General features: G+C 51.2%; 3 protein-coding genes and 1 pseudogene across 5 annotated transcripts in view; 3 read left to right on the top strand and 1 right to left on the bottom strand.

Annotated features, from left to right (window-relative positions):
* Window positions 1-2,203, top strand: part of LOC101560658 (probable palmitoyltransferase ZDHHC11) — a 17,447-nt gene extending 15,244 nt beyond the window's left edge. The window contains exons 7-8 of the mRNA XM_023704660.1: window positions 1,482-1,594; window positions 2,024-2,203. Coding sequence (XP_023560428.1) covers window positions 1,482-1,594; window positions 2,024-2,203 — 293 coding nt within the window. The remainder of the gene's footprint in view (window positions 1-1,481; window positions 1,595-2,023) is intronic.
* An 800-nt stretch (window positions 2,204-3,003) lies between these two features.
* LOC101560263 lies at window positions 3,004-3,512 on the top strand (annotated as a pseudogene).
* A 24,823-nt stretch (window positions 3,513-28,335) lies between these two features.
* Tppp (tubulin polymerization promoting protein) lies at window positions 28,336-45,627 on the top strand. Of its 2 annotated transcripts, none has more exons than XM_004625177.2 (4): window positions 28,336-28,397; window positions 35,462-35,779; window positions 44,229-44,382; window positions 44,658-45,627. In XM_004625177.2, exons 2-4 carry the CDS (start codon window positions 35,466-35,468, stop codon window positions 44,850-44,852), a joined length of 663 nt encoding a protein of 220 aa, XP_004625234.1. In that variant the 5' UTR covers window positions 28,336-28,397; window positions 35,462-35,465; the 3' UTR covers window positions 44,853-45,627. The 2 variants fall into 2 exon arrangements, with proteins under 2 accessions (XP_004625234.1, XP_023562241.1); XM_023706473.1 differs by lacking the exon at window positions 28,336-28,397 and adding an exon at window positions 33,675-33,759.
* A 9,236-nt stretch (window positions 45,628-54,863) lies between these two features.
* Cep72 (centrosomal protein 72) overlaps window positions 54,864-69,776 on the bottom strand; it is a 33,872-nt gene continuing 18,959 nt past the window's right edge. For both annotated transcript variants that reach the window (XM_023705422.1, XM_023705417.1), the window contains exons 5-12: window positions 67,729-67,919; window positions 65,371-65,580; window positions 65,179-65,240; window positions 63,837-63,975; window positions 62,677-62,873; window positions 59,706-59,832; window positions 57,043-57,154; window positions 54,864-55,370 (exon numbers count right to left, since the gene is read on the bottom strand). In XM_023705422.1, coding sequence (XP_023561190.1) covers window positions 55,214-55,370; window positions 57,043-57,154; window positions 59,706-59,832; window positions 62,677-62,873; window positions 63,837-63,975; window positions 65,179-65,240; window positions 65,371-65,580; window positions 67,729-67,919 — 1,195 coding nt within the window. In that variant the 3' untranslated portion in view covers window positions 54,864-55,213. The remainder of the gene's footprint in view (window positions 55,371-57,042; window positions 57,155-59,705; window positions 59,833-62,676; window positions 62,874-63,836; window positions 63,976-65,178; window positions 65,241-65,370; window positions 65,581-67,728; window positions 67,920-69,776) is intronic.

Genomic DNA, 69,776 nt, shown 5'->3' with positions numbered 1-69,776 from the left:
CTGGGGCCTAGGATTCCATGGACACCAGGGTACCAATGTCTGAGGTCTGCCTCATTCCCACCCAAGGGTTGGGGAGCCAGGCAAGGGCCTGAGTCTCAGCTAGACCATGTCATACTCACACAGATCCCTGCGTGGCCCCAGGTGACCCTACCAACAGTGTCACCCTGGCTCACAGGTGCTGTGACATACTCTTTCCTGGCCTCTGGCCCGAGACATGGATTTTTTTTTTTTTTTTTTTTTTTTTTTTTTTTTTTTTTTTTTTTTGTGAAAACACAGTGCAGACTCTGGGTTAAGTCTTGTGGCGCAGCTCTCACTCTGCTGGGGATTTGTGTTGAGACCCGGCCCAGTGGGTGCCTGTGTGCAGAGGCAGTCAGGGCATGTTTGTGGATGGGATAACAGATACCTCAGTTCCTTTCTCATTGTGCCGGGACACAACCCAACACCCACAGCCCTGAGGGCAAGTTCATTTTTGTTCACAGTTTGTTGAAGGTTCAGTCCACAGTCAGCTGGCTCCAACGCAGGGCAGCGTGGCGGAGCAGAGTCACTCATGGAGTGGCAGGCAGGAGGGCAGTGCTGAGGAGAAGAGGGAGTCCAGGTCTGACCTGTGCCCGGGGTAGCACGTTGTGAGGCTCTGTGCGAGGCAGAGAGAGTGGGCACACTCGCGGGAAGCTGCAGGCACCTGGTGCCCACGGCAGCGCCCAGCTCACCTCAGCCAGGGAAGGCGGAGGAGGCAGCACTTTGAATGAGCATGGGGAAGGACAGAGCTCCTCAGGCCACTTGAAGTGGCTGCTGGACCTGGTCACTCGGGAGGACACAGTGCCCAGCTTTAGGCTTCGCTCCTGAAGTCTGAGTTCCCTGCCTCAGCCTGGCAGCCTGGTCGGGACATTTCCTGGGATGCATCTGGGGCAGGCGCAGCCCCACTGACAGCTTATTATGGGCAGTGCAGGCGGCTTTGCAGAGATGGGCATGAAGGGACGTTCAAAGGAAAGCACACATGGGGGCAGATTTGCTGCTCAGCCCCACGCAGCTCTGAGGCCTGGAGGCTGGGAAACGCTGGTGCCACTGGAGCAGAGGCCCCTGCACCTGCACTCGAGCCCAGAGTCGCCAACCGCGCCCACATGCACCTTGGGCTGGAAAGAGGGCTCTGTGGGCACCCTGTGCTTTCCAGAAATAATTGCACAGCCTAGCTGCCTCGTATGTGCTGGCTTCAGGGAGAAACAGTTGGGCCCTCTGCAGAAGTGTGAGCTGAAGCCAGAGTCTGGCCTACTTTCACTTTCAGTAAACCAGCTGCCCACCCAAGTGACAAAGACTAGCCAGCCACATGGCCTGCTGCACCCCACTGCTGTGCCCCAAGGCCTGGTGCTCACGCCCAAGCCCCACCCTGGCCTCATACGGCAGGGCACAGAGGCCACTCCCTGGAGGGTGTCAAGGGTGGGGATGAGCAGCTGCTGCTGAGCCGCCTTCTGCACTCTCCTTTCCAGTGATCAAGAACAAAAGCACGTTTGACTACATCAAGCATGCCCGCTTACAGCAAGGGCCAGAGCCACCAGGGAGGACGCAGCTGGTGCTGCCCGTGAAGGAGGCAGTTCCACAGGTGCACTTGTCCCTCTGCGTCTCGTTCCCAGGGTGGTGTGTGAGTGCATGTGTGAGCAGGGTGGTGTGCCATGTGATATGTATGATTAAGTCTGGGAGGAGGTGTATGTGCGACATGTGTCTGTGTGTATCTATGTGATATGTGTATGTAGTATCTGTGTGGTATGTATGAGTGTGTATATAGCGTGTAGTATTTGTGGTGTGCAGTATGAACACGTGGCATGTAGGGTGTCCATGTGGTCTGAGTGACGTGCAGCGTATTTGCATGTGTGCTTGTGTGTGGCTTCAGAAAGTGGGTCCCCCTATAGCCCAGATGGCTCCTGTAGAGCCTGCTCCTGGTCACGCACCCAGCTCCCTTCAGCTGGAACCTGGGTTCCTTGTGGCCCCTTTAACCCACCTGCCCTGCATAATGGCTTCTTGCACTCTCCAGGCCCTTGGCAAGAATCAGGTCACCCAGGAAAGATGTGCTGGGCCCAGAAAACTCCCAGGCCATCCTGGCTGCTACCAGGGCAGGACAATGGCTTGCAGCAGGACTGGGCAAGACCAGCCAAGTCCAGCAAAGCACCGCAGACTGAATCTCGCACAGCCCCTCCACCACCTGCTGCCATGAGTGGGGCTGCACGGCTGCTGGTGGAGCAGCCGAGGGCCCCGCCCCACAGCCCGCTCCCCACAGCTGCTGGTCCAGCACATGTGCCGCCAAGAACAGAGACATGTGAGCTGACAGGTGAGCAGCCCAGATCTCTGCACAGTGCCAACAGAGAACATGCCGGCCCTTCCCCCTGAGGGATCTGTCACCCTAGGGGCCACTGTCATTGTGCAGTGGGCGGCATGGGGGCCAAGGCCAGACAAAAGCGAGGCTTCCTTGCTGTGTGCAGGCAGAGCTTGAAGTCCCATTGGCCACCAGCAGGACAAATTTCTGGACTCACAGACATCAAACACAATGCATGCAGACAGTCTGTGTTATGGCCGTAGTGCTGCTATGGAATCAGGGCTCGCAGATTCCTCTGGCTCATTATGAAGTCCCCAGGCCTGGCCTTGCCTCTCACCCAGGAAGGTAGCCTCCTTTCCAATTACGTGGCCCCTGCGGTCACAACTGCCTTGGAAAGAGAGAACAGAGAAGCTGACACCCGATAAGTATCAGGACCAAATGACCATGACCACTTCAAGATCTTCCTGGCCTGCTGCGGGAGAAGCTGAAGCACTGACAGTGACTGGAGTGGATGCTGCCCCAGGGAGCACAGAGGGTCTGGCTGCTCAAACACTGCGGCCGGCAGCTCATGGAGGGCAGCTGCGCTGGGGAGGATTCCTAGAAGGGAGGTGAGGCCGGGCCACTGCACCTAGTCACTTCAGCTCCAGTGGGAAGACTCCCTCTGCTCCTTTCTTCAGGCTGCTGAGCACAGCAGTACCCACATGGAAGCCAACACCAAATATGACTTGAAACCTACTGCAGATGATGAGCTGAGCTTCGAAAGGAGAGCATCTTCAAGGTTCTCAATGAAGCACGTGATCAGAATCCATACAAAGTAGAGCTCCGCGAGCAGCTGGGATCATCCCCAAGAACTACACAGAGATGAAGCCACACCGTTGGTTTTTGGCAAAATCCCTAGAGCCAAGGCTGAAGAAATGCTTACCACACAGCTACATGATGGAGCCTTTCTAGCCCAAGCTAGCATGGGTGCTCTGGGGCTTTCCATCTCTGTCCAGTTCAGAATGCGGGCCGCACTTCCGGCGCTCCGAGACGGAGCAGGAAAGGACTTTTTCTGGGTGCTAAAGCTCATCTCTTTGAATGAGCTGGCAGATTGCCACAATCAACATCTAGGTCCCAAAACAAGCAGATATTCCTGCAGGACAGAGAGCAAGTGCCACAGCAGCTGATGTGTACCAAGTCCTCTGTGACTTTCACCCCTGGGAGGAGGTGAACTGGGCTTCAGTCAGGGAGACTGGCATGTTTCCTCAGGAACCAAACCCTTGTGAAGCAAGTCTCTGAAGAAGAGAAAAATTGAAAACACAAAAGAATCATACTCAAAAGCTGCCTCTAGCAGTATCCTACAGGAGCTCAAAATATCTGGCTGGGCACATTGCCGACCGTGTGGGGGCCAGGGAGATGGCTCAGTAGAATAAGCGCTTGCCTGGCAAGTGCAAGGGCCTGAGTTCAATCCCCAGTTCTCCCAAAATGAAATAAAATAATAAAATAAATAAAATAAAATGTCCCCAGCACTCATGGACATGTGCCTTTTTTGAGATTTTCTTTTTCTGGAATCTAGACTATCCTCTTTCTGCCTCAGCCTCCCAAGTGCTGAGATTACAGATGTATGTCACTATGCCAAGCTTCTACTAAACACTTTAAGAAAGAAATACCAGTTACATACAAAGACTTTCAGAAGGCAGAAGAGGACGATACACTATTAACTCACTCAGTGTCAACATCAAAGAGGATGCTGTAACCAACAGTATTCAGAAAACGTGACAAAAGCACTGATAATATTAGCCAAGCAAGTCCAGCAATGAGTATACAGTATCATACACGAGAATTAGTGATTTTATTCCAAGAATGCAACATTGATTTAGCATTTGAAAATCAGTTATATAGACTAAACTATTAATAGAATAAGGGACAAAAACCTTCTGTTCCTTTAAATTAATGCAGAAAGTGGGTTGAATAACATCAAACACCTAACATTTTTTTTTAAATCAGAACAACTTAGGAATAAAAACAAAAAGTTTAACATATCAATACTTGATGGAAAATACGTATTTCATGTTATGTCTAAGATGTTTGATATTCAGACAAGTAATGAGATTAAGCTCAACTGCCTATGTTGTAGGGTAATAATAATAAGCTTCTCTTCCAGAGGGTTAACAACTTAAATTTGTAGACCAAAATTAGATAAAAAGAAGAGCTGCTACTAACCTTTCAAGGTCAGTGAGGATTCAGGACGTAGGAGAACCTGTACTATAGCATCATGTAACTCAGTTGTGGCCCAAATTTTCTGATCAAGGAGATTATGGGGCCACAAAGGAAAGTGATCGATGATGTAGAGTGTGCCTAAGGAGTCACATGGAGAGAAAACACTCTCTCAGGCTTTCACAGAGAGCAAATTGGTCAAGCAATGGCCGTGACTCATCCACATGGCTGACACTGACAAAGGATCTACAAACTGTGGTACAGGGTTTCAGAGTAAATCTTGAGGGGATTTGACTGATCTTGGCAGATACAAAAATTACATTTCTTGTTATATAGGTCTTGCTTTATCTTGGTCTTAACCATCCAGCAGAAAAGTACAAAAACAAGGTATAAAAAGTAAAGGTATATTAATATGCTGAGCTGTAAAAGGCTCAAATCAACAACTTCTGACATTGCCAGTCCTACAGATAGCCCACTACTATTATGGACTACTGGACTACATTGGAATATTTTGCTGAACTCATGCACCTACAATATTTAAATGACAATGGAATACCCATATCTGACAAAACTAAACAAAAAAAGGGGGGGATACAAATGAGGGACCATTTTATATCTGTATATTAAAAATAGGATAGATATACAGCTACTTTCTCTTAATTCAATGAATAGAAAGATTTGTACTAATAGTGTTCGTGGGCAGGATATCAAGTCTGCATGTGGTACAATGAATAATCACTAAGAAGACAACAATATGCAATGTATTAACTATTGACAGGCTATGTCTTTTTTTTTTGTTTGTTTGTTTGGTTTTTTTTTTTTGTAGAACCGGGGATTGAACTCAGGCCCTTGCACTTGCCAGGCAAGTGCTTATTCTATTGAGCTATCTCCCCGGCCCCTGTATTAACTATTGAAACTATGTTAATGTAATCAGTTTTGAAACTTTCTCATTGCTATTTGTTTCTCAATAAAATTATTTAAAGAAAAGAAAGAAAACAGCTGACAAAAGCTATATAGTGCCAATTTCACTTCATGACAGAAGACTGGATGCTCTCCTCTAAGATGGCACAAGCAGTGGTGTCCACTGTCCCCACTTGGACATACCAAAGTCCCACAAAGGAGGCCCACAGAATACAAGGGGAGACCCTTCATTTATGAAACATAATCCTAAAAACCACCCAAACACGTTGGAATAACGAAGTAGCTTACTGGAGATGCGGGTGACACAACACCAATCATTCCCATGTACTAGCAGCCAGAAATCTGTTGTCTTTTTAATAAAAATTATTTCATTCAAAATGTTATCAAAAGCAACAAGTTTAACAGAACTGGGGCAAATCTGCAGACTAAACAGAGCAAACAGTGGCTGAGAGAAGTTGGAGACCATCTGTTAAAGAGAATGAATGTCTATGTCCCGGGAAAGGTACCACGAGAACAATGTCCCAGGCCGATCTGCAGTCTGATCTTGTTACACCTACAAGCTTAGGTGGTTTAGATCTGGGTGTCCCTTAAAAGCTTGTATTTACAGGTATGGTTTTTGGGAGGTGACGAGATGTTAGGGACACGACTCAGCAGTGGATTCACCTGTGGGTGAGCTCAGAGCTCACTATGCTGATAGGAGATAGGGCTGTGGTAGAAGTGATCACTCAGATGTGACCTGGAGGGGTGTACCCCTGGCCCCAGATTCTTGCTTTTCTCCTTGCTGGCTGCCATGGGGCAAGCAGCTGTCTTCCACCAGGCTTTTCAAACATGCAGCTTCTGCCTCAGAAGCACTGAACCATTTACTGAACCCACCAAAACTGTGAGCCGAATGGGCCTCTTCTCCTCTAGGTTGTGTGTGTTCAGGTATTATGTCCCAGTGATGAGGAAGTAAGACATTGTGTGTGTGTGTGTGTGTGTGTGTGTGTGTCTGTGTGTGTGTAGGTGCCTGTGAACTCACAAGCTAATCCTAAAATGTGTGTGGAAGTTTATGAAGACCTAGGTCACTCTACTGGCCAGAATAATTCTATAAAGAACACAATTGGAGGACTTACATAACAAGACTTCAAATGTTACTATAAAACTGTAGCATGAAAGACAGTGTGGGACTGACACACAGTCAACATGCAGATAAAGGGAGCAGAATGTAAGTCCGGAATTAAGCGTCTAATTCCTGATCGGCTGTTTTAGCAACAGTTCCAAGGTGGGAGAGTGGAATAGATGATATTTTCCCCTAGTGGTTCTAGAACAGTTGGGGATACTACACTCAACAATACACATATGGTTAAAAAAACAAACAAACACACTACTGACTGCTTCATATTAGCACAAAGATGCCTGCTCTCCATATGAAACAAAGCCAATCAGAAACCTAAGAGAGCTAAATTTTAATACTTCTGGAAGAAATCAAAAGAAATTCTTTGTGACCTTAACTTGGCAAAATTCCCATCAATATAACATCAAAATCAGTGTCTACTAAAAACAAAAGCAGTCATTTCGACATTACCACAGTTGAATGTTGCCATTAAGAAAATGAAGTAGGGGCTGGAGAGATGGCTCAGTGGTCTAAAGCACCTACTTGAAACAAGCTTGGCAAAGCACAGGGACCGCGGTTCGATCCCCAGCACCACATGCCAGCCAGCCCCGCCCCCTGGTGGGCTGAGCTGGCCACACACACAATAAATAAATGTAATAAATAAAAATAAATAAATATTAAAAAAAAAAGAAAGAAAATGAAGTATAGGGCCAGCCTGATAGCTCAGCAGACTAACATGCCTGCTTAGGCAGAGCACCTCAGTGGGGTTGGATTCCAGCGTGCTGTGCCTGCCCCGCCCGCCCTGTGCGCTGAGATGGTGATTGAGACTGGGCATGTTGGTGCGCACCTGTAATCCCAGCCCTTGGGAGGCTGAAAACAGGAGAATCACTACTAGTCTGATCGATGGAGTGAGACCCTGTAGACCGGGTAGACCCTGTCCTAATTGCAGAAAAAAGAGAAAGAAAAAGAAAATATATAAACGATTGACAAAATATTTCCAAATCATATGCTTGAACTTTCAAAAGTCAATTATAAGAAAAACAAGCAGTTTATAAAATGGGCTGAAGAACTAAAGCGCAGATTCCTGGCAGCACAGGAGAGGGTCATGTCCACCTTTGCATGGGGAACCACCATGGTGAGGCCATTGTGTGCCACAAGGACAGCATGGAGTGCTGGTGACAGAGGGGCTGCTGCTGGGGGAGCAGAGCACAGACTCACTGCAGAAAGCAGGAATGTCACTTAGCAAATGGCTGCTATCTGCCACAGCACAAGCCTGCGGCCCAGCACCCTGGGAGACTGTGGGAGGATCCTGCCAGCTTGTGCAGTACAGGGAGGGCCCAGCTCCAAAGCCTTGCATATAGCCCTCCATGCGAGGCCAGCCCGCCTCCAGTTCCTACTCAGAGGAACAAAACAGATGTACGTGTGTCCCATGGCTTGGGAGGGAGGATGCTGCCCCATGGAGGTCTTTGCTCAGGATCCAGGACACCTCAGGAGCCATTTCTGAAAGCTGCCTAAAATGGCCTTGAGTTTGAAGTACCAGAAGCTCGTGTCAGCAACTCCGCTTCATTGCATGTTTCCTTTTCAGGAGAGAGACGGCATCGCAGCTTCATCTCCACAGAAGAAAGACGGCATCCCAGCTTCGCCTCCACCTTCCCCAGGGTAAGTGTTAGCTTGCAGGAGTTGGCCCATCTGTCTGCGCAACAGCTATGGTCTCTTCTCAGCTAAAAAGGCTTTGCAGAATGATTCATCTGAGACATATTTTAAATGAGGGGATGATGTAATGGGATGACCATTGTCTCGCTTTACATTATGAACACAACCATGTAGCTTGTTGTGCAAACTGAAAGAATACTCTGGTCTCCCTCACAACTAATGCACAAAACAAGCATGTGCTTATTTATTTTTGGCACCCACAGGTGAACAGGAGGGAGGTTGTGTGTCTGGCCACCCTTGCTGTGGTCTCGGGTGGCACCGGGTCTAGATGCAGAGCTGAGAGCAGCGCCCGTTCATGAGATGCTGGGTGCACACCTTCCCCAGCACACACGACTTTTCACACTAGAACCCCGCAGGCAAAGCGGCTCACCTCACAGCTCAGCATGCACGCTGTCCTCAGGACAAACTGTATGACCCAGAAGAGTGCCTTTCTTGTGAAGCCCTCATGTGCCACCATCTGACCCGTGTTTCCCATTGCATTTTCCTCAGCCACCAATGGGCACAAATGACTTCCTATTTTAAAAAACACATAACATAATCCTCAGCCTTCAGTGTTTGGACATTGCATCCCTGTCCTTTGATCTCAGTCACTTTCATCCCGAGTCATGTTTACAATTTAAAATAAAAATGAAATTGAAAATTAAAAGTTATTTACTTGAAGCTCCTGGCCAAACACACCACACCCACGCCCGCGCCCACACGAGTGCATCCATCCATGTGTACACGTGCAGTACACCTTCTCCTTCCTCACAGGCATCCTTTCCCAGCCCTTCCCAGGTCATCAAGGAAACCCTAACCACAGAGCAAGCCCTCCAGGCCGCTCTGGGCTCCCACAGGCTCTCCCTGCACACCGCAGCTGTGTCTGTTCTGTGCCCCTCCAGCTGCTGCTGGGAGGTCTCAGTTCCTGGAGATTTTGCCATGACCTGGAAAGGTGATCCTCCTGAGGGTCAGGCACAGCCTCACCAGGGAGGAGACCCAGAGGGCAGCAGCCCAGAGATGGGGCTCACGGGGAGCCTGTGGGGCAGGCTTTTTTCTTTGCACAGCAGAGAGAAGCCACTTATGGTTCTGAGAGCTGCTCCAGGTACCCTGGAAGCCCTGAGGCAAGGTAGGCAAGGGTATCCCCACATCTGGGTCCCCACCACAAGTCTGCACTGGGCAAGGAGCCGGCTGATTTCTTTCTCCCAGCACAGTAGCTACCTGGATCACGGGGCAACGGTTGTAGTAGGAAGGGATGTAGTCAAAACAGCTACATGTTCATTTGTTCTAACTTTTTCACAACAGTCACATGTGAAATAAAGATATTCCTCACATCCACTTTCTGTGACACCCAGAGGTGATGTCAGGACACCAGCAAGGTGCTCAGGCCTCAGCCTTTTCCTGTTCATATGCAAAAACTTAGAGCTTCCTGGCCACTCCCCAAGGAATATACCACAGGCTTCTCCTTAGGACACCATGTACGCCTTTCCTTTTCCCTCATCCCCCACGCATGGCTAGGCCTCACTGCACTGCAGTCAAGCCCTGATCACTGCTGGTCATTCAGATTGTGGCCTGTGCGGACTTCGCCAATGGACAGTAAGGACGCATCTTTGGGCCTCTCCTGTCAGGAGTGAGTGGGTTTATTTTGGAAGACATCTGAAAGTCTGGTGGCATGTGTATTATAAATCTCATTAGATTTCTTCTTGTTACTACCTACAAAAGTTGGGGCAATTCTGACTTCTTTCCATTCTCTTACTCTGTCAGCACAGGTTCTGTTAAAAGTCAAAACCACAAATATAGCTTTCCAGATCTAATTGGCTTTGACTGGGATTCTTCCTTCAGGTACCAGCCAGGACTTTCTGAGATGGTTCCTAAAGCCCTGCCTACTGAAGCAGCTTCTTTTATACTCAGAAGAGAGGAAGTGACTGCAGGGATGTCTGAGTGGCTGCATCCCCTTTGCCTTATGGTCACGTGGATAGCTCTCAGTCCCTGATTGGCTGGCTGGCTGGGTGCAGTTGCTTGGTTACAAGTCTGTGCCTTTAGGTTAGGATACATCTGTTCACACATCAAACTAGCTTACAATTCACTGTCAGCCTAGGCAGCCCTGAGCCAAATATCATTACCCACATATACAGACAAACTATGTCAACCCTAATTCACCTTAACAATATAAACATTATAGCATTATCCAAATACAAAGTGATATTTCAATTTGCATTTCTTTACTAACAGTGCAAATGAGCGTTTAAAAAATTTGGGTCATTTTACATTTTTTCTTGTGTAAAATACCTTTCAAATATTTGAAATGTTAAAGAGCTCTTCGCATGTTAAGAATATTCAGTTTTTTATGTTTCAAATTATGTTTCTTCCAGGGCACAGTTTTCAGAACTTGCTTATGGTATCTTTCACTGTGTAGAGGTCCTAACTTTCCTGAAGCCCTTTTATGTAGAAAGCCTTCTTCACCAGAAGATTATGCAAACATCTTCCCTGGCACTTTGTTAATCCTACTGTAATTTTCACTTGGTTCCTTTATGTTTCAATGTGAAAGCTGTCTTGAATTTAACTTTGTGTTTGGAGAGGCACAAAGGTTAAATCATACCAACAAAATAGGGATTGGCCACCACTTCTTTCCAGGGACACGAACGACTCCTTTTCTGGGCTCAGGTCTGTTTCTGGATGCTTGTTTCTGCGCCATGCTCTATTCCATTTTAATTATAGGATTTCATTTAGCTGTTTTAATATCCAACAGGCAATTTCCCTTTTTTGATTGTTTTTCATTTTTCATTATTATGGGCAACACTTGTACATTTATCTTTCAATAGAAACTTTAAACTAATTGCTTGTTCAGATCCAAAAAACTTGACTTTCAGGCTGGAGTTGCATTAAAATATACATCTCTCCTTAGCAGGGGCCAGACCTGTCCCCAGCGTCGTCGCAGCTGTCTAGGGGAGAATTGAAGACCTCAGAGGCTTCCAGCCCTGGTCAAGGAGCTGGAAGTGGCCGCTCATGCTGAGCTGTACACCGGGAGCTCTGTGCCTTTGCATGAACGTCAGTGGGTTGGCAAGGACCTTCCTGGGCTGAGAAGGTGGGGCCTGTGTCCACCGGAGACCCATGCCTCCTGTCTGCAGCCCAAAGTGACAGGGGCTTCCTTGGGTCCAAAGACACAGCTTAGGATTCATGCACCACTAGCAATTTTCTCAAATGCTGAGATTTCAAGTTTTCCATAGTTCAAAGTGAGGAAGGACAGTGCACACGGAAAGAACATTTCCTTTATAATAACCCAATCATTTTCTAAAAATATTTTTTAGAAACTTGATTGAAAATACTAGTATGTAAATCCTACTTTCTTTGAATCTCAGGCAAGCACTTATTCTACTGAGCCATCTCCCTGGCCCTTGCTTTGAACCTCAGTTGAAAGAGTTATATATATATAACAGCGGTTCTTTAAGTAGTATCCAAGAATACCTTCTCTTCTACCTCTTTATGGAAAGACTGGTGTGTGACATGTATGTGTCTGGTGTGTTGCGTAGTCCGCATATGTGTACAAAATTAACCACAAATCCAAGTTTCAGAGGTAAACTTTAACTTCTGCAAAAACATAGATAGTATCTTTGTAATCTTGGGTAAAGTCAAGTTTTCTTCGAGTGACAACAAAAACTCTATTAAAGAAAGAAAAGGAATTAGCCTTCATGAGGATCTAAATTTTCCTGTGTAGAAGTCACTATGGATTTTTTTTTTTTTTCCGGAACCAGGGATTGAACTCTGGCCTTTGTGCTTTCCAGGGAAGCACTTATTCCACTGAGCCATCTCCCCAGCCCCAGAAGTCACTATGAACAAAGTGAAAATACAAGCAACAGAATGGAACAAAATATTTGCAAGTCATACACTTGTATCCAGTAACAGTTTAACTCAATAATAAGAACCAATCTAATCTGTAAAATTAGCAAAAGATTTCAATAAACTGTTCATCAAAGAAGATATACACAGATGACAAATAAAACAACAAAACATAGAAAAACTTGAAGAAGCTCACTACAGGACCAGAATCAATACATAACCTATGTTTAATTATACAAGGGATTTAGAGGAAGCCTTGCAGAATCAGAAGTGAAAGAGTCTCACAGCTGTCTGCAGAAACCGAGGCAAAAGAATCCAAAATGGCTGGATAGCTGGAAGATCAGCAGCAAAAGAAGGCCAGAGGCCGGGAAGGACACCTCAGAGCCATGGAGCTCATCTCAGTGGGAGGCTGAAGATGTTCTCTGGAAGCCTGCAGCAAGCAGAGACCAACATTCAAAAGCAGTGGAGAAGCTCTGCGCTCCTCCAAAGAAAACAGGAAGGTCCTTCCTTGTTGTCTTTTTGTTCCATGCAAACCACAAGTGTATTGGTTGAGGCCACCCCTGTGGGAGTGGGTCTTCCCCCTCAGCTTGAAGCCCACATGTCAGGCAACCGTGGGCACACTAGGATTTACTAGTTGGCTAGAAGGGTCTTAAGTCAAGTGGACTCACAATTAATGATCACAGATGCTCAGCATAATTTGAAATTTTAGAAATGCAAATGAAAACCACAGCAAGCTACCACTGCATTCCCATGGGAATAGGGATAATCAAAGAGACTAAAGCCCCAGGTGTGGTGACCGTGTGGGGACTGAAGCCTCTCACACTGATGCTGGGAAGTGTGATGTCATGGCAGTGGCCAGCACTGCCACTCAGGAGTCTCACTCCGGTTCCACCCGGAGAGCAACAGGAACGGATGTCATGTGTGACGACCTCTGCAGCAAAAGACCCCACTTTGGGCAAGTGGAGCAACAGGAAGTTGTTTCTCATTGTCCAGGAGGTTGGAGTCTGAGATCAGGCTATGGGCAGGGCTCTCCCTCCTGACGTCCCTCTTTGTGGCTGGTAGACGCTGTTTCTCCTCGTGTCTTCACAGGGTAGCCCCCCTGTGCACGCCTGAGTCCTGATTTTCTCATAAGGACCCCAGTCCTATTGGAGGAGGGCTCATCCTAGTAGCCCACTGAACTGTAATCCCAGCTCTACAGACCCCATCTCCAGATGCCACGTTTGAGGCACAGGCAGGAACATCCACAAGGCCATTTGGAGGGTACACACTATAGCCTAACATAGGACTAGGAGGAGGGGCACTGTCGAGCCAGGGAGGTCCTGTCTCATATCAGCTGTCCCCCATCACTAATGGACTTGAATGACAAAAGGAGGTACACTTGAATTGTTCATCGTGTCTTTTATAATGTGGAAGTCTTAAACTTCTGAAGTGAAATTCATTCTAAAAAATCTTCCTTACTCAAGGGCTATATAGATATCTTCCAATATTCTGCTATTTTCATGATTTTGTGCCTCCATTACACTTTGATTTTCAAGCCTCCTTGAGTTTTACTTATTTCCTATTATTATTATTTTTTTTTGCGGGGGGGGGTCTTGCTATGCAGTTGAGACTGGTTTTGAACTCACTGTGTAGCCCACGGTGCCCTGGACCTTACAGTGATCCTCCTGCTTCGCTGTCCTGATTGCGGGCATTATAGGCGTGCACCCCCATGGCTGGCCTTGAGTTTAGTTTTCCGAACAGTGAGACCAATGACATAACTGTTGGCCATCACCTCATCTGTTAGATTGTATACCTTCCTCCAACCCATGGAACATCCTCTTTTGCTCTAACCCAGGTTTGCACAGATACCTTGCCCAGATCTGTTTCCGTACCTTTGCCCTATCCTAGGGATCCGTGCCTTACGCCATCCTGCTTTATTGAAGGACATTTAGATTGATTTAATATCTGATAGACAAATCTTACCTGTTTTTGGAAAGATTTTTTAATTTCTAAAAATGTTGGCAACTTAAAAACTTTAGTTTTTCCATGTGATTTTTATTTTGTCCTGGCCAAGGAACCCAGCACTGGAAGGCAGACTTGCGGCCACGTACACTTCAGTAGGGACGACTGGGAATGGTTCCCACACTTCACAGCCCTGCGTGGAAGTGTGAGTGCCTCCTGGGAGTTCATGTCCCCTGGGGTCCAGGCCAGGAGCTCAGACCCACGTCCTGCCTGTGTTGCTTCTCAACTCCCGCCTCTGGGAAGGGTGATGTGGGGTCCCCCTGGTCGTAGACCAGGGGCCTGGTGGACTCAGGAGAGATCCACGAACCCCTTTCTGAAACTTAAAGAAGCAAGCAGCTTTTGTGGGTCATCTAAAAGGCAGTTTAGGCAATACATACTATTGATTAGTTTCTCTAATCCAAGAATTACAGCAACAACAAAAACCCAAAAATTACTTTAGTTTTTACTCTAACAATAAAGGAGTAAATAAAATTTAGTGTGAAAAAGTCAAAATCTTTCAAATAACTCAATAATTTTCTTCTAAATAGGCGTCCTGAGCCAGGCATGGTGGCGCACACCTGTAATCTCAGCACTCTGGAGGCTGAGGCGGCAGGATAGGATCAGTGCAAGTTAGAGGCCAGCCTGGACTACGAAGTGAGTTCAAGGCCAACCTGAGCTGCACAGTGAAAACGTGTCTCAAAAAGGAAAAAAAAAAAAAAAAAATTGGTGTCCCTTGACTTAATACATCTAAATCCTTTAAAAATTTGCTTTAGGGGCAGGTGAGATAGCTCAGCGGTCTAGAGCGCCTGCTTGGGCAAGCTTGGGCAAGCATGCGGAGGCCACAGCTTGGTCCTGGCACCACTTGCCACACCAGCCCCACCCCCAGGGTGGCCTGAGCCGGCCACAGAAGAAAAAAAGAATAAAATTTACTCCAAAGTATGGCCTGTGTCCTAACATAAGATTAAAAAGGTCATTTTATCTTGTTCAACCAGAACCACGATAATTAACTTTCACTTGAAAAGTGTGTGCCTAAGTATGCATATTAATTACAGAAAAAAATGAAAGTTACAACAATTTCTGATTTAAATATGTAATCACCTGTGGTCCGCTCTGCATCAATAACCATTGTTGCTATTTTGATTGATGTCTTTTAAATCCTCACTTTTATTACATTTTTCTGTGTATTATGAACAAAATTTTCTCTTATAAAATTATAATAATATTGTGTACCTCTTTGGAAGCCTGCTTTTAAAACTACCCGCTTTGAAAATTATTGTAGTAAAAGCCATGATGTGTGATGTTGATGGCTGTAAACTGTCCTATCTTGGAAATGTATCATATTTTTTTGTTGTTGCGATACTTTTCCATTTGAAATCTAGTCTTCTGCAGAAAAAAGAAAAAAGAGCTACTCTTGTTTAACGAATGAATTAACTGTGAAAAGTACTACACCAATATAAGCTTTCAAACCTTCTGGACAGAACAGGAAAGAAGTTACCATTAGGCTTCATTTTGTTGGGAAAAGTGTTTTGCGGGTAACCTCTTAGTTGAACCCCAGTGACGGGGGCGCCTCACCACTTGCTCCTCAAGTGGTGTCTGTACAGAAGGTCAGCCCCTGGGCCTCTGGTTTCTGGGCCACATGGTGCACATGTGGGTGGATCTACTCTCCGGGTCCACGGGTGACGAGGTGAATTATAGGCACACGGCAGCAGGGAGCTTGTTTAGGACTTGAGGAAGTGTCCCTCTGTCATGGTAATCACCAGGCAGATGTGTCCATGTGTTGTTTATCTATTATGGGACATTCAGTGGAACCAAGGCGTGTAAATTGACCAGAGAGGCTGAATACAGGATGGGAACAGGACACACGTATGAAGACAATTCCCAGCGCTTCACTCAGTGGCATGTATGAATTCCCTGTTTGTGAGTGGGAGCTTCTTTCTGTGTCACCCCATCAGTGAGCACCCAAGGCCCTTCCCGCGTGAGTCTCACACCTGAGGTCTGAAGTTCACACAAGCACCCAGGAGCTGCCCATTCTGGGATTCTGCAGGCACGAGGAAGCCACGGCAACTGCCAGGACAGCTCTGGTGGCCTTCTGTGGGTCCTCATGAGCGCCTCCCGAAGCAAGGCCACCTGTGCTGATCTGCCTGTTTCCTCCCTGCCAGACTGAAGCGTAAGAAGTTCCTGCCTCCCTCCTTGTGCTCAAGTCTCAGCTCCACCCGTTCTACGAGCCCACCGCAAGTCAGCACAGAGCGCTTAGTCGAGCAGCGACAAGGAGAAAGGTGAGGGGCACCTGAGGCTCAAGTGTCCCCTGAAGCGGAGCTATGGCAGTGTCACGAGTTGCTCATTTGACTGATTGCTATCATTTTGGAGATGTTTTAATTCCTTCTGCTGCTGAAACAAAACACAGATTGGATACAGCTTAAACAACGGATGTTTGTATCTCACCATTCGGGAGGCTGGGAAGTCTAGATCTAGGGGCCATTAGCTTCTCTGTCCCCTGATAGCTGCATTCTCATGGTATTTTCTAAGTTCAAGGAGTAAAATATAGAATAAGCTCTCAAGGCCACCCTCTGATCCCAGAGACGAGGCTCCAGCCTCAGCCAGCTCCTGAAAGGCTCACCTCCTAAGACCAGCACACGGGGGTAGGATTGGGGTGAGGGACACAAATGTTCAGTGCATTGCAGCAGGGACCCAGAGGTGCTCTCCATGGCAACAGAGGTAGAAGCGAAATGGAAGACATGAAGAGCTAAAACTTCGCACTCTGGGGCATGTGTGACAGAGCAGATCAAGTACAAAAACAGCTGTCACCAGAGGGGGACGCTGTGTGTGCTTTGGTGAGTGCATGGGTGGGCCTCGGCAGCAGCTCCCAGTACCTGGAAGTGACAGGCTTTCCTTGGCTTAGGAGATTTTCCCAATGTGGTGCTGGGAAAAAAATGAGTAGGGAGTTGAGGTGGGGGTGTGTGCTGCTGACGGCCAGAGGTGGAGTGTGTGATGTCCTGCGATGACCTGGGCAGGGCAGCTGGTCCAAGGGGCAAGGGCAGCCCTAGGGCTGAGGGCGGTCCAGGCAGAGCAGCTAAGTGTCTGTGAAGAGAAGGAAAAGGGGCAAGGGCCATGGAGCCACGGCTGCACAGGTCTTCCGAGTCAGACACTTGGGTTGTTCCTTTCCTGGAGGGCCTGATGGCACTTCTGCAGCAGCAGAGATTCAGAAGGACCCTGCAGGTCAGACCCTGGTGCTTAGCGCGGGGAGTCCAGTGGTGGAAGCCACCTTCCAGCTTCAGGGGAGCAAGGGCTGCAGCTCCTTGCTGGGGACTGGTAAACCCCACCAAGAGGCCTCGGGCTACGGTGTCCCACAGGCCTGAGCTCCAGGTGGCTGCAGATGGCACTGATCCTCCCTAAAGTTTCTGAGACCTTCTTGAGTGGCTATGTCCTTCTGAGACATGAAAGGTGCCACCATCACACTGCAAAGAGCCCAGAGGAACCCAGAGCATTGCCTCCAGGCCTGCCTGGTGAGGCCAGCACACAACAGCTGCTCTTCCTGCTCACTGTGGACCTCGTTCCTCATAGTCCCCAGTTGGAGACACAGATGCGGAGCAGGCCTGTGGGTGACCTGTGGCATCAGCAAACTTAACCGCGGTCCTCCTGCCTCAGCCCCCGAGTGCTGGGATTAGAGGCGTGCACCACCACGCCCCGCTTCAGGTGCCTTTTTCTGATGATGGAAGAAACATTTCCACCGAGAGCAAGAACGGCATCCTGAGGGCTGCGTCTGCTCACTCCTGCTCTCAGTTCTCCCTCCACCCTGATTTCTTGGGCATCTTGGTGCGATCTTAGAAAGGGCATTCACAGCGATGACTTCTGCAGGGGTGCAGTGTTTGGGAAGCGTATTTTCCACTTAACCCCAAACGGCGAGGATCTGCCCACACTCTGTGTCACTGCTGTCTGTGACATTCCACCCCACTGCACATCTCTTCGCCCCTCTGCTGTGGTGGGTGTCAGGACGACCTGGCTTTGGGCTGCCACCGCCTCCTCCCCCCATCTCCAGACATCTGCTCTCTGTGTGCAGAGCCCCCGGGCTCAGAAGCTGGGCTTCCGACCGTTCGTTCGGCTGAGATGAGGCCACGCTGTTTCAGATGGCTGTAGAGTTCACTGGGACAGCACTGGGTAAGAAGTCCTGCTGGGCCACACTCTCCCTGGCCCCAAGACTGGGCGAAGGTGTGGGCTTGCTGGTCACTTCCACCACCGGCCTTGTGGCTAAAGAGGCTGAATACACACTGGCCACCTGAGATTTCTGTCCTTCAAAGCCCCTGTCCTTAACCCATTTGTGGGTTTCTTTGTGCTTTTCATACCAATTCTTATTAGTTGTCTATGTATTCTTTTTTTTTTTTTTAAATTTCTTTATTAGAAAAATCTTTTATTTGACCCAGGGTCTCACTACACAGCTCAGAATAGTAGTGATCCTCCTGTCTCAGCCTCCCCAGTGCTAGGATTACAGGTATGTGCTGCCACACCTGGTTTCAGTGGCTGGCAGGGTGGCACGGCGTGCGGTACCGGGGATCGAACCCAGCTCCTCACAATAGCCAGACAGGTGCTTAGACCACCAAGCTCTCTCCCCAGCCCCTGCCTACACATTCTTGACTCGAAGTTGTTGTCATTTGGGTAAATTACAGGGCGTCCAGCTGCAGCTTGACTCAGTTTCATTTAGCAGAGCCTTGGGTTCCAACAGGGTCACATTCATACACATTTCACAGCTCTTTGGTCCCAGGGTCTTTCTTCTCAGCCCAAAATATTTTAAAAGATAGCATCTCCTTCTGCTACTGAGAATTTTAAGTGTTTAGTGTAACGCTGAGTTCTCTGTCTCTAGTTCATTTGCATGCCAGCCATGAGGTAGGGATCTGACTCCATCTTCCCCTGTAGATTTCAGTGGCTTCCACTCCACTCACAGAACAGTCCCTCTCCCAGTCCCTAACGGCCACTCCCGTCCTGGTCCAGAGCTCCGCACGTGCACTCACGAAGCTATCCTCCAGGCCACGTGTGGGTCAGCCCACCCCCCAGCTGCCTCCCACATGAGCACTGCATGCTCATGAGCACTCTCCATTCCTGTCCAGGGAGGGCCCTGGCTGTCCAGTGCTCCTGTCACCAGCCACAGCCCTCCTGTCCATCCTTCCCCAGAGCCTCCCTGCCTTCCTGTCCCCCCGCCCCGCCCCACCCCCTGCCCCTACAAGGGTCTGCACTTCTGCAGAGCTTTCCTCTCCCTGACAGTCCCTTCCTGTCATGTGTCCAGCACTGACCTGCTCTCCACACCCTGTGCAGTAGGCTCCGGGGAATTGCGCAGGGCCTGCAGACAGGTGTGTCCATCTGCTGTGTGTTGCTGCAAGTTGTATCGTCTCTGCATTTTAAAATTGTCTTCTTGCATCATTGTTGGTAGTCGTGTTTCTCGGCGCTGCTTCATCTTGTCTCCGAAGTGCAGCTGTTGGCGTACAGCTTGCTCAGCTCCACTCGTCGTCCTGTCATTTGTGCAGTATCTGTAATGAGGCCGACCGGTTGCTGACTTCCGGTCTCAGCAGTAGAGTCAAGCTACAGCGTTGCCTATTTTGTTGATCATTTCAAGTAACCAATTTTGGTTTTATTGAATTCATCTATTGCTTTATTTTTTGTTGTTTGTTTTTTGGCACCACAAATCAAACTCAAGACCTTATGCTTGCCAGGCATGCACTTATGCCACTGAGCTACCTCCCTGGCTGCTTTATTGTTTTTTATTTAATTTGTTTCTGCTCTAAATTATTATTTTGTTCAGTTTAGTTTAGTTTGCTTTTCTTTTTCTTCTTCTCTCAAGTGTACAGTCAGGCTATTGATTTTTAGCTCTGTGTCAGTGACACCCTCAAAGCGCTGGCACATCATTTTCATTTCCATTCACCTAGAGGTATTTTGTCATTTCCTTATGATTTCCTCTTTCATCCACTGATTGCTTAAGAATGTATTAATTTCTACATAGATGTGAATTATCCTGTTATCCCTGTTAGTGATTTGCAGTTTCATTCCACCGTGATTGAAAAGAGGACACTTTGTACAATATCAATTTTTAAAAATTCACCAATTTTAAAGCTGGGGAGACAGCTCAGTAGCATAAGCACTTGCCTGGCAAGCGCAAGGTCCCAAGTTTGATCCCTGATACCGCCAAAAGAAAAAGAAGGACAAGTTTACTAAGACTCCTTCTATGGTGTGGTGGTTTCACATATGGTCCACCATGAGAGTGCTCCCTGTTCCCTTGAGCTGTCTACTTTTAATCTTATTTTTGCTTCTTGATTTCTTTCTTTATTTTTCTTTTTTTTTAATTTTTATTTTACGGAAGGGTCTACAGGGTGTTCAGAGTCTCACTACTAGATCGGACTCATAGTGATCCACCTGTTTACAGCCTCCCAAGAGCTGGGATTACAGACACGCACCACCATGCCGAGTCTCAAATGCCATCTCAGCGGGCCCTAGGGGTGAGGCTGGCAAGGCAGGCCTGGGGATCGAACCCCTGGCCCCTGCACCTGCATGTAGGCGCTTTAATCTGCTGAGCTATTTGACTGGCCCCTGTTCCCTTGAAAACAATGTGGATGGCACTGCTGGGTGGAGTGTTCTGTGTTCGTCTGTTTGGTCTTGCTACGGTGCCATTCAAGGTTGCTATCTTCTGTTTGATGTATGCTTCATCACTCTGTCTAGTACTGAACATGGTATAGTGAAGTTTCTTACTCTTCTGTACAACTGCCTATTTCTCCCTTTGATTTTGTCCAACTTAGCTCCCTATATTTGGACCTGTATCTTTAGGTTGGTAAATGTTTATAATTTCTACAAAGTTCTTGTTTGCTCGAAACTCTCATCAACATACAGTGTCTTTCTTTGTGATTTATAATCCTTTATTTTTTTACTTGAAGCTTGACAATATTATGGTCACTTGAACCTGCTCTCGACTAGCACGCACCACCGTTCTGTCCTTCAAACTCTGAGTTCATATCGAAAGAGAATTTCTTGTAGAGAATATGAAATAGATCATGTTTGGGTCCACTCTGAAAATTTCATTTTTTAGTGGGATTCATATCATATTCATAATTCATATTAACTACATTTAAAGTAATTATCAATAAATTACTTACTTCTATCACTTTGCTTTCTGTTTTTTGATTATGTTTTCATTCTTCAATTTCCATTACTGGCTTTTTAAATTTAATTGAATGCCTATAGCATGCCATTTGATTCCCTCATCTTCCTTTTCTGTGTGTTTTCCAGTTATCCTTGTAGTGGTTGCCTTGGAGATTACAATTAATATCTTAAACTTACAGCAACCTACTTTGGCAGGGGTGGGGGTTCCAGCTTAGCTGCAGTTGGGCATGTGCACTCAGCTCCCGTATATCTCCATCTCTCCTCCTTCTCCTTCTCCTCCTCCTTTTTTGGTAATAAGTTTACATTTATTAAAGATAGCAAAAGAAACAGGCTTTGCAGAGCAAATAAAAGTGGAAAAGAAGCGCACCCTACAGCGTGAGGGCAGCCGCCAAGCAGGGGAGGGCGCGGTGGTCTCCGCTCTTCCTGTTTTGCATCGTTCCTACTGTGGGTTCCATGTTATACCTCATATACTGACTAACAATTATTGTTTTATGTATTTATCTTTCAAATTGTGTAGGAAAGATGAGAATTTACAAACCAAAAATATATTTGCAATATTCTTTTCCTTTTGTATTTAGCCATGTTCTTTATTTGTTTACTGTTCTTATTTATTTATTTAATGTATTTAGTATAGGGTTTCACTATGCAGATCAGACTCACAGTGATCCGCCTGTTTCAGACTCCCCAGCACTGGGATTACAGGCATGAGCCACCAGGCCTGGTCTTGGTGGCTGGCTCAGCATGCCCCAGGGGCAGGGCTGGTGCAGTGTGTGGTGCCAGGGATCGAACCCCGGTTCCTGAGCTTGCCTAAGCAGGTGCTTAGTCCACTGAGCTAGCTTGCTGGCCAGGTGTTGTTTATTTAAGGGTACAAATTATATCTGCTATTTCTTTGGCCTGAAGAATTCCATTAGCATTTCTGGTAATGAACTTCAGCTTTTGTGTATCTGGAAATGGGTTTCATTTCCTCTTTATTCTTGAAGGATAGACTTGTCAGATATGGAATTGTTTATGGGTTGTTGTTTTTTTTTCCCTGAGGCTTTAAGCATGCAGTCCCTTACCTTCAAGGGTCTGTGATTTCTGATGAGAAAGCAGCCATTAACCTTCATGAGGACATTTTGGGATCAGTCTCTTGTGGCATTTATTTTCTTGCTGCTTTCAAAACATTCTCATGAGCTAGTTATCTGACTGTAGCATACTTTGGATCTCTCAGCATAGGTTTTTTGGAGTTGAATGACTCTTAGACTTGAAGATCCACATCTCTCATCAAAGGGGGAAAGCTTTGTTACACATTCTTCTGTCTTTTCCTTCTGTTCCTAGCAAGACTGCCATGATGTGTTGGTAAGGCCTGTCACTCTACGTCCTCTGGTAGACACTGTGAGTGGGAAGCCTCACTACCAGGCTACAGTGCCAGCAGGGTAACCACAGTACACAGCTGGTTTCTTAGGGAGCACTCTCACACACACCAGCATCTGGGGATGTGTTTCTCCATGCACGAGATGGGCTGGGATGGCAGGTGGTGGCAGTTCCTGTGCACCCTTCTGGGAGGACAGTGGCTGCCTGTCCCTCTTTCACATGCTCCTCAGGTCCAGAGTTCCACATGCTGAGGCAGTGTGAGGGCTACACCATGAAGGTGCCACCTGAGGCACAGACTCCACATTTGTGTTCCGGGCTTCTGGTACCTTTGCAGCACACCACACCTTCCTGCCATGGGTTACGTGGAGAATGTTCCCCAGGTGTCTCTGCACTTGAGGTGGGGTTTTGCAAGGTGAATGGGCCATATGGTGCAGGCTCGTCCATGGACAGATCCCTTGATGAGCCCACAGATGACTACTGTCATGAATGGGGCCTAGGTGGGAGAGGGGGTCGCTGGACCCCTGTGGCTCCCTGCCCACACAGGAGCAGAGGCAGCACCAGCAAGTGTAGTCACACTACTGTACCCAGCCCATGGATGAAAGACTTAAGAGTCTTGGGGGGAAGTCACGGCCACCCCACTGCTGACCTCTGCGGTGTCATCTTGCATCATCCTGTTCTATATCCTGTGTTCTTCTTGTGTTCCCTTCCTGCAGATTCTGAAGGACGAGGGGAGTTTCGTTAGCCCATAAAGAAGATGGTGTCGACGTTGGAGCCTTCACTTCCAAGAGATAATCTGACGTGTGCAGTGGTGAGGTCTACTGGAGTTTGAGTCTCTAGAGTGTTAAATATTTTCTTAAAAAAAAAAAAAACAAAAACCAAAGCAAAGTCTGGGCCATTTCCTTGTTCTTAATGTCAGAGTAACCCAAAGTGCCACCAACCGTGGGTCACAGATTGCTTACTTTTATACACATCTTTAAATCTGTGCTAAGAATTCCTTTCCTGCCATAAGATCTTTCACAAACTATGAATCTTGCAATTCCAAGATGGTTTTTGACTAAAAGTCCCTGGCCAGCCCTGCCTTGCTGTCTGTTGACGCACAGTTCCACGGGCTCACACGAGCACTCATTAGGATGCAAGTGGCTGTCACTCCTAGGCGCAGGGAGTACTTCCATTCTTAGGAAGCAGAAGATTTGCTGTCTCACAGGCCGCACGCACAGGGTGGCCCCCCACTGCCATGCTGCCGTTGAATACAGCGGCCTGGAACTTATGCCAGTTCCTGTGCCCGTGCATCCTCTCCCCATGTTGTGGCCTTGGCTTCTGAGGCCCAGCATGCACCAGCGGGCTCGGCACTGTCTCCTCTGCTGCTCAGGAGCAAGATGTACTGCTCCCTTCCCACAGGCAGCAGTCGCCCTGAGTCTGGGAGCTGCAGAACCCTGAGTGGCGAGCTCTGCTTCTCGCTTCCCAGCCTGACCTTGAGCAGATCCAAGGACCCAGTGGGAAAGAGTGCAGGGCAAATTCTAAGGACTGGGATGTGGCATCTGCCACCCAGAAAGAAAGCAGCTCCCTAGACACCTGGACCTCATCCCAGGTGCCCAGCATGGGCTCTCAAGGAGCCAGGACCAAAATCTTAGGTGGATAATGCAAGGACCATCCAGGGCTGAAGGAGGATGAATGGGGTCTGAAAAGACAAGAGTATGAAATGACAGCACTGGTCTGGAGGGTGGATGTGCCCTCACAGTGGAGCTGTGAAGAGTGGAGGGGGACGCCCGGGCCAGGTCAGCTGCGGCTTGGCCAGGCCCTGTGTGCTCTGCACCTCTGTGCGCAGCATGAGACAGCCAGGGGCCTCCTTGAGCACTAGCTCTAGCACTTCCTATCTTAGAAAGGGGTGCTGGCTAAGAGCTATTTGGTTGCTATACAGCCTCAGATTTAAGATATATTTTAAAGATCATAAGATACAGACATAGTGCAGAAATGAGAAGGGGGTGGTCAGAGCCTTTGGGGTTGGTGAGGAAGCCCCATTGAGAACTGGTGGGTACCAAAGACATGCATGCTGGGCCTGTGAATCCCTAAACTGTCTACAGATTGGTGAGACACAGTTCTCAGGCCAGGAGGTGAGTTAGAAAGCTTGCAGACACTGCACCAACCTGCTGGGAGCAGGGTTGTGTCTACACCGGGGCAATGTCCTGGATACCAAAGTGCCAGCTGGACAGATGGCAGGAGGGCTGGGTCTTGGGACTGTCTGTCAATAGAGCAGGTGATGAGTGTCCATGTTCCTAAGGAGTGGGCAGGGGTGGCTCCTGATGCAATGGGTAACCAGAGAAGCTGGAATTTCTGAAACCTGCACAGACCATTGCCCTGGGCGCAGCACCCTGGCAGTGCCTAAGGGACACTGCTCAGGAACAGGAGCATGTACTGAAGACTCTCAGGGATGCAGGGCTTGGTGTGGCCCCCCCCCAGGCCCACTTCCAGGTGCTGAAAGAGGCCCAACTTGGCGCCAGAGGACCTTCCAAGATGAGGGAGGTACAGACCTGGAGCAGGCCTAGTGCCCTGGGGGCCTTGTGGGCTCCGTGCTCGTTGATTCAAGGATGATCATTGCACCAGGACTGTTTTCCAAACATCTGTAGCTGCACTCAAGCAGCCCTGTGTCAACCCTGTGAGGTCATTTGTGGTGCTGATGGCAGGAGTTTAATCTTGGAGGAAACCCTGGTGTGCTTTATAGGAAATTGCAAATCTTTTGAAGCCAGTCCTGGTAAGTCGTCCTCCTCTCCGGAGGGCACAGGATGAGCCCTGGAAGGAGCCTAGTGGAGCGTGGAGAGGGCCAGCCAAGAGGGTAACGGGCCAGAGTCAGAGGGAGAAGCAGCACCTGCTCAGCCAGGGGCCCCACGTCCCTCTTCCTCCTGCCCTCCTCTTCCTCCTTGTGTTCCTTTCCTCCTCCTCCTTCCCCTCTTCTCCTCTTCCTCTTCATCCTGCACTGAAGCAGGACATGGCCAACAGGCCTGAGGATGCCTGCAGCTGGTCCCTGCTCAGCCTTTCAGGACTGTCCACCTAGGATGGACACCAAGAGCCAAAACCTACCCAGATCCTGTCATGGTAAAGGCTATGGGCAAGACCTGGGCCCAACCCACACCCTGTGAAATGGGCCAGAGTCTTTCCCTTCATCGAGGACATTCTTAGGAAACTGTCCCTCAGATGAGGTCCCCTCCTCCTCCCGCAGGCAGAACCCAGCCCTGCACCCTCCTCCCACATCCCTGGCCTGCAGTCCCTATAGAAGGCAGATGGACCAAGGGCTGGCTCATCCTCACCCACAGTCACCAAAGGAACTTCACTGCCTCAGGGATGCATGTCCTGCAGAATCAGCCTCAACTGCATCCCGGATCCAAGCCAGGAGCCAGTCCCCAAGGATATAAGGCTGTCCCCAAAAGCCCATCTGCCCTTTGTGTTTGGCATGCCCACACCAGCTTGCACCTTGGGTAGATCATCCCCTCTGCACTGCCAGTGCCACGGCTGAGTCCTGCCTGGCAGTCCAGCTACACAATGCCATTAGATTCTGGATGGGGGAGGAACCTGGTCCCCTCCCTGACACCTAGTGGCATGAGGGTGCAGCTTGGTCAGCAGTAGGCGCCCATCAAAAGCTTCTGTCCACCTGCCTTGCCCTCTACGTAGAACTCCATAAGGGTTCTTGTAAGACCAGGCTTCTACCCTCTTGCCCCCATCTGGGCTTGCAGCACCCCCCAGGTCCCCATACAGCCTGGCCACCAAGGCCTAGGAGATATGACAGGTCTCCTGCTAGCAGAAAGGAGCCCGGGGCCCGGCCATTCACAGGAGTCATTTGCTGTCAGTAACTCCAGGCAGACAGGCTCCCTGCTCCACAGGAGGCCATGTGCCACACTGCCCCTTCCACATACTCCCTTCTGGAGAGCTGTTAAGGCCACCCCCAAATGTGTGTCCTCTAAGGACCCCCAGGCCAGCCACTCTGAGGGGCTGCACTCTGGCCCCAGGGCTCTTCTGTGCTTGGAGTGGCCTAGGGCCCTGCTCAAGGTGATTAATCAACACCCTGAGGGCCTGGGAGATGGCTCAGTGGAATAAGCGCTTCCCTGACAAGCACAAGGGCCTGAGTTCAATCCCCGGTTCACAAAAACAAAACAAAACAAAACAAAACAAAACAAAACACACCCTGGAAGGGCTGCCTGCTGTGAAGTAACAGGCCTGTGCCCACATCAGCTACTTGAAACCAGAAGTGGTGCTCATGGACTGATCAGCTCCTGCTGGGGAGCCTGGGCCCAGAGGCAGCCTGCTCCACACTGCTGTGCTTGGAGCAGAGGTCCAGCTCTGGTGTCCTCCTTCTCCTGGGGCTGTGCTCAGGCCTCCTTGGCCACCTGGACAAGCTGCTCCTGTGCCTGCCCATCCCTCACCTCCTCCCAAAGGTGCCTTCATGATTCTGCTCTTGAAGCCACGGTGACCTCCCCTTGTGATTTTACTGGTGAGATCAGTGCATCTGACACCTGTTTGGGGGGTGGAAGAGTCTCTGGCTGCAGCTCGTAGGATGCAGGAGTGTTCCATTGGGAAACCCTTCCAGGGCCTCGTGACAGAGCTTATCATTTCCACTGTGGCTATGCTAGGGCTCATGGCACTCCGCACAACTGTCAGATCCTCAATCCAAACAGAACCCTGAGTCCCACAGACGGACCAGGCAGCTCTTGCCCTTTTCAAGTCTCCTAGTCCTCCATCTCTAATAGACAGTCTTTAACACAGCAGGAATTAGAAGAAAACTTTGGTTACTTCTGAGCAGAAGGAAGCAGAGGCTCCGAGAAGTGGAGTGGGAGAGGGACCATTCTGGGGAGGAGCAAACTGCCTCCAAGGCCAGCTGTCCCCAGCCCAACCTGGCCATGGTGTCAGAACCACACCCAGAAAGAGGCTGGCTCCTTACACCCAGCACTCCAACACATCTCCTGCATTTGCTGTACTCTACCTGGCTGGAGTCTCAGGAGAAGCAGAGCTTGGACTCACAGCCGCTGGGAGCCTGGAAAAAGCGGATGACAGGTGCCCGCAGCCAGGGGACAAGAACAGGGCCTGGGAGGGGGGCCTGCAGCCACGGGAGTAAACACAGGTACCTGAACAGAAAGACTGGTGGTGGTCGCAGAGACTCTGCTTTTTGCATGAGCCACATCAGGAACGCTGGAAATGACCCCCTGGGAGGGGCCTGGATCCAGTGTCTCGATCACTGGCCTCATCTTGGGGAACATGGACCCCCGTGCGAGCCTCGGCAGCAACTCCCGGCCCCACCCAGCCGGCGCCCTCTCCCCACCAGGCTCTGCGGGCAGAGATGGGCCAGGTGTCCCAGATGACCCAGAGCAGAAGACGCGAGGCCGCCTCACGAGAACCAGCGCGCGAAGCCCTTGGCGGGAGTGGCGCGGCCTTGCAACCGCACCCTGTTCCCGCCCGGCGCCGCACTCCCCTGAGGGCCAGGTGCGCCCGGTGCCCCCGCCCCTCGCGGTTCCCACGCTCCTCGCGCGGCCGCGCCCTGCGCCCAGCGGACTCGGGTACCGAGGCCTGAGCTAGCGGCCTTGTATGGCAGGCGGTGGAGCGCGAGGGGCGGGGATAAGGGTAGGAGGGGCGGGGCTAAGAGCAGTGAGAGGCGGGGCCTTCTGGCCGGAGTGGGCAGGGCCTGGGGCAAGGGCGGGGCCGAGGGTCGGGTTGGGGCGGGTCTGCGAGTCTGAAGCGAATCCGGGCAGTGAGGTAGGGCGGGGCCGAGGGCGGAGGCGGGGCCAAATGCCCGGGTAGGGCGGGGCAAATGGGATGGGCGGGGGCGAAGGGTGGGGGGCGGAGCGCTCGGTCCCGGTCGGGCGCGCGGCCGAGTCGGAGGCGCTGTTGCAGTCTCTGGTCTCCGAGGTAAGCTGCCGGGCGCCGCCAGGCCGGCGGGACGTGCGTATATTGGCCACCTGGAGCCCCCGGCACTGGGTTGCGCGGGACTAGGTTGGGGACCGGTCGCGACTCTGGTACTGCATCGGCCAGTGCAGAGGGGCGCGAGGGGCGCGGCCGCACAGCGACACTCCCGGCCCCGGCTTCGCGCTCCTTATGTAAACGGCCCGGGGAGCGCGCTGGGGTGGGGGCGGGGAGGCGCGCAGCTGTCATCGCTGCGGGTCGCGCAGGTGACCGCGACCCTGAGCCACACTGCAGGAGCGCGTTCTCCACGTCTCGAGCGGTCCTCTTCCCTTGGACCAGGAGGCTCGCGGGTTTGGAGGTGGGATCCACGGCCTCGGCAAATCCTTGGTCGGGAGCGGGAAGTGGGGGTCAGGCTGGGGGTGACGGAGCTGATGCTGTTGTTTCTTTTCCATAATCTCATGGGAAATGTGCGGATCCCGGGATAATTTCCTTAAGGAAATTTAATGCACCCGTCCCTGGGGAGTTTGGGGAGTAGTTGGGAGCCGCTGGTCCCTCTGGGCACCCTTCCTGGTCTCCAGACGCTGAGAAGAAGCTACCGCTGGAGGCTGCCAACCTCAGCGGCCTATTTTTAGCAGCTGATGTTGGTGAGACAGGGAGGAGGCTGCAGCCCATTCAGGGCCTTGAACACCCTGGGGTGAGCCCAGCGCCCTCACACAGCCAGCCCAGAGTGGCACCTGTCCCCTCCTATTGTCCAGCAAGAGCTGTTTCCAGGAAGGAAGGGTGGAGCTGCCGGTGGAGCTGCTGCACGCATCTGGAGCTCAGATGGGACCCCAAACCCCCTCTAGCCACCATGCCCAGGCCTGCATCTCTCACCCAGGGCACCCTGCCTGAGGCATCCCTCCCCACTGCATCCTCCACCACAGTAGACCCAAGGCATCCCCTACCCAGAGCACTCCCTTGCCTCTCCTTAGGATCTCCCCATCCCAGCTCAGTAGCACCCCTCAGGGAGAGAGCCTCCTCTGGTCACACCCTAGGAATGGCTTCCATTAGCCTTGCTGGGGCATGAAAGCGTGGGGCTGTGGTCAACAGCCCCTGGAGTCCCATTCCGCACAGGAAGATGGTTTACACATATCAGAAAAAAGCCTCAGAGAAACATACAGTGGCTGTCCTGAAATCTCACTTCCCAGTCAAGATTTAATGTGCCTGGGTCCATATTCTCTGCTTAAATGAGCAACAGCCTGCAGGGACTCTGCTGCGAGCTGTAGTGTCCAAATGCACTGCTTTCTTGGGGAGAAAGTAGAAAAAATCTTTTCACTTTTCATGAGGTGCTTTAGGCAGCTCATCAGGCCTTTCCTCCCCTGCCAGTCTCCTGTGACCCAGCTGCCCTGGACACCTGGCCAGGAAGGCCTCCAGGGCTTCCTCCTGGAGCCTGGTGGTCCAGCAGTTCCAGCTCCCTCCTTTGCCACATCACACGTCTGTCTGCAAGTGGGGTGGGTCTTGCTCGTGGGCACAGTTGCATCACATCCACCCACATCCCTTGGACACGGGTGCAGATTGTCATTCTGCTGTGCTCACTGATCTCAGCCACAGTGTCTGCATGGCATGACACACTGCTCTGTGAACATGCCACCACTCTTAACTCTGGTTGTTCCCGTCTGACCATTGGGCCTTCCCACTGGGATGATTTGGAGCACGTGCCTCTGTCTGGTACATCTGGAGTTGGGGTTGGTGGGCCATAGGTAAGGGGCATCTTCAGATTTAGTGGACAGGAAGCTGGACGTCTGCCTTTATAATTCAGCTACATTAGAAGGCATGAGCTACCGTTTAATATTGGGCTTTTCCGTCTATTTTTGTTGAATTGTCTGCCCTTATTCTACCCATCCATGAAGTGTTCAATATATTCTAGGCAGGCCAGCATTTGTCATGTATAACAAGTGTCTCCTAGCCTGGAATTTGCCTCTTTAGCCTCTTAATGCTATGTTTTGGTAGGCACAAGTTCTTGATTTTAGGTAGAGTGTGTTTTGCATCCTGGGCGTGGACTCCATTGCACCAAAGTGCAGTTGATAAAGTCCGCTCAAGGGTCCCGTGCTCTGCATCTTTCCTCACCTCTCTGTGTCCCTTTCCTCTGCTCCATACTCTGAGCCTGGACATGGAATGTAATAGAAGGCAGGTGTCTTGTGGTTGTCCTCTGCTGGAAGCCCAGCCTGCTTGGGCGGACCCCAGGGCCCCTGGAGAATACCTGCTTTTGCTCTGTTGGTCTCTGCTGCCTGTGTCTGCTCCCCATGGGCTTGGCCTCTTCTGTACACCTAGAGAGGCTGCCTTCTGTCTTGGTCACCCGGCTGCATCGGAGTCTTAAGGCCAGTGACAAAGGAATACACTGAATGGCTCAACACAACAGAAACCCTTTTTTCTGGAGCCAGAAGGCCAGCTCTTAGAGTGGGCAAGACCCCCTCCTGGTGGGCCTGCTGTCCCTAGCTTGTGGCCTGCACTATTCTGGCTTCTTGTGTTACTAGAACAGAAACCCTGAGGCAGGTGATGTAAAAGCAGTGACAAAAGAACAGAAATGCCTTTCTCACGGGCTGGAGGCTGGAAGTCCGGAGCAGGGTGTTGCTGTCTGCTGTGAGGCACCTCTCTTCCAGCTCTGTCATGCTGCTGCATCCCTGGGGATGAACATCTTTCCATGGCTGGAGGTGGGATGTGCTCAGTGGGGCCCTATGTGTTGGGTGGGGAACAGCAGCCTTTGTGGGGGTCTGGCCCCCAAAGTAAATAGATGTCCCAGTGGGGCTGTGAAGCCAAGGGGGCTGTGTCACCTCCCAGAGGACTTAGAAGCTCGGCTGCAGCACACCCACACCCACGCCAGGGACACTGTTGGCCTGGGCAGGCCAGGCACATGGCAGTTCCAGCCCAGGGAGCAGTGCTGATAGACCACTCAGTGCCCCCACTGCCATTGCCACGCTGTCTGGCTCCCAGATCCAGGGGTGGGAAGTGTGGACCTGTGACCAGCAGTGCTCCCTGTGCCTTGCCCTCCCCCTGCCTAGGCGTAGGAACAAGTGTGGAGTTTGGTTTCGTTCCTGGGTCACCCTGAAGGGCAGCAGCCCAGCCTTGTGGACCTGTCTGGACCAGTAGCTAGAGCCAACTTCCAGGCTGGGCCGCCCAGTTACGCATGTAGGCTATTGGAGCTGGGTGTGGGCTTCTGGGACTCGCTCTGTGCCCGAGGAATACACAGGCAGAAAATACTGGCTTTGTGCCATCCTGGGGAGCTCTCCCTGCCTGGGACGAGTGGCCCTCATGTCAAGTGTCCAGGGAGGAGTGGGCAAGTGGCCGTATCATGATGAAAATCAACAATGGCTAAAGGGCTGTGCTGTGCTCGAGTGGGCTGAGCTAGAGAGCCCCTTGGTCAGGGCAGTGCTGCCGCGTGTCGGGGCTCTGAGCTGACTCTGTCCCTGTCAGAGCCCGGACTCAGGGCCTCCCTGTTCATCCCTGGGTCTCTGATCTCGGGGGAGCAGATGCGAGGGGAGGGCTCTGGGGACACTGTCTGATTCTTCTTCCTTGGTGAGTGTTTCTCTCCCAGGGTGCTGTGGTCTCCCCAGCTGGCAAGGGCCTTAGAACTAAGCAGCTTGGCCAGTGATCACAGGAGGCTTCTTGTAGGCTAAGCATCGCTCACAGGTCTGTGACACTGTGCTTGGATTTGTTTGGGGTTTGTTTTTTCAGTGCCCCCACCCCTCCCCTATCCATCAGCTTCCTGGGACCAAACTGACTTAGAACCAAGCACTGGAGAAAAGGCCATTCCTAGGCTGCCAACCAGGGTTGTATGTGTTGGGAGTTCAGGAGAGGTGCCCCCTCCTTCTTCCTCAACCAGTGTCCCGCAGCTCTAGCCAGGGGCGACTTACTGCCCTTTGGAGCAGTGTCAACCCCCTCTGGGCTTCCCAGCCTCCAGCAGGTAGCACAGCCCTGAACCAAGTGCCTCTGACGCAGGTGTGATGTTAGTGGTGCCCAGGTGCCCAGGGCCAGGGAGCCAGGGGGCCAGGGACTTGAAGAGGCTGGGGTCACTAGCCCTGTTGAGGGCTCCTCACTGTCACAGAAGCCTGCTGAGGAGCCCTGAGATGGGCAGGAGGATTGGCCAGTGGCCAGCAGAAGTGGCCCAGAGCACTTATCCAGAAGGGCATAGCCATCAGAAGCAGGTAACAATGACAAGGACCCCTCCATCTGATCTCATATGTGGTCAATGAAGCCACAGTGACATCCTGGTGCATCTGGCCACAGTGCAGGGCCCAGCAGTGTCTAGCACCAAGGAGGGACAGCCCTGCCCTGGCACTCCAGGTCAAAAATTGCGCCTCCCCCTCTTCAGTCAGGATTGTCCCAGGCATGGTGAGACAGGAAGGCCTCTGGGCACCCACCATCAGAAGATGTAGGGGTTGGGATCCCCATGTGCCTGCCGATGTCCCCAACTTGGTTGTTTCTCAAGGGATAGTTTGCATTAAGGTTCCTGGTGGCAGCTGGTACAGTCACAGAGCACCCTGTCTGCCAGGGCCTGGGTGTAGCCTGCCTGGGAGAGTGGACCGCAGGTTGGGGTTGAGAAGGTTGGGGTTAGCTGGCACCTTGGGGTGGAGGGGTCTGACTAGCGATGCCTGTCTAGCGTGGGCTCCTCCAGTGTGGGCCGCAAGGTTGGCAGGGCTTTGGGAGAGTCCTGGGCTGATCTGGTCCGTGCTGCCCAGGGGGCCTTAGACACAGGGACAGAGGTTCCTGGGGAGGGTGAGTGGAGCCCTCTGGCCCTGCAGCCCTGGGCAGGGGTGGCGGCCTGTGGTGTGGCAGGGTCCCCCCCTCCGTGTGGCCGCTGCTGCCCACCCCGACTGCGTAGTGTTCCAGCTCAGCCCAGGTGGGCAGAGAGCTGGTCCTGATGGTGAGAGGAGAGTGAGAATCCAGGCAGGCATCTACGAGGGGGGCGGGGAGGGTGTCAGGAAAGGACGGAGGCACAGCATGGCAGGGAAAGCAGGACTTTAGCCACCTCTCTGCTCAGGGGACATGGCATCCTGCCCCAGAAAGCCACCTGATTACACGTGCCAGGTCCTGGTCAGGGACACCTGGTCTTTCTTACACAGTCCAATCCCAGGCATGGCAGAGCCAGTCCCAGTTGGGGCACTTGGTCCCAGGCAGGGGTCACCTGATTCCAGTCACCTGGTCTTAGTCACAGGCCTTGTCGCTCCACAGATACCTGCCCTGCTCACAGGCACCTGGCCCTGCTGCAGACAGGGACAGCTCCCTGATGCCTCAGCTTCCAATCCTCTTGGAGTGGCATGCACTGAGGCCATTGGCAGCTGACGCCCTGGCCTGGAGAATCTCTTCAGATTTTGCTTCATAAATTTTTTCTGTAAGTTTTGCTTGAAAATTGGGGCCTGTTTGGAGCACAAGGGCCTTGGGACACTGGAGTATGAGAGAGCCTGCTTGGAAAGGGGCCCTTGGAGCCTCCTCTCCTGTGAGCGGCTGTAATTCCACCTGCCATGGCCTCCTCTGCCCTCCTCTGCAGATGCCAATCTGGTAACCCAGGCTGTCCCACACCCAGTGGATCAGTTACCTGTGTCTTCCTCTTTACCAAAGGGGAGGTGGCCGTGCTGAGCCTCTGAGCCCTGGCCTGGGCTGACACTGGTGTTGTCCTCTCTGTATCACCTGCTCTCCTTTTCTGCCATGCAGGTGGTGTGGGGGGCTGGGCAGGAAGGGGTCCACCAGCAGGTGGGTTGGTGGAAGCAGGTTGGGGGATACATTGTGGGCACAAGGCTCAGCACATCCTAGCTGCCTGGGGTTCCCTGAAGTCATAGGCTAAAAGTAGGGGGCTTTGGGTGCACTGCTAGGGGCTCAGAGCCCAGCTGGGGGCAGGGTGCACTCTTGAGAAGCAGGCCTGGTGGGGGCAGTGCAGCCTGCTGGGGAGAGCGAGCCACAGGGTGCGGTTGGGAAGGGAGGGTTGCAGGGCTGTCTAGCTCCTGCGTCCTTTTCCATGCTAAGTTCAGTTCATGCCCTTTGACCTGCCTGGTGTCATTGTCACCCTGTCTCTTGCTCAGTCCTCAGGTGTCAGCGTGCAGTGGAGATGGGACTGGTCATCTTTGTGGATGTTAGGTGCCTGCCCCCACAGTGCTCAGGCTTTCTGTTCTCTGCCCTGGCCTGGTCCCTGTTACAGGCTGGCCTTACTTGTATCCACTGATTTAGGAAGGCTCAGGAGTGGGGACCTGACCCCCGGGACCCTGCCTGGTAGTGGAGCCGCCTCTGGGTGGTTCTGGCTCTTCTGCAGACTTGGCACCTTCATGGTTTCAGCAAGAACCATGTCCCTTGATAATGGAGGTCATGCCTTGACCGCTCTGGTGCTGGGTGCAAAGGTGACTCTCAGAATTGGAAGGCAGGCATGGCACCCCCTCCACAGGCCTCGGTGTGCATCCTTGTCAGGAGCTCCTTCCTCGGGCAGGTGCTGACCACATGCCTAACCTGCCTGGTACCTATGGTGGGGACGTCTGTGTGGCCCTGAGTTCCTGAGCCCTGGGGGGACACAGCCCCCTCAGTCATCTCAGCCCCAGAGGCAGTCACCTGTGTTGCAAGCAGCCTGTGCAGTCCAGAGCACTAGGACTCTCCCTGAGCCCTGACACACAGGTCACCTCCCCAGGCCTGGGGGAACCACACCTGCCAGGTTTTGGGCACCCTCCTCCATGTCCCCAGGGTTACCTCACCCTCCCTGGCCACGGCTCAGCACTGAGAGTGGTAGCTGGATGGACCCTGTTGCAGAGGTTGGTGGTATTTCACAGACCCCAGTGGTCCCCAGAGCAGCAGCGCAGTGTCGCCCAGGGGAGGCGCCAGACTGTGGCCAGTGGGAACAAGGTCTCAGCTGGAGCCCCTGGCTGGTTCAGGACCCAGTAGCAGACTGACACTATCTCCCAAGCACTTGGATCTGAGAGGTCCTGGACTCCACTGTCCCTGACTGGCCCCCTCCTGGCATTTGCTGCCACCCCTGTGTGCATTTCCCCTCTTGTGAGTATCCAGTGAGAGACAGGGCCTGTGAGAAACTGAGTGACTTTCTCCTTTCCTCTCAGCACCATGGCCGACGGCAAGGCCAAGCCTGCCAAAGCCGCCAACCGGACCCCCCCAAAGTCACCAGGGGACCCCGCAAAGGACAGGGCAGCCAAGAGGCTGTCGCAGGAGTCTGAGGGTGCCAGTGAGGGGGCAGCCGCGGCCTCGGAGCTCAGCGCCCTGGAAGAGGCCTTCCGGCGCTTCGCGGTACACGGAGACACGCGTGCCACGGGCCGGGAGATGCACGGCAAGAACTGGTCGAAGCTGTGCCGGGATTGCCATGTGATTGACGGGAAGAGCGTGACTGTCACTGACGTGGATATTGTCTTCAGCAAGATCAAGTAAGTGGCGTGCCCTCGGTGGCCGCAGAGGGAGCCCCGCATGCACTTCAGCTCCGTCTTTGGGCCAACCCCAGGACCCCTGTGCCTGGGCTGTGTGCCGAGGGGCGGGTGTGCTCAGCCCTGGGTGTGGCACTGGGTCTGGCCATGGGGCCACTGCCGAGCCCACTTCCAGGTTGGGGATGGCTTTTCCAGGGCGCCCCACCGTGTGACAGAGTTGGTGTGGGGGCCCTAGCCCTGTCCCTGTCGCCTCTCACCCTCTTCAGCCCTTTCACACCTCTCCCAGCTTTGGACTTAAAACAGCAGAGCAAAGAGCAAGCAGCCCCAGGGTACTGCAGCCTCTGCCCTCTGGCCTTGCGCTGTGCTTCCTCTGTGTGAATGCAGGTGTCTCCCTGGGGGCGTGGGCATGTATGTGTGTGTGTGCGCGTGCGCGCATGCGTGTGCATGCTCACGCGCGCGCACACACGCACATCTGTCCCTGGGTTGTGGGTGTTTGCGTGTGTGTCCCTGGGTCATGAATACATTTTGCATATGTGTCATGTGCATACATGTGTCCCTGCATCGTGGGCTCATGTGTACATGCCCCCCACACACACTGGCAAGCATATTGAGGTGCTCTCACCCTTTTCACATTTCCTTGGGCTTCTCTGAGCACCAGGACATCCTCTGCCTGTCACAGGCATCCTCTGAGAGAAGGAATTATTCCTCTAGGCCATTGCCAAAGCCAACCGGACACCCCCAAGGTATCAGGATCCCCTCTAGGGCTGTCCACGTCCACTGTGTGGAAATGGCCCCACTGCAGCCTGGTTCTGCCAGTGCCTGCTGCTGATGTGCCCCTGGGACTTCTGTCTTCCCTTCCAGTGGCTATGACCTTCTGAGACTGGGTTGTCAGTCATACCCTGTGTCCTGCCAGGCCACACTCTCGATAGTTACCAGTGCTAGATGTCACCTCTTCTTCCACCTATGATGCGTGACTCAGTCTTTATGGCTTCTTCTCCACACTTTGCTGGTGGGAAGTTAGGTCTCCGGGGTGTGCTGAGGAGACCGTGTAGGTCATGGGCTGCTAGGCAGGTGGGGGTGGCAGGGCTGGGTGAGGATGGCTTCAGGCTGGTTGCTGGATGGGCTGAGAACTGCCCTGAGAGGGCCAGTGGTGGCACTCTCGGGGCTGTGTGGCACATCTGAGCCAGAACGTCCCCTTGGATGACCTGGAAGGCTGCCTCCGTGGGAGACCCGTGGGCAGATCAGCACAGGTGTGTGCAGGCCTTTGCTCTGTTTCCCGCCATCGCTGACTTCTTGTGCCATCTGCTGTGGTTCAGTTGCCTGGGGATAGAATGTGGCTCAGGACTCAGGGTGTGCGGCTCTTTCCCCTTCTGCCCTAGCCAGCAACTCCTGCCCCCGGGGCCCACGAGCCTCTGCTATCACCAGCCCTGCTGGGGAGGAGTTGCCTGGTGAGCCCATGCCCTCTGGGACATGGCCCTGGGCTCCTTCTAGCAAAGTGGTGGCAAGCCCGTGGCACGAGAGCTTGCTGTTAGAGCTCCTCCCTCCTTGTTTTACCCAGAGCTATGCTGAGCAGAGCTGGGACAGGTCTTGGGCAGCCAGGGCTCTCACATCGTCCACCATGTAGCCCCACTGTGGAGTGACAGGGCTTGGTGCTTGCTGCCTTGACACTCCTTGCTGACTGACACACAGCTTTGGGGATAGGTGTGCCTGTGAGCCTGTACCAAGGGGAGGACTTGCGGGCCTCGTGTCCTCAGGCTTGTCATGGTGTGGGCCTGGGGAACAGATCAGCCCTGCTGTCCATGCAGTCCCTCGCTGTAAAATGTACAGCCTCCAGGAGCTTCTGGTCTTGTGTGTGGGCATGAGTGGACATCCCAACAGGGACATGCAGGTCCTGTGACTGGGCCTTTCTGGAGGGTTGGCCAGCTGTGGGGGAGGGAATTGCAGCCTGGGCTTGAATGATAGGGACCAGAGCTCCTGCTCTTGTGGCGCTGGTGGCTTCCCAGCAGCTGGCCATGGTGTGTAAGTGGTAAGGCCACATGCTCCACTCCCTGGCCATATCCTCACACTAACCAGTGTCCACGCCCAGGAGCAGAGAGACCCAAGGCTCTGCCCTTGGGAAAGCTTCCGGCAGAAGTGGCCTGTCCAGGGCCAGTCCCTTGGAGTGCCAATCTCTTTCTGCAGTGCTATACGCCACCTTTGCACATGTGCACATGGTGTAGGGCTTTGTTCCTGCTCCCTCCTCGTAGGCGGCAGCCAACATGGTCATAGTTCTTTTGGCGGATGTGTGTTCTTCCTGCCCTGGGGTGCTGGCCCTCCACGAGTCAGTCCCATTCCAAGGACCTTGGCTCATAGACACCTGGGGGCTGAGATGTGGCCCACTGTCCACTGTGGAGCCTGGCTTAGGAGGTGGCAGTTGCAGCCTAGCCAGAGTACAGAGGGTTAAAGTCGATGCAGGCAGGGCAGCCAGGCTGTGCCTTGCTGGGGCGGATGCCCAGTGGGCTGTGGACACAGGGGGATGTGTCCAGCTAAGCAGCCTCTGTTAGGTGTAGACAGGGTGGCCAAGATAAGGAGTCTGTCTGGGGGTCCCTGAGGACCCCAGCTCTCCCCAGAAAGCCATTCTCCTACACTCTTGTCCTGCCCTCCCTAAACCTGGATTACTGCATTCCTGTGACCCTCCTCCCCACAGGAAGCCCAAACTCTGATCGAGGGGAGGGTCCTCTGACCTGGGTCCTCGTGACTCATTCCCCCCAATGGATCCCTATTCTGGGGAGGGTCTTCTGACCCAAAGGTATGCAAGAGCACAAGACCCAAATGCATATCCTTGTTCCCAGGGAGAAGGGCACATTGTCCCTGCATAGGATGTAGAGGGTTATGACCCCAGAAAGATCATGGGGCCCTGGGAAATGGTGACCCTTCCAGGGCCTTGGGGTCCTGCAGGAAGGGCTGGAAGTTCAGAACTGCAGGCCACCAGGAATTTCCTTTCGGTTTCTGGGAAAATGGGGCTGTGATGGCCACCGGCTTTGCATTTTGAGGAGTGGGTGTCCACAGCTAGCTCCCAGAGGACTGCAGAGGCACCAGAGGCCTTGCTTTCTTGGGGGAGTGGGGGGCTGTGAGGAAGTCACCTACATACTGCCAGGAAGTCGCCGATGCTGACAGGACTCGGGAGAAAACGTCCAACTATTTCTGTTTTCGGGGCAGGTTGCCATGGCTCTGCAGGCGTGGCGCCAGCTGGGGTATCTGCAAGCCTTTGTTTAGGTCCTTGTTGCCATGGCAGTGCTTGTTTGTTTTGATGTTACTATGTGTTAAATTTTAAACAAATTTCTTGCGGCTCTATACCAAGTTTTATGGAAGACTACTGTTAACCTAGACTGCCCTTTCTGGGTGTGCGGTAGCCCTGATGTGGGGCCATGGAGACTGGGGCCACGGACAGCATGTCGTGTGTGCATGTGTCGGACCTGCGTGCACCGGAGTGTCCATATAGACCGTGTGTGCGTGTGCATCTGTATGGGGTTGCAGGGAGGGGACACACAGCGGCCTGGGGTGGGGGCTGGGTCATGCATGCCTCCTGCCCTGCCCTGAAGCCACCCAGTGGGGAGGCCGTATGGGGTGGTGGTGGTGGTCTCTGGGCCCAGGTGTGTCTGCTAGGCCTCGAGCATCCTCTGTGGTGACTCCACCGGTTTCCAGCCAACACCCTGCACCTGGTGGGGCCACTGAGGGCGGGCGGCCTGCCAAATGACCACAGGGTAGAAGGAAGCCATGCTGGCAGCCACGGGCAGAGAGTGGGGCTGAGTGCCGACCCAGGCCTGGGCATCTGGCAGGAGCCGAAGGGAACTGATAGCTGGGGAACTCAGTATGGAGGCTGCCCCGGCTGATGCAGCCTTCCACTCCTGGAGCAGAGCAGTACTGGAGGCCTGGAGGGGTCCCAGCCACCATGTGTTGGTTGCTGTGGGAAGGGCAGGTGCTGCATGTGAGGTCATTTGTCAGGAGGTCCCTGAAAAGCCAGGTGACAGTGACTATGGCCAGGTCCTCGGAAGTAGTATCTACCTAGCCTTGCCCCACTGTAACACATGGGCCCTCCAGTGAGGGCATCAGAGCCCAGCACAACCCTCGAGGAGAGCACTGTGGCCTCCAGCATCACCCATGAAAGCGGCCTCCAGCTGTCCTGCAAGGGACCTGCAGTGCTGTGGTCCTTCTGCTGTGAGCATGCTGTTCTGCTTCTGTTGCCCTCTGGTGGCTGCAAGTAGAAGTGCAGGGAAGCCAAGGCTTTGGCATGATGGAGACTCCAGGGTTCTGGCCTCTACTGGACACCAGTCAGGCCATGTGGAACATCTCTGGCTGAGGTTTAGTGGGCTGGAGGCCTGTATCCTTGTGCTCAAGGCCTTCCCAGTTCTTGTGAGCCTGCAGTGACCAGGTAGGAACTGGCAGTTCTAGTGACAGATGTCCATCCCCTGCCCTTCGGCCTCTACCTGTCTGCATGCACTCAGTCAAAAGGGTGCTGTCTGCATGACCTCAGGAGTGTGTCCTTGGCTCACCCCTGCCCAGGCTGGTGTGCGGGTGGACAGAGGCAGCTGACCCTCAGGCCCCCTAGGGGAGTTGTGGATCCCGATCTGGGCTCCTGTAAAAACAAAGGCACAAGGAAAATGAGGCCTTAGGAAGAGTGCTAAGGATGGGTCTGCGCTCCAGGCCCAGCGAAGCAATGCTGTGGTCCCAGGTGTCCCTCCATGCAGGCTGGTGATAGCTGGAAGCCAGACCTTTGGAACTCGAGTGGCCACAGAGTCCCTGAATAGCACCTGGGGCAAAGCAGGCCATCGCTGTCACTGCACGGCTTGTTAGCCCTGTGGACATCCCCGTCAGCAGTACCCAGGATCCCCCACTATTTCCTGAGATGAGGAGTGTCCAGGCCATGTACTTGCTGTGCATTCTAGCTGGTCTGGTTATTGGTTGGGAGCGGGGAGGCGACAGGGCCCCGGAGCTGCACCCCCTGTATAAGATCCCCTGGCTGCAAATAAAGTCCCCTGGGCAGGAGGCAGAGGTGGTGACTCTGAGGGGTGGCTGCCCTACCGGCCCTCCTGAAACACAGTAAGAATTCAAAGCCACATGTCAGGGCTGATAGCCCTGCATGTGAGGTCATTTGTCAGGAGGTCCCTGAAAAGCCAGGTGACAGGGACTAGGGCCAGGTCCTTGGAAGTAGTATCCACCCAGCCTTGCCCCACTGTAACACCTGGGCCCTCCAGTGAGGGCGTCAGAGCCCAGCACAACCCTCGAGGAGAGCACTGTGGCCTCCAGGATCACCCATGAAAGCGGCCTCAGCTCAGTTCTCCAAGGGACCTGCTCAGGGGCATGGTACCCCAGCCCCCGAGAAGGGCTTATGACAAGGTGTATCCCCACTGTCCTGGGGTTTGTGTTTGGTGCCATCCTGTTCTCTGCCCCTCAGGACCCCAGTTTTCCCCTCTAGAGGCCATTTGGGGGCCACTTCTGCAGGTCCACATCTTTCTCAATCCTCAATCTTCATCCTCAATCCTCAACCTCAGTCCTCCAGTTTGTAGATGCTGGGTCCCTTTGCAAGATACCCATGGGGGGAGGCTTGACGGGGGAGCAGTGGTGGGTGACCCCAGGCCACACCTCTGTCCTCAGGGTCTGTGCTCTGAAGCCGCCCTCCAGGACCCATGTCCCCAACAGCCACCACACTGGCTCAAGGATGCAGAGTGTGTAGAGCAAGCCCAGACTGAGGGAGCACCCTGCATGAGCAAGGCCACACCCAAGTGAGCCCTGGGGACATCTCTGGTCTTCAGGGCACTGTAGAAAGGCTTGGTGTCAGGAGAGCCTACAGCAGGTCACATGCCTCCAAGAAAAGAGGCATTGTCATTCTAGAACTTGCTGGGGACTGCTTTGGACAGGAGCTCCTGTCCCCTGCAGGGAGCTCTCCAGGAGCCAGGCCAACAGCAGGGCTCCCTCTCCCCAGCAGCACACACTTGTGGGACACAGGCTGCCTAGGGACTGAATGCCTTGTCTGAATGTGACCTCTGATGGGGAAGCCCCTGCCAGGGCGCCATCTCCCCTGGTGGTGCCTGGTACAGAGGCTGCCCAGAGCACTGTGTGTCCTGGGGGAGGGTCACCAGTCTGGCTGCTGGGCCTGGCATGCATGTCAGCCTGGGCAGGGCCAAGTGTAGGAGACAAGAGGCCTTTGATGGCCCAGGACAGAGCATCCCTGGGGGCCTTAGGTCAACACCCCACCCCAGGGTCCAGAGAGGAAGAAAAACTGTCTCTTCCAGGCACCGCTGGGCTGTGGGGCCAGCTGCTCCAATAGAAGGCCATCCAGCGGTCACAGGGAGCAATTGGTGTGTGTCAGAGACCAGAGCCGAGGAGCTGGACCCACCTGGACATCGCATGGCCACTGAGCCCCTCTGTCCTATCCCAGACAGTTCTAGCATGTTCTAGGAGCACAGGCTGTATGGGGAGACCCAGAACCCCATGGCCACCTGCCCCAAGTGTGAGGGCAGTCCTCCTAGGGCCTTTGGATTTCCACAGGGGCCTTCCCCTCCATCCCAGCTTTCTTCCTGGCCTGTCCATGGGGATCTGGTCAGAATGCCTCAGGTCTTCAGGACATGTGTGAATCAGCTCCTGGTGAACATGCCAGCTACTAGGGACTGCATGGTGGCATCTTCATACCTGGTCCCCAGCCTGGGCTCTTGGGCCTACTGTGTCATTCACTGGTTTGTCCTTGGGTTGTTGACTGGTCTCATGGAACCGAGCATTTATCCATAGTTGAAGGACATGTAGGTTGTTTGCAGGCTTGACGTGAGTAAAATCAGGACAGCATCCTCATGTGGGTTTATGTGAGCGCTTCAACCTTCATTTGTCTTGAGAAAGAACCCAGGGGTGGGGCTACAGGGCCCTCTGGAGCGCCCTGGGATGGAGCACGTGGCTCTGCATCCTCAGCTTGAGTACGGCCAGCGCCTCGATGGTTCTGAGCACCCTGTACCAGACGGTGTGCTGCGTCTTCACGTGCACCGCTGCCTCCTCCGAGTCTTCTCTGGAGAGGTCGATGTCTGAGAACTGCCCGTTGTTGACCATGAGGGTTATTTATTTAACTGTTGAGTATTAAAGAGTTCTTTGTGTATTTCAGATACAAGTTTTTTTTTTTTTTAATCAAGTTTGTTGCAAATACTTTTTCCCAATCTGTGGCTTGCCTTTTCTTCCTCTTAAAACTGTTTGAACAGCATCATTTGAAAATTTTGATAAAGTTCAATTCATCCCCCCCCCCTTTTTTTTTTACATGGAGGGGTTTTGATGTGATTTCTAAAGAAACGGCCTAACTCAAGGGCACGAAGGTGTTTTCCTAGGTGTCCTTCCACAAGTTGGTAAAGGCTCCACTGCCAGGGTTGGGACCGGTGCAGGGTGCATTCTGCAAACATAGCAGAGTGTGGAGAGTGTGGGGTGCGTGTGTGTGTGCGGGGACCCCACTGTCCTGCTGGTTACTGCGACAGCCCTTTCTCCCTGGCTGGCCTCTGCACCTCTGAAGATCAGCCGGCTGCAGTGTGGAGCCATCCCTGGACACTAGGCCTCGCCAGCACAGTCGTTCCCTGGGGCTTTGCAGCACGTATGGGGATCATCCCATCGCATCAGTCTTCAAGTCACTCTGGCTGTGCTAGGTCCTCCGGGGGCTGAGCACCTGCTTGGGCAAGTGCAGGGACCAGGGTTCGATCCCCGGTCCCTCATGCTATATTAGCCCCGCTGGCGAATGAGGATCAGCTGCACAGTGAGACTCTGTACCAAATACATAAATGAAAAGAAAAAAAAAAAAAGTAAAATTACAAGATAAAGAACAGAGCCGGGGAGATAGCTCAGTAGAATAAGCGCTTGCCTGGCAAGCACAAGGGCCTGAGTTCAATCTCTGGTTCCACCAAAACAAACAAACAAACAAACAAGATGAACGACAACTTCAGATTTTTTTTTAATTGCCCATGACCTCCACAGGGAGAGTCAATGTGACCCTGGGATGTGGCAGATGGGGTGCAGTAGCCAGGTGCTCAAGGGGCTGCAGCCCTGCGCAGGCTGCTGCAGCCAGAAGTGACCTGGTCTGGGGAGGGCCTGGGTGCAGGTGGGGGGCAGGGGAGGCAGCCCTCTCAATTCTGTGCTCACATCCATCAGCAGCCCCAGCACACAGCCGGGCTCCCTGGCTCCCTGGCCAGCTGTAATCCTGGGCAAGATGGACCTCTCTCCTGAGGTTTCCCTCTGTGTGCAAGTGGAGGGCAGTCACACCCACCCCAGAATAGGACTGTCCTGGTGGCTGGTGGCCTACAAAGTCATGCTTCCTCAAAGCTCTTTCCAGTTTGTAGTTGCTGGCCACCCATGGCCACTGCTTACTGGGGTCACCATGGGGTGGGACACTGGCTGGGCTGTAGGCTGGTTTCCAGGCTCTGCCATTGGCTTACGGGCCTGCTGCCCACAGGGGGAAGTCCTGCCGCACTATCACCTTCGAGCAGTTCCAGGAGGCTCTGGAGGAGCTGGCTACAAAGCGCTTCAAGGATAAGAGCAAAGAGGAGGCTGTGCAAGAGGTGCACCGGCTCATCGAGGGCCGGTCACCAGTCATCTCGGGGGTCACAGTGAGTGTGGGGGCACATGGGGGTGGGACCTGAACGGGGCCCAGCTGTCCTCACTGTTACTACTCTGGGGAGGCCACAAACAGGGTTAGCAGCATGGACCAGAGGTACTAGCTCACATGCAGGGCTGAGCTGGGTCAGGAGAGGCAACCCTCACCTGGGCGTGCAGCCAAGAAGGCTCGCACTCTCGTTCCCTCTCCCTCCTGGGGCAGGTGGCAGCACCCGCACCTACCCTGGCAGTTGGGCTTACAGGAACGCTGCCCCCCCTTCTCTTGCAGAAAGCCGTGTCCTCACCCACCGTGTCGCGGCTCACAGACACAACCAAGTTCACAGGCTCTCACAAGGAGCGCTTTGACCCATCGGGCAAGGGCAAGGGCAAAGCTGGCCGCGTGGACCTGGTGGATGAATCAGGCTATGTGCCTGGCTACAAGCACGCAGGCACCTATGACCAGAAGGTGCAGGGGGCCAAGTAGCCCGCGCCGATGCTGTGGACACTGCAGGTGCCAGCCGGAAACTCACACCCATCACACTTCATTACATTCCTGTGCTCACCAGGCCGAACTCAGAGGAAGCTGAGGCCGGGCTACTGGGGACTGCTACACCCAGGCCTCTTACTGGAGCACCCGACATTTCTCTCAGACCTGACCCTTCCTTATGTGCCTGCAGTTTTCAAACTGTTCCCCAGGATCTCATCACACTGGCCACCTGGCTTGCAGATGAAAGGGGTTGTGGGAGCTGGCCGAGTGTGGGACGAGTGGCAAAGCCTGCTGGAGGCCACGCTGACCCCAGCAGGCAGATGCTGTCCAGGAGCCTCCGGGGCAGCAGGAGCGGATGAACTAACCAACAGCACAGACCGGACTGGGCCCAGGTGGTGCCACAGGGCCCTTTGTGCTTTCTGAGCAGAGGGCCCAGCTAGCTCTCCTGGTGGCCACGGGCAGCAAACCACACAGGCACATGCTGAGGGACAAGGGAAGCCTCCTAGGTTGACCAGTGCAGTGTTCTGTTTGCTATTCTGAGAAGTGACAAGAAATGGTAACTGTATGCCTGTTCTCAGAGCTGTCAGGGAGATTCAGAATTTCTAGCTGTCATGACTTCCTTACTTGTCCCCATGTCCCTTGGGGAAACATGATGTGGAGTCACTTGGTGCAGGGTGGGCAGAACTGCTCTTTTGAGATTGTGTACAGCTGCCTACTGAGCTCATGGGTCTCCCTCAGGCAGTGCCTGGGTCCTCTGGAAGTCAAAGTCCCTGGCATGCCAGGCAGGAAGATCCCTATGCCCACTTATCTGCCATGCACAGTTGGCTCCTCTCATCCACCCTGGAAGGGCACTGGGTGCAGCCTGCCTCAGCACTCCACCTCCATCACAGCCAAGTGTTCCTCTTCCCAAGGAGGCTGTGGGGTGTGCCCCCCATAGAGCAGCCATGGCCTTGCTTATGACCTGTGGGGCTGTGGCCCTGGAAAGGGCCCCCATGGCCTCAGAAATGCCTCACAGGAGTTGGTCTGCCCTCAGCCAGTCTCATTCCACCCAGGGCGACGCCATCTTCAGGATGTGGGCCTGTCTCACAGCACAGGCAGCAGCAGGTGCTTCCTCACTGCCCCAGCATGCGACTGCCTTCCTGCTCCAAGTGTGCTTGGCCCACTGAGCTATGTAGAATCCTGAGGGTGCCAGACTGCTCCAGAAAGGGACTATTTGGAAAGGGAGTGGCCCTGCAGGCAGACAGCTTCCCTTGGAGGCGGCAGTTTATGGTGCCTGACATAGGTGACTGAGGAGTCAAGGTTGTCAAGCAGATGCCAGCTTACTGGGCTGGGGAAAGACAAGCAGGCCACAAAACCCAGGCTTTGCCCTCACTGACCCAGGCTGGGCTCGTGCGTAAAAGCTAGAGGCAAAAATTATGCACGGTAAACATCTGAGTCAACTCTGAAGGTGCAATGTTTAATATCACAACCCCAAAACCCTTGTGTGCAAATGCCAGGGGCCTTCATTAGTGGTCACCGAGAGGACCCCAACCCACTTCACCCCACCCAACACCCCGATGCCTCCTGTCATCTCTGGCACTATGGTCCCCAATAGGCCCCACTGTGGACGATGTCTCTCAGTCTGAGGCTGCTGTTTTCTTTTTTCTTCTGCGCATCCACAGCCCAGTCCCCTCTGACAGCCAAGTCTCATAGACTTGATAGGAATCCAGCAAGACCTCCCTCCACTCCCAGAGCTGGGCTAGTGTGCCTAGGTCAGGGTGGTGTTGGGAGCTCCATGCTGTGCAGCAGGTGTGGATACACCCCTGGAAGCAAGATGGAGAACTTGAGGTGAAGGGACACCAGCCCATCTCCTGTGAATGGGTCTTCATCGGGCAAGACTGATCTTCAAGGGCCAGGGAGATGGATCAGTAGAGTAAGTGCTTCCCTGGCAAGCGCAAGGGCCTGAGTTCAATCCCCCGTTCTGCCAAAAAAAAAAAAAAAGTGATTTTCATGTGAGGACCCAGACCACATCGAGGGCTGCTGCCTGGGAGCACAGAAGAAAGTTGGATCTAAGTAAACAACATGAGTGCCCATCCTGAGGGTGCCCACCAGCCTCATGGGGAGGAGGTCCCATCAGACGTCACCTGGTCCCTGTGGTCAGCACCTCATGATGCCCTCTGCCCAGAGCCACATGGAGAACCTGAGTGGCTGGTCCACAGGTCCTGGGCCCATCTCAGGCCCCCACGGTGAGCTCCTTGACAGGAAAGGACCTTTAACTTCTAGAGAATTTCCAGAATGTGTTCTCGGTTTTATGATGCTCTACCACGGTGGCCCTCCCCATTCTGGCCTAGAGCCCCAGAGTTGCCCTGGGCTCCAGGAAGGAGAGCCCCCAGTCCAGGCGCTCACTGCGTGGCACTTGGGTGCATCGGGTGCATGTGCCAGTCTCCTTTGTGTCCCTTTCCTGTCCCCAACAGGCTCCAAGGTATCCTCAGACACATTTGTGAGGACAGTATCCTTCTCCAGTCCGTTTCAAAGCTTAGCTTTGAAAACATTCCCCCTCCATCACTTAGCAAGGAAGTGTAGTAAAAATTAAATTGCAATGACTTAGTGGTCGCCATACTGCCAGTTTTAACTTGTAGAATTCATCATGGCATCTGTGCGTATCTGCTGAACACAGCGCATCCATCTGCGTGACTCCAACTCTACTACACAAAACAGACACATGCATTTTCCTCAGTCCGTGAATATTACCAACACACAGGCAGGGTGTGTTGCATGTTTATGTCGTACCAATCAGCTTCTACTAACATGGTTCAATAGAGTTAAATGTCTATCTGCAAGAGAAACTGCATAGCATGCAACCCAAGACACAGAAATGTGCTTGGTCAGGTGTCACTCAGGAGCCAGGACAGATCCTTCAGGAGCTGATACCTGACAGTAGGGACAGGCTCTGTTAGGAGGTGACACTGGGAGACAGAGAAAGGTTCTTTCAGATGACACTTCAGAGCAGGGACAGATTCTGTGGGGAAGACACCTGGAAGATAGGGACAGATTCTGGGGGTTGGGGGACAATATAGATGGCGTTCAAGTACCAGGGAAGGAGGAGAATGGAGTGTTAGAGAATAATGATCCTAGTAGAAGATTTATTAATGCTATAGTATAAGCGACTAGTTAGTGGTCAGTAACAGCTTTATGAAAAGCAAAGCTCAAATTACATGTTTAAAATATAGTAAAAATTTATATTTATACTGGAGTATTTTTACACCTCTTAATATCCTTAGTCTTCTGTTCGGGGCAGGTGAGAGCCACACAGATGCAGGTAAGCTTGGAAAGACGTATGGTGGTTCCACTTGTGTTTCCTGCCCCCTGCCCCCGCCTGTCTGCTGCCAAGCCCTGATCCCAGTGGCTGATGGTTGGGGTGGGCACAGGCAGCTCACCCCTCCAACCCTCAGTGGTCCTGGGCCGCTAGAGCTGCCGCTTGTTTTTGTGAAGAGTTTTATTGGCATGTGACCGCAGCCATGGGTTTACAACGTTCATGGCTGCTACGGCACTGCGACTGGAACAGGGAGGGGCTGAGACAGATGCTGTAGCCCAGACACTACCAGTATTTACCATCTTCCCCTTTATAGGGAAAACGTGCCTGCCCGTCTGGCTCACTTCCTCCTACAGCATCATGCGTGAGCTGGCTGCTCCCTGGCCCTGCGGCACACACCACATGGGACACATTGTCATCATCCGTTCAATACGAGGGTGGCAGCTCAGCTGTACTGTGAAGTTATTACAAGGCTACACTGTCTTTCAAACACTGAACCCCAGCAACTTTCCTCCTCTGACTTACTACTGAGCACTCTGAACTCCAGAGGTTTGTGGGTGTGGCCTTGCTCATGGGCATGTGACCGAGTCACGGCAGGCATTTTGAGATGCTTAAGTTAACTCACTCACTCTTTTAGACCTCTTAAAAAGTAGGCCAAGCCAAACAAAGGAAACTTGCACAACTTAAACTTGAAAGGGATAATATACTACTAGTTTGTACTAAGTTTTTTTCAAGAAAGGGAAACAAATTTATATATATATATATATATGCAATATATTTTTACACTATTTTATTAATGTTAGGGAATACTGAGCGCATCACTTCAGCAGTGTGTTGGGTAATGTTAATGTATTGGGTGTTCCGACTCAGAAAGGCACTTCTGCAGGTGTCCAGACCACACTCACCAGGAACATCTGTGGGGTCCAACGGCCCCACTGTCCCTCCCACAGAGCTTGAGGCATTGTGTCACCTGTTGGACTTGCTGTCATGGCCTGGCTTGTGAACCATTAGTGAAACAGCTCGTTTCTGTTTGCATATCGTTCCTTGTGTGTTTGCTGTTAACATTATGTGTCAAATTGGTAAAGTGATGAATAAAGATGTTAAAATGTGGATTTCTCTGTCTTCCTCAAAGAACAAGTACCCACAGTTTGTGCTAGCAGCCATCACCTCGGGCAGTTGGACCTTAACACCCACAAGCACAGCATATAAGCAACACCGGACCCTTACAAGGGGCAGCAGGAGGGAAGGCTGCCCTGTAGCTCAAAGAATGAGAGTCTCAGGTCACCTGCACCCCAGGGAGCCACTGGCTTCGTGGCTTAAGACAGGCGCACTGCTGACCTGACCTCAGGAAGGACTGGTGGACAGCCCGCTGTCAGGTTTGATTCTGGGTCTGGTTCCAGTGTAGCCCTAGAGAGGGGGCAGGATCGTTCACGAACTGTGCCACAAGCACCACAGTAGCCCCCAAACAAGTACACATGAGCAGCAGGTGGGCAAAAAAAAATTAGTGCCAATCTAAATACCAGCCTAAAGGGCTGGGGAGATAGCTCTGTGGTCTAACATTGCAAGGACCCAGGTTCAATTCCCAGTACCACATGCCACGCTGCCCCCCAGACCCTGGGTGCACAGCACCGGCCACCCTAGGCATGGTGGCACACGCCTGTAATCCCAGTGCTAGGGGGGCTGACACAGGAGGATCACAAATCCAAGCTGCATAGCGAGATCCTGTACCAAATAAATAAATAAATGATAAATAAATACTAGCCTAAGGAACTCATTTTGCAAAAGAGGATTTAAAACAAAGGCATTTTTAGGTAATAAAAGGAAAACATGCCACCAGTAGGCATTGAATAAAATTCTAAATGCAGAAAGTGATCACAAATAGTGTTCTGAAATGTGAAGAACAGAGACTGAACAAGCAAATAGCAACTACATGAATACTTTCTGTGAGATTAAAATATATTTCATTAGAATACTTGGAAGCAGTCACATGTGAGCCTGAAGGAGCGAGGGGAGCCAACCACTCACACGGCACCTGCAGGGCCTCAGAGGTGGCAATGCTGCCGAGATGAGCAGGCACTCCGCAGTGAGGGGGGCCCAGCTTCCCAGAGCACAGGTACAAGTGCTTAAGATACGAGATGGCCTAAGTCCAAGAGTCCTGGAGCAGGAGAACACCCACAGAGTGGAGCAGCAGCACAGGGCTGGGGAGATAGCTCAGCGGCACACGCGCCTGCCTGGCAAGTTCAAGGTTCTGAGTTCGATACCCAGTACCAAAACAAACAGGTATTGAATAGCAGGATAAAAGATGGTATATTTACATAAGGATAAACCAACTATCATAGCTGATACAGCAAGAAAAAGATGCAGAACAGAAAAAGTAATAATATATTTTTAATCAGGCAAATATATTAGTAATTTAAGCATGACTTTTAAAAAGAGAAAGAGAAATTAAAATGAAAAAGCAGCGGGGACTAAGGTTATTTTTCTTACTGGGACAGATTAACTTCACAAAGTTTTGGTGACACTGACCAATAAAGTTTAAGCACGGCAGCGGTGAGAGCAGAGCGTGGGTCTGTTCTGCAGAGGCTTGCGGGCAGTGACGCCCATGAGCCACACCAGTGGGGAGGTGCGGGCAGGGAAGCTACCTTCTCGAGGTACAGCAGTCAAAGCTGGACAGGGCCAGAGCACCTGGCTGCGCATGTCCTCAGTTCCAAAGCTGGACAGAGCAGCTGCTGCCCCCTTTCCTGTATTCCCTGAAGGAAAATAAGTGTACTTAAGCAACACAACGTTAAGTGCTAAGCTATTAAATATCACTGAAGAGGTTTGCCAAAACTTTTTGAAAATTACAACTACCTAAACCAAGTCGAAGAAGCTCGTAACTTACAAAACCTCTAGAGGTGGAAAGCCTGCACAGTCCTGTGCCTTAGGGCAAGGCTTACCAAGCAAGTGAGAACCGCGAAACCCCTGCAGCCAGACACACGCACCTTATCTTCTTTATATAAGGTCTTTTCCAAAAGAAGAAATGGAATCTTCCCGAGCTTGAGGCCCAGCTGCCACGGGCCCCAGGGCAGGGCAGCTGTCACAGGTCCCCAGCTCTCTTCTGCCTAAAGCTATAGACACCCTCTCTCCCTTTCTCTGATTTGCTCAGGACCAGCCACATGGCCCCAGCCCAACTCAAGGAGGCTGGACAGGTATACAGTTTATGAATATTTGAAAAGAATGTGTATGCTGCTATTGTTGAGTGGAATGTTCAATAAATGGTAGTTTTCTTTTTTTAAAAAAAAAAAAAAAAAGAGGGAAGATGGCAGCTTAAAAATCTGGCTGAAAGGGCTGGGGATGTGGCTCTGCCTGTCTCAACGCGTTACGCTATCTCCATTCTCAGAGATCTCCCCACAAAGAAGGCTCCAAGCACAGATGGCATCCCAGCAAGTGCCACCATGTATCAGGGATGAAATGATGCGTGGCTGAAAAAAATGCTGCTTGTGAGGCAAGAGGTCTCTAGGTCACTTTATGACATAGCACTGACACATGGCTGCTAAGGGTAGCACCCCAAGGAAACCATGACACGCTAATGTTATTAAAACAAGTGGTTACACAGTGCTTACTGGGCATCAGATACTGTCTTAGAATGTCACTTACATCTACTCAGGAAACCAGTGTTTAGTAAATCTATGAAATCCAAAGGGTCAGAACAGAGAGGTGCATCATGGCTCACACCTGTAATCCCAGCACCTAGGAGGCTGAGGCAGAAGCATCGCTGTGAGTTCAAGGCCAGCCTGAAATACATAGTGAGACCCTTTCTCCAAAGAAACAACACCCCAGAAAACCTCAGCCAGGTATCCTGAGTGTGGGGCGGAAGGATGTGGCCCAGAGTATAGTACTGGCAAGAAAGGGGATAGGAGAAAGGTTGAAATTGGGTTCCTGTCTGTGAATAGGACTGGGATAACTGGACTCACTTGAGGAAAGCAATAGAATCAGGTTCTTAACCTTCACTGCACACACACACACACACACACACACACACACACACACACACACACAACTCTAGGTAGGATATGTACTGAAATCCAAAATAAAACTATAAAGCCTTCTAGAAGATAACAGTAAGCTATCTTTGTAACTCTGAAGATACAGGAAAAACAAGCTCAATGTCCTGCATGCTCCTAATAATCAACACCGGATTCTGTGATCTCAAGGCACAGGACTCCTCTCCTCCAGCAGGCAGGCAGGCAGCTCTGCAGCAGCCTGCACAACGGAACCCCCAGTCACCAATCCCGACACTGTCCCCCTGGAGGCAGCATCAGACTGAAGGGGTTGAGGGCCCATCTCCCATCTGCAGATGGCAGCAGCAAGGCCCAGGCAGTTTTCCTCATGTGTCAATCCACTATAATTTGGGGTTCTGATGAGCCTTTCTTTTTGGGTTGGGTTAACTTGCTTAAGCAGCTCACAGAACACACTCAGGAAAAGTTTATACTTACGAGTTCACCATAGAGTATGTAATAAAGGGTGCAAATGAAGAGCTGAACAGGGCGGTGTGTAGGGACGGCCTGGGGCTCGCAGACCTGCGCACTACCCTGCGTCAGTCTCCATGCGTGCAGCTCCCCAGAAGCCCCTGGGCTCTGTGCTTCTTTTGTGGAAACCTCATTATGCAGCCATGATGACTGACTGCATCACTGGCCACTGGCGATCAACTTAACTGTCCAGCTCTCTCTCCTGCCGCTGGCGGTTGTGGGGATGGTGCCACTGAAACCCTGGGATTCTTCTTTGGTCTTTCCCTGAGCTACCTAGGCCAACATCATCAGCACACAGATGACCCTATCACTACAGAGATTCTAAGAGCTTCGGGAGATGTATGTCAGAAAACTGGACAAAGACTAAAGATGTATTTCACAGTATCACAATGACCATAAAAAGCAATTTAAAAAAAAATTAGGGGCCAGGAATTTAGTTCAGTGATGCAGTGCTTGCTGAAGTCCTGAGTTCTAATTCCTGGTACCCAAAACAAACAAAACTAAACAAAAAATTAGGATCCAAAATGCTTCAGTTGTAAAAATGTAAGGGTACAATGAACCACATTAAGGTTTGTAATTCCTCTTAAGAAACACTATTAAAAAATGAAAAGCAGCTTTTTAGAAAACACACAGCTCAGAATTACAGGTTGAATGTTCCTTATCTAAAACCCTTGGGACCAGAAGTGTTTCAGATTTCAGATTTTGAAATATTCATATACACTTATGGGTTGACTATCCCTAATATAAAAATCTAGTTTTTTTCCTGTGCTGGGGCTGGATCCTGGGACCTTGTACCCACCAGGTAAGGGGTCTACAGCAAACTTTCAGTAGGATGCTTGACCTATAAAAAAGTCCTGCAAATAAATGAAAAACAAACCTTATGACAGAAGAATGGAAAAGTTTGAACATTCACTGGACAAAAAAGAAATCCAGATGAACAAGAAACACATGCAAAGGTGTCCAGTGTGAAGAGGCGAGTTAAAACCACAAGGATATTATATACCTTGCGGGATGAAGAGGTCACAGACTGGAAGTGCCACAACACGGAGCAACAGACACCTCAGGCACAAGGGAGGGTGGGCAATGGGGATGCTCTGTAAACAGTTTGGAATAGCCCAGTATAGCCATCAAGGGCATGGCTAAGGGTCACAGTGAACAGGAGCACAAGGAAATAATGCCAAAGAACCAAGTGACAATAAATAGTCACTACACAGGCATACATAACATGAAGTATGCGGGGGGGAAAGCTAAGTGGCACACAACCAAAGTGACGCACCAAGACAGCGAAGGATGGGGAACCAAATGAGTTTAGCAACATGGAGCCAATACCTTGGTCTAGTGGGAGACCTAAGAGAGGAGAAAAAGAGATCAATCTGAAGAAACTGAGACCGAGACCTCCACATCTGACGGAAAATATGAACTCATGGGTCCAAGAAGCTCAGTAAGACCAAAATAAAATGACACAATGATCCTTGTCTACTAGATTAGAATGGATTAAAACTATAATCTTTCAATATTTTTAAATAAACAGTCTGATGGAAAGAATCCCACCCTACTGTGCCAACACTAACTTCAGTGACATGTTTTTCTGCTAAGTTACAGAAACTGGTGCTGTTAGAAACAACTGTAGTTTTACTGTGATAGGGATACAACCATGACAGGGAGGAACAGAGAGGGAAAAGGCAGGGGGGAAGGCTCACTCCTGCTTCCATCCCCAGGGCCAGGACCCCAAGGAAGGGGCAGAGCGCTGTCTTCTTAGGCCTGCTCATTCTCCCTAAATTAAACTTTGTTTTAAAAAATCGCCTTGCTTTACCAATTGAGATTACATATGTAAGGGGGCTGGGGAGATGGCTCAGTAGAATAAGCACTTCCCTGGCAAGCACAAGGGTCTGAGTTCAATCCCCGGTTCCAGGAAAAAAAAAAAAAAAAAAAAAAAAAAAAAAAAAAGTATGAGATTACATATGTAACTAGTTTCCAAACTAGAAAAACTAGTTTTCAGTCCTATTATGACATAATTTTCAGATATGCACTACTATGAATACACAGGGTTCAGGTAGGTATTTTTACTATGGTATGTTAACAAAGCAAAACAGTAAAGATATTTCTTATATCTTCTGAGTATTACTTTTATAAGTTTGAGACTTATTCTCGCTCATCTATCATGGTGAGGAACTTGAGATTTATAGAGAGCCACTTAAAAATTAACTTTTCAGAATATATTATTCATTGAATAAGGACTGTTTACTGCACAAGAAATTATTCCTTTAATTAGCATACATAGTACAAAGGGAAGTGCTGTGGAAGGAAAGTGCTGTGGCGCCTTCATCTCATGTAGTTTGATGACAAAGCAATCGCTGGTATGTCTTCTGACAGGTGAAGTCCAGGGTCCACCCTGTAATTTTAGGATTCTTCAAAGAGCTGAGTTACAGACCCTGAATGTGCTTCAGTGAGGAAAATGTAACTACAAACACAAAGGTCAAGTCTCACCAGCAAACAGAAGTGCAAGAGTGCACACTTGTGGCAGAGGACATGCATAGCTCTGAGTAGGATCAGCAGGACTAGCAGTCCCCAAGGCTGTCACTGCGAGGTGGGAACAGGGCTGCAGTCTTCTTAAGCTCCTGGAAGCTCCAGCGCATCTGCTCCACCTCTGCCCTGTGCTGTGCCCTTTCCCGGCTCAGTTCCTGCAGGAGGTGCTCGTTGGTGTTGACCAGGAAACTGGAAACAACAGGGAGGTGGTCACTAGACTCCTCCTCATGCTTCAGCAGCACTGCCCCCCTCCACTGCCACTGCCCAGCTCAAAGCGTTCCACGCACAGCCAGCCCTTAGCCCCTCCCCCGTCAGAATCTCTCATCGCCCAGGGACATCCAGGTCCACTGTCCGTGGCTTCATCACCTCCACTACTTCCAGCTGCCCATCTGCTTTGCCCTTTCAGACAGAAGCAGCAGCCTCCACCTGACGCTGAATGAGATGAATGAGCTGATCCACCAGATGAATGAGCTGAATGAGCAAATGGGTGGACGCATGGCCCCCTCAGCATCCTGTCCTACATGGCTCTTAGAGAAGAGGATGTTAACCTTTGTGGCCAGCAAAACAATACTCACTCCAGAAGGAATCCAGACAGCAGTGTTTCTAATTTCCAACCAGAGGAAACAACTTGGATGTGTAATAGTGTCATAGAGGAGTCCCCTCTCTATACTCCTGACCACCTTTCCTGGAGGAGGAATTCATAAATGCTACTGTTTTCCCCACTCTATTCCTTGGTTCCTGTTCACCGAGTTGGCAGTGACAAAGGACATTTAGGTTAGCACTAGTTTAGACAATGGAGCCCACAATGACTTTTGCCATTTTCACCACAAAGACAGCCACACTGTAGGCCAGTCCACTGAGCAGGTACTGGACCTGTTTGCTTAGATCACAGAAACAGCTGCTGGTCAGAATCAGCATGACCACCAGAAGCCACAGCTGGGTCCCACTGCACTCAGAAGCCCTGGACCCTGCCGTGCCCACATCTGGGCCACAGAATGACTGCCAAGCTGTTTGATTTGCCAGAGATGTCCGGTGGGTCCCAGGGAGGAATCAGCTTGCCACTGCCTGCTCCTCTCCACTGTCTCAGCTCAATCTCCTCTCCCTCCCTCCCCAGTAACTTACGCTCGTAATGGAGTCAGGGGAACTGTGGCCTATGTTAATCCCTAAAGAGTCAGCTTAGCATGGGAACAGACTATCCCTAAATGTAAGGAGGAGTGGACACCTCAGCAAGACAAAAGGCAAAAATGGAATGTGAGGAAAGAGAGTGAGAATGCCTCCGAACCCAGGCAGCCTCGGCTCACATGCTATAGCCACAAGGCGCAGTGTGCTAGCCCTCCCTGTTGAGCAACTTGCCTCTTTGCCTGTGGCTGACTTTCTCTCCATATCCACTCTCCACCTGCTTCTCAGCACACACCTTTCTGAATAAAGACCGAGGCTCTGCCTGGACCACTACAACACCCTCAGTCCACCTCTTGACACCCAAACACAGCCAGAGAGTAAAGATGGGATCCATGTGTTCCTAAGCCGACAGTCACAACTGCACAGGAACCATGGCCCAGGGAACTGGACGCTGCTGCATGTCATCACTACTCACGTGCCCCTGACCTCTCACTGCCCCTGGCCATGCCTCCTGGTCACACTTTATAGAAAGCTGTAGCATGAAAGGCCTCACTTTTTTTTTTTTTTTTTGAGGGGCTGTCACAGAAGTTCCAAGGCTACACTGTGACACCTGTGGGTCTTGGATGCTAACCACTGAGACAAATGCCAACTGTGCCTCTGTGCCTGTCTACAGTGACCCAGGCCAGCTCTACCTTCTCATGCCTCCACGTCTCCCCTGCCTCACAGGCCCAGCCAGCAATACCTGTGGCTCTCCTGCAGCATCTGGGTGAGCTCCTGGATCTTGTCATAGTGCTCGAGGTGCTGCTTTAGTTCCACCACCTCACCAGACAGTTGCTTGATACTCATCTGAAGTCCTGAAGACAAGAGGTGGCACTGTTTAGTGAAACTCATTCCTATGTTTTCAGCAATGCTAGTTTAAAGTCCATCTGAGTCATCAGAAAAGGAAGACAGCTTGAGAAAGGTCCACTTCCATAAGGGATCTAAAGATGGGGGTGAACTAAGCACCTGCTTAGGCAAGTGTAGGGACCAGGGTTCGATCCCTGGCACCACATGCTGTGCTGGCCCCACCCCTGGCACACTGAGCTGGCCATGGAGACCGGGTGTGGGTGTGGTGGTGCATGCCTGTAGTCCCAGCACTGGAGAGGCTGAAAACAGGAGGATCACTATGAGTCCAAGCTGTGTAGGGAGACCCTGTACCAAATACAAAAGAAAACAAACAAAAAACAAAGATGAGGATGAACATGGGTTCTGAGGCTTAAATGCTAGGTCCCTCCACTGGGTGAAGTGGTAAGGGGGCAGGCCCAGAAGAGTCCCAACCTCATGTGGAGAGGAGAGTGATGATCAGCGTGTACCTCCTCTATCCTCTACTAGATCTGCCCACTAGAGGGTGTCTCACCCACCAGGAAGCTGTGCCCAAGGGGATCTGTGGCTTTGGAACATTCAGAAGCCTGCAGTGGCCACATGTCTCTGATGAGCATCCTCTGATATGGCACCCATCAATGATAGTGCATATGCTGGGTTTCCTTCTACAAAGTTCCTGCCTTTCTGGGTTTCTAACTCAAGAAGGAAAGAGAAGTATCCTTTACTGGCCCCCTAAAATCAAATGCTGGATAAAATGAAATCCACCTTTATATACATGATTGTATAACACACATTATCAGAGATGAGTTAGCTAGAGAGGGCAAGGCGAAGAATGACCAACAAACCCAACAGCAACTGAGGGCACAGTCAGCATGCTCAGGTAACACGCCTGGGGATCTGTCTACTCAAATTCCTCCTCAAAGGCATGAACAAAAGGGATTCTGGGAGAGGGAAGTGGCAGCATCTCCCAGAATCCCCACATTAGTCAAACAACTGGTAAGTAGATCAAAAACTAGAACCTCATGAACAAAGGAAAAGGGAGCCTCATAGCCCTAAACATAGGAGCCTTGGGACGGGTGCGGGAGCTCCTGGTCATGAACAGTGTCTGTACCTGGGAGGAGCAGAGGTTGGCAGCAGGTACCCGACAGATCCGAAGGGAGAAAGCCCCCAACTATCTTGTTTTTCTGGGTCAAGAAAGGAATCTTGGGAGATACAGGAGAGGTCCATCCCTCTAGTGAGGTGAGACCAGAGGGTCTCATGCAGTCTGGAGGGGGTAACTGACCAATCCTTTTAGAATAGGGCCCACATTACAGAGAAGGCTGATGCAAGAAGCCAGGTAGTACATGGACATCAAAGAGAGGACTGGGGAGGAAATAAGGCCTGAAAAATCCTTAAAAAGGAGGCTGCCATAGTTTTGATCTAGGAAGGCAGAAAAGCCATCCCAACTTTACCTCCTTTTAGAAACTGGAACAAATGTCATAAAATGAATAACAGAAAAGTACTGCCATCAAGTCTCATAGACACCATGACAGTACAAGACAGTGACAGCCAGGCCACAAGGGAACCCAGTCCCTGCTCACCATTTCAGAATGAGAAAGTACAAACAGGAATTAAAGAGCCTGAGTCAGAATCAGAAAACCCAGACAGAACTAACAATAAAGAAAAAGAGGGACACTAGAATGAAGGGTAAGATAGAATGAACCTCGGCACAAATAAATGTAAGTAATGTCTTCTAGAAACAGAAAATTAAAAAGGAGAAAGTTACTTGTACAAAAGGAAAATGAATATAAAGAACTCTCACCAATCACTAAAACACCCCAATGAAAGTGGGCAAGAGGTCGAAGCAAGTACTGTGCCCAAGATAGACCTGGTGGCATGTCCCATCTACGGTCCTTCTGGCTGCAAAGGCCACAGCAAGGGGCACGAAGCAGGAGGGTACCAGTCCTGAAACACTCCTTTCCTGCTCTTTAAAGTACCCTTAAGGACCTGAGCAGAGGATGCACACTGTCCATCCCCACGAAATACAAACTGATCCAGAGACACTGCCATGGAAACAAAAGACACCATCACCAATGATTCTTTTCAAAGTCTGAACCTGAATACCAAAGGCACTCCTCTTAAAACAACAAAATAGAACCAAAGTAAGTGAAGAGCAGGAAGGCAAACTATCTGGGCCTGGAGGAATCAGCGAGCAGGGAACGGACCTCAGGGTGCCTGCTCAGGGTCAGGAAAGCAGCCAGGGCTAAGCTCCCCCATGACAGGGCCAGCATGCCTCCTCAGATGCTTGGCACCACACCCATGGAAGACCCATCTGAGGTTCTAAGAGCCAAAGGAAACCGTGAGTCCCACGCTGCTGGTCTTGGCACACTGTGCCTGTGTGCTCTGCCAGCACGGCCAGGCCACCATACAAGGATCAGCGAGGTAGGGCACCCGTCAGCACACGCTGCTGCCACCCCTGGCAAGAAGGACTTCGAATGACGTCTCCACATGCACACCTGAACACTCCAACAGTACTATTACCAAGTAAGTAAGCCAGAAACTCACCAGAGATCTGCACATTTAATGCTGCTGATGTCTCTTCATTTTTTACTTCTTTTTTCATGTTAAACAACATAGATTTTAAGCTATTATTCTCCTCCAAAGACCTGTCTAAATGTTGTCTCAAGGTATCCTAAGGACATAGGAAACAGACTTAAAATAAGTCAAACTCAGTAAAATACATATATTAAAAGGAATTCAACTTTTTGATGATGGGCCAGGGAGATACTCAGCAGCATAAGCACCTGCCTGGCAAGCGCAAGGTCCCAAGTTCAAACCCCGGTACCAAAAACAAAAACTAAAAACAAAAAAACCTTTCTGATGACAAGCAGTTTCTTTTTTACATTAATTCTAAATGACAATAGCTACCCTGCCTGAGCAATGCGAGTTCCTTTCAGAGGGAGAACAGGTGTTCCAGACCCAGGAGACACGCGAGGAACCTTCCCAGGGAGCCCCAGGCCTTCTTCAGGAAGAGCTGCAGGTCCTTCCTCTCCAAAGCCATCAGCCTTTGCCCAGGATGACAGTCTCTCTTATGCCTAGGGTCCCTTGTGACAGGTGGCTATCCAAGGTGGCCCAGGGCTCCCACAGATTTGCAGTCTCCTCTGCCCATCCTCCTTGCTTCCATAAAGGAGAACCTGGGTCAGTTTTCAGGAAGCTCTGTTTTATTTTCTACATGGCAAGCCCACCTTAGGGGCACATGAGCCTGCCAACCCTGACAGTTGATAGTGAGGGCTAGCCACTGGACCTAAGAGCATTCCTGTGAGCCTGCATCTTTCAGTGCCTCCTGCAACGAGGCCAGGACACAGTTCTTCCTTCCCTGAGCACCCTGGGGTCACACAAAAGCTGTCACTGGGTAGCCATGTTCGGCTCCCAGTTCTTGACTATAGTTCTAGCTGGTAGGCACAGGTGACAGGGGACAGATTACACCAAAATTGGGGGCCACATATACAAGGATAGTAGCAGAGCCACTACCTTCACTGCTGCCTGGGCCTTTGCCTCAGGTGGTGACGTCAGCACCAACAAGCAGCACCACACAGGCGCACACACTATGGAGCCAGCACCTTCATTCCATAGGGAACACTTGAGCTTGATGATAAGTCCACACACCTCTCCTCTCAACAGTCCCAGCTGCCCCTCGGTGGTGCCACCATATGGGCTCCTGACCAGAGTGGCTGGCTGCTCCCTCCTAGAGCTGAGCCATCCGGGATTGAACTTGGACGACAGGAGCAGGGTTTGGTCACTTGCCCAGACAGGGAACTCTAGCACACACTCGTGCTAGAGCTGAGACCACTCTCTGAGACAGTGTTGGTAGGAATGCAGAGAAGGCGAGAGCAGGCACTCAGAGACCACACTTCTGTACCGGACCTCTACATGGCAGCAGCACGAAGCTGACACAGGCTCTGCGGGTCCGGATGCACTGGTCCTGATCTGACAAGGTTTTCAGGCTGCACCAACCCAGGCAGCATGGGCTGTCGTCTCCCTGCAGAGTCAGGTTCATACTGTTCCACACAGACTACGTTCTGCCCTGGGCTGCGGTCCAGACACACTGGACTCAGCCCTTCCCAAACAAGACCCATGAGCATATGCAGGAGGCTCACGGCATAAGGAATAGAGGTTCTCTATGGCATTTCACTGCTTTTCTCTAAAAACGCAGCTTTACAAGGGCTATCTCACAAGGATTCTCATAAAGGATTTAGCTGGGTGTGGTGGCATAGGCCTGTAACCCCAGCACTCTGAGAAGCTGAGGCAGGAGGATCCCAAGTTTGAACCTAGCCAGAGCAACTCAAGGACTTAGTAAGACTCTCCACAAATTTTTTAAAAGGCCTGCAGATATAGCTCAGTGTGAAGGGCCTGGGCTCAATTGCCAGTACCTCATAAATAAAGGAATTTAAACAGGCGAAAGATGTATTCGATCTGAAGAAAAACCAGAGTATAAATAAAGGAATTATTTGCCCAGTAATTTCAGATCCCTGTCCAGAAATCCTTTGGTGTTTTCAGCCTGTTTTAAAGATGAGGCCAGTGCTGGGAGACAGCTCTATGGTCTAAGTGTCTGCCTGGCAAGTGCAAGGACCTGGGTTTGATCTCTAGCACTGCACATTGTTTCAGCCACCAAAACTGGGCATGGTGGTCCACGCTTACAACCCTAGCACTGGGGAGGCTGAGACAGGAGGATCATCTGAGCTGCATAGTGAGAGCTGTCCTCCAATGGGCAGGACAGATAGTCGCTGCAGTGGTGGAAACCCCTGCATGCCCTTCTCCATGGGAGAGGACATAAGAATTAGGTCTCAAAGAATGAGACTGCCATCGTGAGTACTGCCCACACCACAAGAACTCCCACACGCCACAAGGCACTGAGGCCTGGGGGCGCGGTGTAGACAGTCTCTGCTCAGTACCTTTTAGCAGCCCTCCCATCTGCAGGTCCGAGATTACACCTTGGAGTGCGGTGCTGCACAACCATCCAGAGCTGACCCAGTGGGCCAGTACTTCCCACTCGGAGAGGTATGGATGCTGACAAAACAGAGTACTCCCAAAACTCCAAACACCACAGGAGCTTCCAAGGGTCCCATCCAGCTCCAGTTGTCCTTGGATGCCACCTGGTGGCAGACAGTCAGTCTGCCCTGACACAGGGCCACCTGCTGCAAGCTCATTCATCAGACTGGGGCCAAATATGCTGCTTTGGGCATGGATTCACCCTCAACCCCCATCTTGTAAAAGACAGCAACCAGCAAGCAGAGCTGGGATGACCAGTGACACTGTCATGCCAAATTCACTGCACCTGTGGTCTGAGTGTGCAGCAGTGAGGCAGTGTTTTTAAGATGCAGAATGCTGGGGGCAGAGGCCCTCGAGGCCCAGGAGGGGGCATGGGCAGCAGCTTAAGACAGCCAGGGACAGTGCGGGTTTGTGAAGTCACAAGTCTACCCACACCCATTCCAGAACAGTGAAGGAAACAGATGAAAACGGTGCCAGACTCACTCACCACCTCCCGCTGGGCACTACTGAGCTCCGCTGTCACCTCACTCACGGTCGTGGTGTACTGCTGCTGCTGCTCAGCAAGTCGCATGTGCAGAGACTGATTTTCAAGGGCCAGCTGGCTGACTTCTTCATTTCCAGGTGCTGCACTGCCTTGAGATGATGCCAGCTCTTGGACAGATGACAAAACATGCCTTGCCTGGGCTAGGAGGAAAATGAACTCCGTTACATACTTACCAATGAAGGATGGACTGTATGCCTAGAAAACACGGTGGGGCACACAAGGACAAAGGATATCAGAGGCTCAAAGTCCTCTCACTCAGGCTTTCTTATATGTCATTAAGGGGCAGAGTGAGGGGTGTGTGGAGAAGAACAGAAGACAGGATACCCTGGTATGAAGGCTGCACTCTAGGCAGCCACATCTAGAATGGCATGGGAGTGCTGGAAGCTTAATGATGGGCAGCCCCTGGGTGACACAAACCGGGTCCCACTGTCACAAACAAGAGTGGCCCCAACACAGGTTAGGGCCACAGGTTAGAGATGCGGGGTCAGGGGCTGCAGCTCCTGAGGGTGTCCTGATCCAGAGGAAGCAAAACCCTGATTGAAGTGACTCAGGGTACTGTCCAGGGTCTGCCACTGGCCAGTGAGCTCCTAGGGAACAACAGCACACAGCCCAGGATGCAAAAGAAAGCGAAGCAGCTACTGGGCTCTAAGTGCCAACCTGATAAAAGGGGTCCTAGTGTGCTCCTGTACCAGGTCCAGTCTGTGGAAGCAGGGACTCGAACCCTCTCTAGAAAGGCACCACCCTGCTTACTCACAGCATTGCCCTGGATCCGTACAAAACCAGACACAGCAGACTCAGAGAAGATTTCAGGCGGCTTGCAGCTCTCCAAACCCCCATGTGAACACATCACTTACAGCCCTGCATTATGGATGGCGCTTTGGCACTGGCAGGTGGGATCCCACAGCCAGGGGCCTGCTTGGGACCTCATGAACTCCTGGCTATCCTGCTGGGGCAGAGACCACATTACCTTTATGGGAGCATGATAATGTCTAAATGCTGGGACAACTTACCTGATTCTCTAGATCCCCAAACACATGGCAGATTAGGAGTACCTGTCAAGAGATGCTGCCAACAAGGTGGAAACACCTTCACTCAGGACTCACCTAGGAACATCTGGTTCCCATGCAGGGACCTGCAGCCACTCCAGTACTTGTCTACCAGGTCGAGGAGCGCCTCCAGGAGCACCATCTCCAGGGCAGCCCTCCTCTCCAGTGGAGCTGCCAAATGTACTACAGGAGGTGGCTGTGACAGAGACAAAGTCATAAATCTTTCATTTCATGAGATGACTGATTACTGCAAAGATGGGATCTCTAACATCAGCATACCTGTAAGCTCCAATTCACACCTCCTGCCATGGAGAGAACCTGGCCCCAGAAGTGTGCCTCACAGCCACCTGTGAAGCTGACAGGCTGTCAGAGCACCATCTTGGGCAATGTCCCAAACACCCAAGAGCAACCCCCAACAGTGGGCTCAGAACAACCAGGGTGTGGTCAACATAGTTTCCCTGGTTCTCGCCTCCTGACCAGCTTAGGGCAAACCGGGGAAAGTGAGACATGCCGCTGACCTCCTAGGAGCCCTCCCATAAGAACCTCCACCTCGAGGAGGAGGGCCTGTGCTCCCTGGAGCTAGCATTTCCACTTAGAGGCACCTTTACTCCTCAGCCTACCTCCAGGGCTCTATACAACACAAAGACGGAAACCCTGCTCCAGTGGCTCTGGGTCCGAACCTTCCTGTGCTCATCCAGGTATCCCTTGCTCATGTCTCAAAGCCTCTAACTACATGGCAATGTTGTCCATGGGACCTCTGAGTTCTCTGAGGGTGGAAGAACTCAATACCTCATCGGAATTAGCATACTGGAAAACTACTCGATACACTTCCAAGACTCCTCCACATTACAGAGTAAATGGTGGCTCCAGGTGGTCATGATGACCGATTCCAACCTTGGAAATCAATATGAAGAAATGAGACAAAAAAAACTGACATCTGTGTATGCCTCCTCCCCAAACACACAATACTACAAGAGACAGGGTAGAGCTCAGGAACAAATGCTAAACAAAACTACACTGAACAGCTGCTTCATTGTGATGCTCGGTCAGTCCTGAAAGGCACGAGGTCACACTACAAAGACCACTCCTCTCTACTGCTCAGTCAAGGAAACAAGGCAAGGCACTGGCGGCCAACACCAAGGTCCCAAACTCGCCACTCCGGAGTTGCTTGCACTGTGAGATGTCTGCTCTTCAGTCTCTGATGCTCCAGAAAGAGCAAAGGCCCTCCGGCTCCAGCTCCCTGAGCTGTTCTGCACACTCAGATTCTCCCTCAGGCTGTGGGGCCCACCAGCTCTCTCCAGATGGCTCAGGTGCTCCTGATCTGAAAGTGTGTGGAACCTTTCACCAGGCATCCTGTGCTTCCTATATACCTTTCAGGAACAGGCAAAGGATTCAATACCTTTTGTGATGACAAATTTGGCTTCTGAGAAGAAGAGGAAGAGTCCTCGATATCTGTGGAGGCTGTAATACGGAAATAACAGAGCTACTGTAAGGAATTCTACACGTAAGTAAACAGACATCAGGAGAAACATCACAGCTGTAGCCAACCCTGTGGAAAATGTCTGCTCAGAAAGACCCGCAGTGGAATCACCTGGGTGAGTGCTGACACTGGTGTGCGGGTTGTGGGCACAGCAGGCCTCAGGCTCCCCATGCTGTGGAGACAGCTCCCAACAGTGCTGGTGTGGAGGTGGCTGCTCGGAGTAGTACGTGCTGGAGCTGGCTCTCCTCTTATCACGACCCTTCCTTGGGGTGTCCCCACACTGGTGCTGGACAGGTGGAGGGCTCGGCAGATTTCTGGACTCTATTTTGTTAAAAATATTTTTAAGGTTTTACTTCATGAAAATTACATTTAAGTTTTTGACAGTGTATAACAATCTCTAAGCATACTTCTTATAAACTGATTAAGATGCCTAAGGGGGCTCATCATGTAGCAACCAACACTGCAGTGAATTCCAGCCAGTTCTGCAGGTGGGCAAAGGACAGGGCCAAGGGCTGACAAGATCTGACCTCACCACTTACAAGAAAGTGACAAGACAGCTGACAGCGCAGGAGAAATTTATGTGAGTCCATAAAACAGAATACAGAATGAGGAGAGCAGTCAGCTGATTTGGAACAAGTATACCCAGGTAACTAAATGAGAAACAGTCCTTTCGATGACTGATATCAGAACAAATGTACCTGTAAGAAGGGGAGGAGGGGCAGCCAAGCCCATTCACTTACACCATACATAGAAATTAGCTCCAGCTGTGAGTGGTGGCACACACCATTAACCCTAGTACTTTTGAGTCTGAGGCAGGAAGGTTGCTTTCATTTGAGATCAGCCTGGATTGCATAGAGTTTAAGGTCAGCCTGAACTACAAAGTGAGACTTTGTCTCAAAAATGCAAAACAAAACAACTACCTTCCCCCTAAAAAAAAAAAAAAAATCCACACACTTGAAATTCCAGGGTGTCTGTGAGAAAACACAACCCATCTCCTTAGCCATGGGTGGATAAAGATTTCCTTAGGGGACACAAAAAGCCAAACCATTAAAAAGAACACCCATCTAGACTTCATTGAAGCTAAAACATGCTCTCCAAATTACTATTAGGAAAGTGAAAAGATGAGCCAGGGGATGGGACTAATGGTGCAGGCTGGCGATAATCCCAAAGGGCAGGGATGCAACAGATGGGAAAAATGCCACACAAGGGAGAAAATGCCACGGGAGAGGGCTGCCATGGGTTGGGGCTGCCACACAAGGAAAATGCCACACAATGGAGACAATGCTGTGGCATTGTGATAAGGACACAATGGGGATAAAGCCATGGGATAGGGATGACACGGGGCAGGGACAATACCACAGGACAGCAATAATGTCAAAAGATAGGGACAATACCATAGAATATGAGAAAATCCTCAGTACATGTACAGTATGAGAAAGGATTTGTATCCAGAAACCATAAAAAGTTATTACAACTCAAGACCAGGAAGAGAACTAGCCCCATGAAATGGAGTGGACAGCCTTCAATAGAAAGGGTCCAGAAGACACATATTTTATAGCACTAGTCTACAGCAAAATACAGAGTAAAATTGTCATGAGTCTTGGGCCAGAAAGATAGTGTTGTCCTTGCCCCGTCATCCCTACACTGATGCCTCAACGTGACAATGTTTTCACAAAAAAACCCATACTGTACTGGAAAGTGAAGCTAAAGCTTATGAACAATCCTAATAAAAAGAAGACCCCAAACAAACTGTGTAATGCTCCTACCCCAAGTGAGGAGCTTACAATGCCCCTTGTGGTATCAGAGGACCTATCCACAGCTGCCTCACAGAAGCAGAGCGTCCACACCACTCATTCCTGATGCTAACATCAGGTCCACTAGCCACCAGTCGCTTGACTTTCTTCTCTACTTTAGATGTTTTACTTTTCTGATAATCTGAACAACCAAGCAATATGACTATACTCCAATTAAATATGTTAGCTTTTCCTCTCATAATTCCTCAGTCCATACTATTGGCCATTCCAAGTCCACAGAGACTTCGGGAAGGTCCTATCACTGGAGGGAACCTTGTCAACAGCACAACGATGCATGTTGGCGTCAGTGACTGCAGCCCACTGGTCTTGGGTGTGGGAAGCTGTTAACTGGTATCCATTTTATAATAGTGTCAGCCATTTTCTTGAGTTTCTATTCCCCTGCTGAGTTAAGTTTCTGGTCCTTCCCACCTTGCCCATTCCCCATGAATCACGTGCTATGCCCCAGGGGTGGGACCTTCCTCCGTTGCCTAGATACCTGCTGACATCAAGAGCCGAGACTTCCTCACTCCTATACTCTCTATATATACCCAGCACCTCCCCTGAATAAACGAGACTTGATCAGACTCTCCTGTCTTGTCTCCATTTCTCGCGTCTCCTGTCCTCTGTCCCCTCCTCCATTCCCTGCTCCTCTCCCAGGTGACCTTCATTGACTGACCTGCTGGACGGGACACTTGGGTGTGTCGGATGGTGACTTCTTGCTCCTGGCTGGAACTCGTGCTCCCAGGAGGATTGTTGAGGTCCCACTCACACTCGGCAATGAGGTTCAGGACCGCCTCATCATCCGCATCCATGACCAAACACTTCTTGGCTGAGGTATCAGCACACCTGACCCTAGAGCGGTGTGGCCTGCAAGGGAAGCAGACTACTCATCAGCGTCACCTGTTCCATGGTGTACCCCAGCTTGTGGTGTGCCCTGACCCACAGGCATATCTGCATAGCTCCTGTCATATCTTGGTGATGCTGCATGATCATGCGCCTCACTGCTCTACTAGGTGACTAGGAGGAGGGAAAGATGCAGGATGACTGGTGACCAACAGCAAGGTCAGAGATGCTACTACCATAACACTCAGGCACTGTACCTTCTAGACAAGTTGAACACACTCAAAAGGGTCCCCTCTCTAACAAACCCAATGCAAATGCTGTGAAGACTGCTCTTAAGAGGAAGTTCACATGTATGATGCTTCATTGCTGCTCTGCTTTGACAGCCTCGTCACTGCCTTGGATTCTGTAGATTGTGGGCTAAAGAAGGGGACCCAGGGCCTGAGTCTGAGGCTGTCCACACACACCTGATGTCAGAGCAAAGCACAACCACTCATGTCCACTATACCCTCTAGATGGCCCAAGTCACCTATTAGGTCCTTAACTTTAAAAGCCTTTGTGACACCCCCGGTCTTAGAAGTACCAAGGACAAGGGACACTAACTCTGCAATGACAGTATCTCCAACTAAAGCTTTCAGACATCGTAATGACCACTCAACTGTGCTGAAAAACTTGTCAACTGTGACACTATGAAACATGTGTTTGCTCCTTCGCTCAGGCTTCTCACATGCAAATCAAAAACCCTTGGAATCTCCAGAGTGACCCGAGTCCTGTATGTGCAGTGAGCTGGCTGATTGCTAGACCCTGGGATCAGGAGGGGGCTGTTACCAAAGACTTCGGCAGGACCAGGCTAGAATTTAAACTACACCAGAACTAAGATGAAAGGGGGATGGCTAAAGAAGATTGCTGGGCAGAGTTGTGTTATAAGAGCTGCTCTCCAGAAAAAGAAATTATCATTAGCAGCTCATTTCAACGGCCCAGAATGAGTAATAGAACTTGCTTAATTGTGGGTCATACTCAACCTGTTCAATAAACTCCAATGACTACATTTAGGGGAAAATGACTACTATGTTCAAGTCAGTAGATAAAGTGGCTAAATGAAAAGCCAAATTGCGCTATGAGGGTAACAAGTAAACACTGGGATTTTAGCAGAGATTTTGAAACAGACTGAGCCAGGGCCTTTTTTCTCCTAGCTGGTGCATGATCACCCATGTTTACTTTCAAGAGTTTGAGTATTACTTCCCAACCATAAAAGACCCCCAAATCAGGGAAGAATGGATCTGTACCCATTTGTACATAAGCTAGTGAATCAACTTTCTACAACAGAAAGGGATCTGGGTGCTTCAGATCACAAATCATAGTCGCCTTAAAAGTATGTTTAAGACAACTTCATATCTCCATATGCTCTGGATTATAGTGAAGGTGAAATATCCTGAGAATGTTAAAAAAAAAAAACAACACTGAAAAGCCTGCTTCCATTTTCAACATCCTATCTTTGTAAAGCAGGGTTAGCAACCAATATGAGGTTACAGGCCTGGCTGGACATAAGCAACAAACTTTGGTATCAGTATCACATATCAGCTCCAGGTGGGAATTTCTAGTTCCAGGGAAATAAGCTCAGGGCCCCCACTGATTCTGTACTATGGTGAGCTGTATAATTATTTCATTATATATGAACACAGTTTAGTAATAGAAATAAAGTACATAATTTATGTAATACACCTGAATCATCTGAAAGCATCCTCTGACCCCTATTCCTGTTCTGCAGAAATATCGTGTTCCACAAAACCAGTCCCTGGTGTTAAAAAGGCTGAGGCTTGAGGACTCTGCCCTCACCTGTGGGATGTGATGCTGAGTCCTACAAGAAAGTCTCTATGTAATGAG

The sequence above is a fragment of the Octodon degus genome, unplaced genomic scaffold, assembly GCF_000260255.1.
Source record: "Octodon degus isolate 3935 unplaced genomic scaffold, OctDeg1.0 scaffold00008, whole genome shotgun sequence".
NCBI lineage: Eukaryota > Metazoa > Chordata > Mammalia > Rodentia > Octodontidae > Octodon > Octodon degus.
The sequence above is the reverse complement of the archived record's forward strand: the minus strand, read 5'-3'. Positions and strand labels throughout refer to the sequence as shown.

What these genes read in the sequence shown, in the direction of transcription:
- Tppp (XM_004625177.2), top strand. Translation starts at nt 35,466, where the DNA reads ATGGCCGACGGCAAGGCCAAGCCTGCCAAAGCCGCCAACCGGACCCCC. An exon ending in ATTGTCTTCAGCAAGATCAA is followed by an intron (nt 35,780 to 44,228) that starts GTAAGTGGCGTG and finishes TGCTGCCCACAG; the next exon opens with GGGGAAGTCCTGCCGCACTA. An exon ending in CAGTCATCTCGGGGGTCACA is followed by an intron (nt 44,383 to 44,657) that starts GTGAGTGTGGGG and finishes CTTCTCTTGCAG; the next exon opens with AAAGCCGTGTCCTCACCCAC.